Below are 72,089 nucleotides of genomic sequence, written 5' to 3' on the forward strand. Positions count from 1 at the left end.
ACAGGGTGACATAAAAAGAGCCAGATGACACCATCACATACATGGGTTTAAGTTACAGAAGATACTTTCCAAGTTTAGGAATCCCATATCTTTTTAATGGGTGACAAACAAATTTACTAACTTTTACAAACTAACAGGTTCCAAATTGAGAAAGGAATATGTCAAGGCTGTATATTGTCACCCTGCTTATTTAACTAATATGAAGAGTACATCATGAGAAATGCCGGGCTTGATGAAGCACAAACTGGAATCAAGATTGCCAGGAGAAATATCAATAACCTCACATATGCAGATGACACCACCCTTAGGGCAGAAAGTGAAGAAGAACTAAAGAGCCTCTTGATGAAAGTGAGAGAGGAGAGTGAAAAGGTTGGATTTCCACTGGGGGAGATATTTCCTTTATTATATTGTTGTTCAGTGTCAGTCATGTCTGACCATCTGTGATCCCATGGACTGCAGCACGCCAGGCTGCCCTGTCCTTGACCGTCACCCAGAGCTTGCTCAGACTCATGTCCATTGAGTCAGTGATGCCATCCAACCTTCTTTTTTTTTTTTTTTTTTACAGTTAAAAGTATTTTTATTAAAAAAGCACAAATTCAAAGAAATGAACAGAGGAAAATTTATGCATCGAACCTGGACTGGTCACTTATGATAATATACATGCTACAATTCCATTCTCCCCAATCATTCCACCTTCACCCTCTCCCACAGAGTCCCAAAGACTGTTCTAAATGCCTATGTCTCTTTTGCAGTCTCTTATACAGGGTTCAGGTTACCATTTTTCTAAATTCCATATATATGCATTAATATACAGTATTGATGTTCTTCTTTCTGGCTTACTTCACTCTGTATAATTGGCTCCAATTTCATCCACCTCATTAAAACTGATTCAAATGCATTCTTTTTGATGGCTGAGAAATACTCCATTGTGTATATGTACCAAAGCTTTCTTATCCATTCATCTGCAGATGGACATCTAGGTTGCTTCCATGTCCTGGCTATTATAAACAGTGCTGCAATGAACATTGGAGTACATGTGTCTCCATCCAACCTTCTTATCCTCTGTCACCTACTTCTCCTGCCTTCAATCTTTCCCAGCATCAGGGTCTTTTCTAATGAGTCGGCTGTTCTCATCAGTTGGCCAAAGTATTGGAGCTTCAGCTTCAGCATCAGTCCTTCCAATGAACACCCAGGACTGATCTCCTTTAGGATGGACTGGTTGGATCTCCTTGCAGTCCAAGGGACTCTCAAGAGTCTTCTCCAACACCACAGTTCAAGAACATCAATTCTTCAGCGCTCAGCTTTCTTTCTGGTCCAGCTCTCACATCCACACATGACTACTAGAAAAACCATAGCTTTGATTAGACAAACCTTTGTCAGCAATGTAATGTCTCTGCTTTTTAATATGCATCTAAGTTTGTTATAGCTTTTCTTCCAAGGAGCAAGCATCTTTTAATTTCACGGCTGCAGTCACCATATACAGTGATTTTTGAGCCCCCCAAAATAAAGTCTGTCACGGTTTCTATTATTTCCCCATCTATTTGCCTTGAAGTGATGGGACCAGTTGCCACGATCTTAGTTTTCTGAAAGTTGAGCTTTAACCCAACTTTTTCACTCTCCTCTTTTACTTTCATCAAGAGGCTCTTTAGTTCCTCTTCACTTTCTGCCATAAGGGTTCTGGCATCTGCATATCTGACATTTTTTATATTTCTCCCAGCAATTTTGATTCTGGCTTTTGCTTCATCAAGACCAGCATTTCACATGATATACTCTGCATGTAACTTAATTAAGCAGGGTGACAATAAATAGCCTTCCCAATTTGGAATCAGTCCATTGCTCCTGTCTGGCTCTAACTATTTCTTCTTCATCCACATACAGATTTCTCAGGAGGCAGGTCAGGTGGTCTGCTAGTCCAGTCTCTTTAAGAATTTCCCACAGTTTGTTGTGATCCACACAGTCAAGGGCTTTGGTGTAGTCAATAAAGCAGAAGTAGATGTTTTTCTGGAATTTTCCTGCTTTTTTTATGGGCCAGTGGATGTTGGCAATTTGATCTCTGGTTCCTCTGACTTTTCTAAATCCAACTTGAACATCTGGAATTTCTCAGCTTACTTACTGTTAAAGTCTAGCTTGGAGAATTTTGAGCATTACTTTGCTAGTCTGTGAAATGAGTGCAATTGTGTCGTAGTTTGAACATTCTTTGGCTTTGCCCTTCTTTGGGATTGGAATGAAAACTTACCTTTTCTAGTCCTGTGACCACTACTCAGTTTTCCAAGTTTGCTGGCATATTGAGTGCAGCACTCTCACAGCATCATCTTTTTAGGATTTGAAATAGCTCAGCTGGAATTCCATCAGCCCCACTAGCTTGGTTTGCAGTGGTAATTACTAAGGACCAACTGATTTCTCACTTCAGAATGTCTAACTTTAGGTGAGTGATCACACCATTGTAGTTATCTGAGTCATTAGATCTCTTTTGTATAGTTATTCTGTGTATTCTTACCACGTCTTCCTAATATCTTCTGCTTCCATTAGGTCCATACTATTTCTGTCCTTTATTATGCCCATCTTTGCATGAAATGTCCCTTGGTATCTCTAATTTTCTTGAAGAGATCTCTAGTCTTTCCCATTCTATTGTCTTCCTTTATTTCTTTGCATTGATCAATTAGGAAGCTTTCTTACCTCTCCTTGCTATTTTTTGGAATTCTGCATTAAGATGGATATATCGTTCCTTTTCTCCTTTGTTTTTAACTCCTCTTCTTGTCTCAGCTATTTGTAAGGCCTCCTCAGACAACCATTTTGCTTTTTTTCATTTCTTTTTCTTTTGGGATGGTTTTGATCACTGCCTCCTGTACAGTGTTACCATCCTCCATCCATAGTCTTCAGGCACTCTGTCTACCAGATCAATCCCTTGAATCTATTTGTCACTTCCATTGTATAATCATAAGGGATTTGATTTAGGTCATTCCTGAGTGGCCTGGTAGTTTTCCCTGCTTTCTTCAATTTAAGTCTGAATTTGGCAATAAGGAGTTCATGATCTGAGCCATAGTCAGCTCCTCGTCTTGTTTTTGCTAACTGTAGAGGGTTTCTCCTTCTTTGGCTCCAAAGAATACAAGCAATCTGATTTTGGTCTTGACCATCTGGTGACGTCTATGTGTAGAGTCATCTCTGGTGTTGTGCAATTAAGGACAGACTTATTGTTGCTCTCACTGAAATTAACAATACACATTCCTAATGTTCCTCTGAGATAGTGCATCATTTTATCACATGCTAACTGAATTAGGACTGTGAATGTATCTTCCTTACAAAATGTAAGGATAGTTGTGTGCCTTTTTTTTTTCTTCCTGTCAAATTCTGTGACTGAGTATTAACTCTGTAGAGTTGGAAATGTTGATTGGGAGGGTAAGTATTCAGGGGTCCAAACTAATAAAAAACACAAACAAATATACTAATAACAGAAAGACAGCAAAAGAGATTTTCAGCGAACTTGAATTTCAAAGTGAGATAGAATTATTTTTACAGAAGTGATTTAAGGCAAGAGAAGAAACTGAGTTCTCTCTCTCCAGTTTAGTGCTGACTAGTAATGGCCAGTATTGAGAGACCTCTTGACTGTGTCTCTAGGTGAAAAAAAATTTATTCCTACTGATCCACAAGCTCTTTTTATCTAAAACTCCTTGTGGATAATCTGGTGGGAAAAAGTAACACATTTTCTGATGACCCAATTTATAGGTAGACAACCATAGTTATCACTTAGCATGCCGTTTATAAGCTGTTTTGCATTCTATTCATTTTTCACATGCCCAAAGAGAATTATGACCAATTAATTGGATAAGGCATAAAAGGCTAAATGACAAGCTTCTGCACTCTTTGTGGACATAAATTAAAATGACATATTACTTAGACAGCATCCTGTGTGTGATATTATGGCTATCTGCTCAGTTATATCACAGCTTTGTATACTCTTTTATGAAATGCGAATGTGAATGGAATTCATTTAAGGAAATGAGATTTGGAACCCACTCATTCTTGAGTGAATTTGCATGCCACTTTGGTGGCCTGAATGTTGCAGATTACTCACTTTTGGAAGGACACAAAAGACATTAAGGTAAATTCTATGGCACATGAAGACAGAGTTCATTTAAGGACAGACTATATTAAACTGACAGTCTTACAGAACACACATTTCTGGTACAGCACATTTCCCCAATGACATGGTTTCATTAACATTTAATGGCAGTGACATTTATGGTGACTTGGGCTTGATATGAACTAGCTCCAAAATGCCAAATGTTTTTTGAGAGGTTAGAAACCTGTCTTGGAGTTCTGCGCCAAATCAGGCAAAATAATAGCCCTAGAGGCTTGACATCATGGAAAAATAAAAATAAAAAATAGCATAATCTAGGATATAGTTTGACCTTGAAATAGGCACAGAAAGAAAACACAGCTCAAATTGAATTACTAACTGAATGTTGACTATAAAAAAACACCATACTGTGAAAATGTTGGAAGTAGACATACCCTCATCCAAGAATGACTATTGAATAGTGAAATCAGTTTAGAATCTCAGGTCATTAAGGATCAGGGACAGCATGTGGTAAGGAACAAAGCAAAGGAACTAAACTCGTGAAAAAAATTAAGGTAAACAATTAGGATTTCACTAGATATCTACAGTTTTGTTGTTGCTGTTGTTGTTCTCTGATGGCCTAGTTACTATAGTTAAAAGTGAGAATTTATTCTCCTTGGTGTGCAACCAGTTGCGTAAATAAAGGAACATCACTGTGTTATCCATAGTTGGGGTGGGGGTAGATTGGCAGTGTTCAGTAGTGACAACCGGGAGCCTGTGGATGTAAAAACTTGCTAAATGTGTATGAAATATGATTATGTTTACACACCACGAAGAATGTGGAAATGGCTGAGCTATGGCCTTTAGTTGCATTCTTAGTCATTTGGAATTTTCAGTATGTGGGAAATTTTTATTTCTGTTAGGAAAATATTGGAAGTAAAACCATAATTGTAACTGATTTATAATATATCAAATATAAATTGAATCTATTGGACATATGATGCAACAAAGGGTTGCAAGCTTATTAATATAATTACATGAAAATGAATATTATATAAGGATGATTTCCCAGGAATCAATTTTATAAATGTCAACTTCTGCTGCTGCTAAGTCGCTTCAGTCATGTACGACTCTGTGCGACCCCATAGACACAGCCCACCAAGCTCTGCCGTCCCTGGAATTCTCCAGGCAAGAACACAAGTGGGTTGCCATTTCCTTCTCCAATGCATGAAAGTGAAAAGTGAAAGTGAAGTCGCTCAGTCATGTCCGACTCTTCGAGACCCCATGGACTAAAACCTACCAGGCTCCTCTGTCCATGGGATTTTCCAGGCAAGAGTACTCTAGTGGGGCGCCATTGCCTTCTCTGATGAATGTCAACAGACCCAAGTAAAGGATAAAAGGATATACCTACCCAATTCAAGAGACAATAAAACAAAATATACTCATAGACCGAAGGAAAGTGTTTCAGTTTACCCAAATCCCTTACTGGCCTAAATAGCTGACATATAATGATGCTTAAGAGACCATGAGAAGCACACATTTGCAAACGCAGTGCTCCCTTTGCTTGCCACGTAAAAACTTCCTTCCATTCCGTTCTGTCGCTCAGTCGTGTCCAGACTCTATGCGACCCCGTGGACTCTAGCCTACCAGGCTTTTCCGTCCATGGGATTCTCCAGGCAACAATATTGGAGTGGGTTACCGTTTCCTTCTCCAGGGGATCTTCCCGATCCAGGGATCGAACCCCGGTCTCCCTCATTGGAAGCAGACGCTTTAACCTCTGAGCCACCAGGGAAGCCCCCTAAAATCTTCCTAGTATTTACCAACTCTTTCTGGAGTTCTGGTGATCTGGTGATATATACAAAACAACACTAAGAGAATAAGGATTCAATTCCCAACTGACCCCTAATTTTTACTGGAATCATTTGAGGGGGCTGAAGTCCTATTCCTCAGGTATATTCCATAATTGAGTTTGGTCACAGTTTACAAACATAAATATTTATCTTTTCAGTCTTAAAGCAAAGTATTGAAGATATTATGATAGTAATACATTAAGCTATTTTCCCTTTCAATCACTTCTTCTAAACTTAACAGAGAAGAAAGTAAGATATTCTCTGAACTCTTGCTCTGATTTAACATATAGCTTTTCAATTCTGTATCTAGAAAAATTCCAAATATTCTGTGTGATATACATTTAATCGTTTCCTCTGTCACATTTTACCCAACTTTCAACCTCACTTAGGCCCTTTTTTCTGGTCTCCAAGCCATTGGTATTAGAATCACATTATATGAAAATTTGTGTTTTTAACCATTAAATGGTCATTTCTTGAATACATCTGCAAATCCTAGGATTCAGAATGTCTACCACATTGCCTGGCTTTATTTATGAATGCATTAAAAAATGAATGACTGAAATTGAATTAAATATAATACTTCCATCTTTAAAGTACCAGAGGACATTCACTAAATGTCCTCTCAGCTTCCCTATTACATTTTAAATGTATTTTCATAAAATAGATCCTTCCTGATGTTATTTATACTGTCATAGTCTGCCTCAAATAAATAATGCTTCATAATATTTCCATAAAATATAACAAAGCTTAATTTTGATATAAAGAACTCTCTTTGTATGGACACCATCCTATATTTTGGACCTTTCTAATTGTCACCATTTAAATATGCTATGTATTGTCACATTTCTAATTTTTTATATTCATCATTTCCTGGGCAAGAAACATCTACTTCCTAGCTCTTTGCTGTCTTAATCTTTTACCTATAATGCAAAAATTATTTCTTTCTTCTCATGTTGTTGTCTAACTCATTTTTATATTAATATTTTTTAATTCATAAAAATCTGAAGCACTCTTGTAGGGTACTTGTTTTGGTACTCTGCAGCGTTTAGGAGACACAGAAATAAAGGGAGTGGGACAAACACATCTAGATATTGCCAATTTCTAGTTATCGGACCCTATGAAAGAAACTACCTTTTCTGCTTCAGTTTTCACATCTGGAAAATACATACAACAGCACCTGTTAATTCACAAGGCTATCATGATTTAAAATGCGTAAAGTCAAGTTCCAAAGCCAGAAATTTTTGCCTATTTTCTTCCTGACTAGTGCCCAGAATAGAGCATAACCTCTCATAAGCACTAAACAAACATCTGTTAAGTAAATGACTGTGCTGAGAAAAATATTCAGCATATGTCAGTAAACGTCAAGAAATATTATCTCTAAAAGTTACTTTAAAAAAAAGACTCAGTGTATTTGAGATACACATAAGAGTGATGATACAACCAAGTAGTGCAGGCAAGGCATCTAGTTAAACACATACACACAGACAGACAGTGGTAAATGGGTGAGGCTTTACAAGCTGAATGACTGCTCTTTTATGACAAGCTTTAGAGTCAAACAACATGCTTGATTCCAGCCAGATTTCCTGTAATCGCTCTTTATAGAGAATTCTGGGATCATCTTTCTTAGTCATTTCTGTTATTAAATTAGTGTTTCTTGAGTGACAGGTAAATGACAAACTTAGAAAAAATTAAAATAAAAGTATCTTACGCAGACTAGATAGATAAATATATAGTCTTAGGGAGAGAAAACTTTAACCCCAGTCATTTTATTACCATCTGAAACAACTCCTTGGATCTAATTTTAAGAACATTTCCAAGCTTGTTTGATTCAAGTATATGATATAACACCATGAAATATCACTTACATAAAAACACTTAATGACCAAAGGGAAAATTTTTTGAAGGTACTGCATACTAAATATAAAGGTTATGATAATTTTAAAGGATATTAAAAATCTCTATGAGTTATTAAGAGGAGTGTGGTTCCTTCTCTATGTCAGAAAATAATTTCCCAGAGTTACTATTGGATTTGTTTACTCAGTCAAGTATAAAGAATCTGAAAAAACATTATGGCATATACCATCTTGACTTCAATATATATTTTTAAAATTTCTTTACACAAAAATACATATAAAATATATAAAGATTTTATGAGAGAAATTTGAATTCAAGAATGGTTCAGTTCAGTTCAGTTCAGTTACTCAGTCATGTCCGACTCTTTGTGACCCCATGAACAGCAGCACGCCAGGCCTCCCTGTCCATCACCAGCTCCTGGAGTGTACTCAACCTCATGTCCATTGAGTTGGTGATGACATCCATCACCTCATCCTCTGTTGTCCTCTTTTCCTCCCATCTTCAATCTTTCCCAGCATCAAGGCCTTTTCAAATGAGTCAGCTCTTCTCATCAGGTGATCAAAATATTGGAGTTTCAGCTTCAACATCTTTCCTTCCAATTAATATTCAAGACTGATTTCCTTTAGGATAGACTGGTTGGATCTCCTTGTAGTCCAAGGGACTCTCAAGAGTCTTCTCTAACACCACAGTTCAAAAGCATCAATTCTTCAGCACTCAGCTTTATAGTCCAACTCTCACATCCATACATGACTACTGGAAAAACCATAGCCTTGATTAGACAGACCTTTGTTGACAAAGTAATGTGTCTGCTTTTTAATATGTTGTCTAGGTTGGTCATAACTTTTTTAACACGAATGGTAATAAAATCCAAAAAGGTAATAAGATTATTTACTTTAATCAATTTTAATATCTAATCTGTGAATAAATTCCCCTCTTCAAGATACAACTTTGTGCTAGCTAAATAATAAGGATTGATTTGAATATACCCTCCAAATGCTCGACATACATTTTTTGTGTGTCTTTCCAGACCAAATACAATTGCTCTTATGATACATAAAATAAGTAGGATTCCCAATTTAGTCATTAGGTCACATGCATATAGTCAACAATCATTATTTTATGGATTCATAATGTTCTATAAGCCTTTCCAGTGGTGCTAGTGGTAAAGAACCTACCTGCCAATATAAGATATATAACACAAGGGTTTGAACCCTGGGTCAGAAATATTCCCTGGAAGAGGAAATGGCAACCTACTTCAATATTCCTGCCTGGAAAATCCCACAGACAGAGGAATCTGGTAGGCTACAGTCCATGAGGTTAGAAAGAGTCAGACGTGACTTAAGTGACTTAACATGCAATGTGCTATAAAGAATCAGCTACATCATTAATCATTGGATTTCCAGTACTACTTTATATGAAATTATTTATATTTTAAGTGAAAATATTAGTATATATATATTGTGTATAATGTGTCTTAAATGAAATTCAGTTATTATTGAAAAAGTAAAATAAAGATTTTATACATATTTTGCAAAGTTTTAAAAAAGTTTTCAGAGAATATTCTAATACCTTACATTCTCAATTCTAATGTATAATGACAATATTGATTTTCTCCTTTTGAAGGTAATTTAATGCATTTGTCTCCTAAATCTTAATATATTTCAACTAATTTTTATGCCTTTCACCTTTGTGAACTGTAAGTTTTACATTTATTTATCTTTTTGGCTATTAGTACTTTAGCTTTTTATGTGTATAAGTTGATTTTTGTTAATGATATTACTAACATGTCTTTCATGCAAGCATTAAACATTTTCACAAATCATTTTGTTTTTCAAATTGTTCTCCAGTTAAAAATACGTTATTAAAAGCTATAAAGAAATTTCTACACATAATTATAAGCTATATATTAACTTATGTTCATTTCTGCTGTGTAGGGGCACCCAAGATGGACAGGTCATGCTGGAAAGTTCTTACAAAATGTGGTCCACTGGAGAAGGGAATGGCAAACCATTTCAGTATTCTTGCCTTGAGAATCCCATGAACAGTATGAAAAGGCAAAAAGATAGAACACTGAAAGATGAACTTCCCAGAATGGTAGGTGCCTAATATGGTACTGGAAATCAGTGGAGAAACTCCAGAAAGAATGAAGAGATGGAGCCAAAAGCAAAAACAACACCCAGTTGTGGATGTGACTGGTGATGGAAGTAAAGTCCAATACTGTAAACAGAAATATTGCATAGGAAACTAGAATGTTATGTCCATGAATGAAGGCAAATTGAAAGTGGTCAAACAGGAGATGGCAAGAATGAATATTAGCATTTTAAGAATCAGGGAACTAAAATGGACTGAAATGGGTGAATTTAACTCAGATGACCATTATATCTACTACTGTGGGCAGGAATCCCTTAGAAGAAATGGAGTAGCCATCATAGTCAACCAAAGAGTCCAATACAGTATTTGGATGCAATCTCAAAAACAACATAATGATCTCTGTTCATTTCCAAGGCAAACCATTCAATATCATGGTAATCCAAGTCTATGCCCCGACCAGTAGTGCTGAAGAAGCTGAAGTTGAACGGTTCTATGATGACCTACAAGACCTTCTAGAACTAACACCCAAAAAATGTGTCCTTTTCATTACAGGGGACTGGAATGCAAAAGTAGGAAGTTAAGAGATAACTGGAGTAACAAGAAAATCTGGCCTTGGAATATAAAATGAAGGAGGTCAAAGGCTAACAGAGTTTTGCAACAGAACACACTGGTCATAACAAACATCCTCTTCCACCAGCACAAGAGAAGACTCTACACATGGACATCACCAGATGGTCAATACTAAAATGAGATTGATTATATTCTTTGCAGCCAAAGTTGGAAAAGCTCTATATAGTCAGCAAAAACAAGGCCAGGAGCTGACTGGGGCTCAGATCAAGAACTCCTTGTAGCTAAATTCAGACTGAAATTGAAGAAAGTAGGGAAAACAACTAGGTCACTCAGGTATGACCTAAATCAAATCCCGTACAATTATGAAGTGTAAGTGACAAATAGATTCAAGAGATAAGATCTGATAGACAGAGTGCCTAAAGAGCTATGGACAGAGGTTTGTGACATCGTACAGGAGGCAGAGATCAAGATCATCCCCCAAAAAAAGAAGTGCAAAAGATTATTGGTTGTCAGAGGAGACCACAATTAGCTGAGAAAATAAAAGACATCAAAGGCAAATGAGAAAAGGAGATATATACCTATTTGAATGCAGAGTTCCAAACAATAGCAAGGAGAGATAAGAAAGCCTTTCTCAGTGATCAGTAATCAATGCAAATAAATAGAGGAAAACAATAGAATGGAAAGAGTATCAATCTCTTCTAGGAAATTACAAATACCAACGGAACATTTCATGCAAAGATGGGAACAATAAAGGAAAGACATGGTATGAACCTAACAGAAGCAGAAGATATTAAGAAGAGGTGGTGAGAATACACAAAAGAACTGTACAAAAAAGATATTCATGACCAGATAACCACGATGGTGTGATCACTCACCTAGAGCTAGACATCCTGAAATGTGAAGTCAAGTGGGCCTTAGGTAGCATCACTGCTAACAAAGCTAGTGGAGGTGATGGAATTCCAGTTGAGCTTTTTCAAACCCTCAAAGACAATGCTGTGAACGGACTGCACTCAATATGCCAGCAAATATGGAAAACTCAGCAGTGGTCACATGACTGGAAAAGGTAAGTTTTCATTCCAACCCCAAAAAAGGAAATGCCAAAGAATGTTCAAACACAATTGCACTCATCTCACATGCTAGCAAAGTAATGCTCAAAATTCCCCCAAGCCAGGCTTCAACAGTACGTGAATCATGAATTTCCAGATGTTCAAGTTGGATTTAGAAAAGGCAGAGGAACCAGAGATCAAATTGCAAACATCTGCTAGATCATCGAAAAAGAAAGAGAGTTTCAGAAAAACTTCTACTTTTGTTTTATTGACCTTGCCAAAGTCTTTGACTGTGTGGATCACAACAAACTGTGCAAAATTCGTAGAGATGAGAATACCAGACCACCTGACCTGCCTCATGAGAAATCTGTATGCAGGTCAGGAAGCAATGTGGGTCCTTCCAGCACCCGGCGTGGGGTCCCCTCTCTCTCTTTCCCTTCTCCTGCCCTGTAGCACTCCAAGACAGAAGCCAGAGACTGAGGGGAGCCTCGGCCTCGGCAAGAGAGCCCTCTGGGATTAGCCCCTCTGGGGGTCTGGGTCTGAAGGAGCAAGCCCCAAAGAAGAGGTGAGTGGCCGCCCGCCCCACAGCCTCCCTCGCCCAGAGAGAGACACTCAGACGCAGCGGGGGTTCTGTCAAGGCAGCTCCGTTTTATTGGTGTAAGCTTCTCCTATATATAGGCAAGCGTGGGGCACACGCGGGATTTTTGAAAGAGGCTTTCCAATCACATTAAAGTATGCAAGGGGAGGTGTTTAGGAGCCAATCAGAACTTTTTGTGGTTATCTGGGGCCGCACCCTCCTGACATCCGTCAGGCGCCATTTTGTGAGCACATGTAAGGAGCCCTGGCCACACCCTCCTGACATCTGTCAAGCGCCATCTTGTTGTGAGCACATGCAAGGTGCCCTATAAAGCAACAGTTAGACCTGGACATGGAACAACAGACTGGTTCCAAATTGTGAAAGGAGTACATGAAGGCTGCATATTGTCACCTGCTTATTTAATTTATATGCACAGTACATCATGAGAAATGCTGGGCTGGATGAAGCACAAGCTGGAACAAAGACTGCCAGGAGAATTATCAATAACCTCAAATATGCAGATGACACCACCCTTATAGCAGAAAGCGAAGAAGAACTAAAAAGTCTCTTGATGAAAGTGAAAGAGAGTGAAAAAGCTGGTTTAAAGCTCAACATTCAGAAAACTAAGATATGGAGTCTGGTCCCATCACTTCATGGCAAATAGACCGGGAAACAATGGAAACCATGACAGATTTTTTTTTATTGGGTTCCAAAATCACTGCAGATGGTGACTGCAGCCATGAAATTAAAAGATGCTTGCACCTTGGAAGAAAAGTCATGACCAACTTGGAGTATATTAAAAAGCAGAGACATTACTTTGCCAACACAGGTCCATCTACTCAAGGCTATGTTTTTTCCAGTGGTCATGTATGGATGTGAGTGTTGGACTATAAAGAAAGCTGAGTACAAAAGAATTGATGCTTTTGAACTGTGGTGTTGGAGAAGACTCTTGAGAGTCCATTGGACTGCAAGGAGATCCTACCAGTCCATCCTAAAGGAGATCAGTCTTGATTATTCATTGGAAGGACTGATGCTGAAGATGAAAGTCCAATACTTTGGCCACCTGATGTGATTAACTGACATTGAAAAAGACCCTGATGCTGGGAAAGATTGAAGGCAGGAGGAGAAGGGGACAACAAAGGCTGAGATGGTTAGATGGCATCACCAACTCAATGGACATGAGTTTGGGTAAACTCTGGGAGTTGGTGATGGACAGGGAAGCCTGGCGTGTTGCAGTCAATGCAGTCGCCAAGAGTCATACAGGGCTGAGTTACTGAACTGAACTCAATTGATATTCATTTATAATACATGAATTTTTTTAAATTTTATGAATTTTTTTCAGTTTTGAAAAGTATTTATTCATTTTTGATTGAAGGATATTTGCTTTACAGAATTTTGTTGTTTTCTGCCAAATATTAACATGAATCAGCCATAGGTATACATATGTTGACTCTTGAGAGTCCCTTGGCTTGCAAGGAGATCCAACCAGTCCATTCTAAAGGAGATCCATCTTGGGTGTTCATTGGAAGGACTGATGCTAAAGCTGAAACTCCAATACTTTGGCCACCTATTGCGATGAGTTGACTCACTGGAAAAAAGTCTGATACTAGGAGGGATTGGGGGTGGGAGGAGACGGGGATGACAGAGGTTGAGATGGTTGGATGGCATCACTGACTCGATGGACATGAGTTTGAGTGAACTCTGGGAGTTGGTGATGGACAGGGAGGCCTGGCGTGCTGTGATTCATGGGGTCGCAAAGAGTCGGACACGACTGAGCACCTGAACTGAACTGAACTGATACATATGTTCCCTCCCTCTTGAGCCTCTCTCTCTATCCCACCCCTCTGGGTTATTACAGAGCCCCTGTTTGACTTCCCTAAGTCATATAGCACATTCCATTCGTTCTCTATTTTGCATACGGTAATGCAAGTTTTCATGTTACTCTCTATACATCTCAGCCTCTCCTTCCTTTCCCTCCCTAGTGTCTGTAAGTCCGTTCTCTGTGTCTGTTTCTCCACTGCTGCCCTGCAAATTAATTAATCAGTACCATCTTTCTTGATGCCACGTATGTGCATTAGAATAATACATGAATTCTTATCTCTGGCATTTTATCACCTGAAATAAAATGTGGTGCATGTTATATGGGAAAAAGTGCAATTTTATTACCTTTCTCTCAACTATCATTTAGCCAACATCAGAAACTAATTTATATTATTTATTCCCAAATTTGTGCTACAAACTTTTTCAGATAATAAATTGTAATAAAGTGTGTTAAAATAATTAATTTAATAATTTATTTGCACAAACCACAGCAACAGATTTTAAGTGCTTTCATTTCATGGTGTGTTTTAATATATGCTTGTTTAAAATTTTGCCTACTTGTTTAAATATCCTGACTAGTCTTTTCATAATCATTGGATCAATTATGCAAAATTATATATATTAATAAAATGACATTTAAAATTTCTGAAGAATGCATTCGATGCATATTAATATTAAATAATATTATTTATTATATTTTATATTTATAATTTTAGCAAATCCTTATTTGTGTACTATATAACTTACATTTACAACTTTTAAATGTTCATTGGTTTGTTTCAATTCTAGTATGAATAGAACAATGTTTTAAAAATATTGGATTATCTTCATAACTATTATTGATATTTAAGCATTTATATTTTTTATATTTAGCTACTCCATGAAACACTCACTTATTTCACAGTTGTCAATATTTCATAGATCACATTCCTATAAAATCATAGAATACAAACTATTTATTTCCATTAGTTATAAGACATATTTTTATGTTGGATGTCCATAGAGTCCAGTACTTTTTCAGGTAATCCCATATTAAACTTGTGACATATTTTCAATTTCATAACTTTTCTCATCTTGCTTCTGTTTCACTGACTTCCTTTCATTTTCAAGCATTGTTAAGCTTCATCCCTCAAATTTAGTGAATTATGATATCTTTCCTTAGACAGTTTACAGACAGTCTTACTACATACAAACAATCTAGGAATAAGTGCATGCACAGGCTTTTATAAGGAATGCATAGGCTAGAGGGACATTTTTGTTTGGGACAGATCATGTATGATATGAATAGTTATCTAGAAGAGTTTTTAAAAAAAATTTGGATAAAAGAAAGTATGAGACCAGGTATGAAGATTGATATTGGTCCACACACATTTATCTACAGAGGACAATGGCAATGAAGAGACTGTCTCCAAAAACATGCTTAAATATCAACTTTAAAATGTGCTGGACTTCCCTGGTGGGCCAGTGGTTAAGAATCTGCCTGCCAATGCAAGGGACATGGGTTTGATCCCTGGTCCAGGAAGGTTCCACATGCCATGGGGCAACTAGGTCTATGCACCCCAACTACTGAGCCCACAGGCCTAGAGCCCATGGGCCTCAGCAAGAGAAGCCACTGCAATTAGAAACCTGCACACCACTTCAAGTGAGTAGTCCCTGCTCACCACAACGAGAGAAAAGCCCCATGAGGAAAAAAGATCCAGGGCAATCAAAAATTAACAAATAAATACATAAAAATGTATTTACACCATATAAATTTGCAAACAACACCCAAACTGACACTCTTGTCTTCCATTTTCTGTTCTTTCAGCAAATGATTCTTTTACAAGTAATCAAATCATGCATTATGTTTAATGTCTGTGATCTGTCTCCCCATCATCAGAGGATCTTTGCTTGGTTATAGTTTCCCCCCAAATCCAGCAATATTTCCAAATATCTAGATTACCTCACACACGATAAGCTCTCATTATTTTTTTGCTTTGCTGAACACAATTTTGGGGAGTTGTTAATTAATCTGCCTAAGATGCATATGGATTCCAGTCCTCAAGAAGTAAAAACCTGGTAAAGACAAAGCAGAAAACATGGACAGAGGCACTAGAATCCATGATGGTGATTAAAAAAAGTTCCGGTAACCACATGATCTGCTCAGAAGAGCAGGAAGCCTGGTTATCGTGTCCAGGGACTGAGGAAGGCTGCCATTTTATATTCTGCTGAATATGATAGTCGTTTAAAGAGGAACATATTTTCTTAAGAACACTACTGATATCCACTGTGTGGCCTGTTGTTGAAACGACTCCTTCAGTATCTCTAGAGAGGGCTGGTAGCCTGGAGATTGCTGAGCTTTAATGAAGATAAATATGAGGGGTTGTATATCTGAAATGTATAGTATTGTAAATCAACTATGTGTGCTCAATTGCTTAGTCGTGTACAACTCTTTGCAACCCCATGGGCTGTAGCCCGCCAGCTCCTCTCTCATTCAGTTTTACAGGTAAGAATATTGGAGTGAGTTGCATTTCCTACTCCAGGGGACCTTCCTGACCCAGGGATTGTTGAACCTGCATCTCCTGTGTCTCCTGCATTGGTAGACAGATTCTTTATCACTGAGCCACCTGGGAAGCCATTGAAAAAGATATGAAAGATAGGCCTGTAGAAAAGTGCTTACTAGGAGAAATATCCATGTTGAGTCATGTATGAAAAAGATGTGAGAAGGAAAATCAATATTCTAAACATAAATAAAAAATAAGGATTTTACAACAGAATTCTCCCATCAGCTATGATGATTTTGCTATGAATTCAATAGCACTATCTCACAAATATGTGCTGTGTTGGCAATTAAAGTGTTCTACTAAAATAAACGTATATTTAAAAGAGAACTTTTGCCTGGCATCATTTCAATATGATTCCCATATGTTAATGAATGTCTTCTTATTAGATACCAAAGAAGAATAAAATTAATAGCAAGAAGGAAGAAAAATGTGAATTATTTTTTCAGACAATATTCTGTTTTTCAGCATCTATGTCCCTCAAAAATGATGCTTTGACATGGTCATTAAGCTGATAGATTTTTAAAAATAAGTAAATAGATATTTAAACATACATATATGCCACATTGTTTTGTCTTGTTTAGTTGGCTTTGTCATTTAAAATGTATCAGGTATAATTTCTTGTTTCTATTTTTTAAGTTTAAGTTAGATTTCACTATGTGACAGTTTTCCCTAGGATAAAGTGTCTTTTTTTGGTTATCATCTCTACCCAGAAATCCATTTATAAAACAAAAAAACAAACACTTAAGCTCTATACTTAATACTCACACATCTTTCTGATGTACATGATTTAAAGATTCAATAGCATCACATATCATTTTTTTAATCTCTAATCAAAATTGCCTATGCATTGATAGAATTCTAGCTGCTTATTATTACTTTCAGGGAATTTAGTCTTTTTATTTTTATTATGCTCAAAGATCCTTGTCAAATTCTACATTCATTGCCCAATTCAGATCACCTATGGCCACAAATATATAAGATTCAAGGACTCTGGTTATCTCCTGTAGTTTCATACAAAATTGCTTTTGTTACTACAAAATAGAAACGAGAATATAAGCTCTGTCATTGTGGTAAGCTAAACACTGAAAGATAAGATTACAGTGCTTGAGGAGATTTTTGTCTTGTAACTAGTCACTGTCAAAATGAACTCTCACAGTATGTTGCCTCAAGAAAATAAAAATTCTACCTTAGAAAATAGATACTTCAGTATATGCAATGATAGGGAGGTCTACCTTGGGAAAGGTGGCAACCATGCAGACATTCAGTGTATACAAGTTAATGGAATATGCTTTATTCCCACCTTGGGTCCTGGAAATTTTCTAGGGACATCCAATTCTAGGCACTGAAGCTCTGGCCGAAGTTCTGAAGCCAGCTCACGCGTTGGGGGAGTTGGTCTCATCCTCCTCCAGGGATCATGGGGGTAGAACTATGCACAGGCTATGTCTATTTCAGTAAACTAAGCATGTTACATCATCATCAGGCCATCAGTCACGGCAGCTGACCTGACAATATGCCCTAAGGGAAGTTTGGAATGGAAAAAACAAAATAAAACAAGATACTTGCCCTAGGTAGCTGAGATGTATATCAAAGGAATAATTTCAATGAGCCCAAAGACTTATATCTTCCCATTCACAGAAAAGCACTAAAGTTATTAATTTGTCTTTTGTGTGTGTGTGATTAGGAGTAATCTTTTGATGTTCAACCACATCATTTTTCAAAAAGTACTGTACATCCTGGCCCCTCCCTTTCCACTTTGCAACAGTTCCTCTGAGTTGTCTGAGAGACTGTTTCCCAGGCTATAGTCCTCAGTAAGGTCCCCAAATAAAACATGACTCACAAATGTAAAACTGTGCAGGTTTTTTCATTCAACATTGGCATGCATGTTTGAATCCTGCTGATGCAAAACTTCTATCTATATAGAAGAAAAGTTATTTTTTAAAGTTCTAAATAAAGCTATTTAGATGTATTTCAAACATGTTATTGAATACAATGTAGGAGGAGGGGCAAACACTGCAAGTATTTTGGTGAAATGCAGTGAAATCAAGTGTGATATGTGTCATAATTGCACAAATCAGATAAGAAACAACTATCAGTGGCTCAGTGGTAAAGAATCCACCTGCCAAGCATGACACACGGGTTAGATCCCTGGGTCAGGGAGTTCCTCTGGAAAATGGCAACCCGCTCCAGTATTCTTGCCTGGGGAATCCCATGGACAGAGTACCTGATGGGTTACAGTGCATGGGGTCGCAAGAGTCTGACATGACTTAGTGACTAAACAACAACAACAAAACTTAAAGAAAAACATGTAAGTTTATTGAAAGCTTTACAAAGCACAAAGCCTTTCTTCCTCTTTGAAAGGGTTTGTCAATGGATAGTAATATTTATACCAGGAAAAATAAACTGGATTTGATGTTCTTTGTTGTCAATAATTAGTACTTTACTACTAGGAAATAAAGAATAGCTCTATCATTTCCTATACAAGTGTGCTACTGCTGCCAGAACAAATAACTACTAACTTAGTTGTTTAAAACAACAGAACCTTATTATCTCACAATTTTGTAGGTCAAAAGGTCAACTTAGATCTCTGTGAACTAAAATCAGTCTGTAAGAAGGGCTATGTTGCCTTATGGAGATTATTGGGTGGTATCTGTTTCCTAATCTTTTTTTGGCTTCTAGAAGTCATCTATGGGCTTTACTGGTGGCTCAGAGGTTAAAGCCTCTGCCTCCAATGCGGGAGAACCGGTTCAATCCCTGGGTCGGGAAGATCCCCTGGAGAAGGAAATTGTAACCCACTCCAGTATTCTTGCCTGGAGAATCCATGGACGGAGAAGCCTGGTAGGTTACAGTCCACGGGGTCACAAAGAGCCGGACATGACTGAGCGATGGAATGGACGGACGGATGGAAGTCATCTATATTCCTTGGACTGTTACAAGTTCATCCTCCATCCTCAAAACTAGCAATATTGTATGTTTATAACTCTTATACTAAAGTCACATCTTTCTGCCATTGACTCCAGCACGGAATAATTTTTGGCTTTTTTTGACTATTGTTAAAGGGCTTACCTGGTGGCTCAGATGGTAAAGAATCTGCCTGATATGTAGGAGACCTGGGTTTGATCCCTGGGTTTGGAAAATGCCCTGGCAAAGGGAATGGTTATCCACTCCAGTATTCTTGAGTGGAGATGTCTGTGGATAGAGGAGTCTGGAGGGTTAGAGTCCGTGAAGTCACAAAGAGTCAGACGCAGCTGAGTGACTAACACTTGTATAGGGCACATCTAGTTAATCCACAATAATCTCTTCAACTCAAGGTCCATAACCTCAATTACATTTTACAAAGTACCTTTTACTACACAAGGTATTAATAACATATTAACAGGCTCCAGGGATTATTTCATGCAAAGATGGGCTCGATAAAGGACAGAAATGGTATGGACCTAATAGAAGGTGAAAATAATAAGAAGAGGTGGCAAGAACACAAAGAAGAACTGTAAAAAAAGATATTCACAAGCCAGAGAATCATGATGGTGTGATCACTCACCTAGAGCCAGACGTCCTGGAATGTGAAGTCAAGTGGGCCTTGGAAAGCATCACTATGAACAAAGCTAGCGGAGGTGATGAAATTCCAGTTGAGCTATTTCAAATCCTGAAAGGTGATGCTGTGAAAGTGCTGCACTCAATATGTCAGCAAATTTGGAAAACTCAGCAGTGGCCACAGGACTGGAAAACATCAGTTTTCATTTCAATCCCAAAGAAAAGCAATGCCAAATAATGCTCAAATTACCACACAATTGCACTCATCTCTCACGCTAGTAATGCTCAAAATTCTCCAAGTCAGGCTTCAGCAATATGTGAACTGTGAACTTCCAGATGTTCAAGCTGGTTTTAGAAAAGGCAGAGGAACCAGAGATCAATATGCCAACATCCGCTGGATCATGGAAAAAGCAAGAGAGCTCCAGAAAAACATCTATTTCTGCTTTACTATGCCAAAGCCTTTGACTCTGTGGATCACAAGAAACCGTGGAACATTCTGAAAGAGACGGGAATCCCAGACCACCTGACCTGCCTCTTGAGAAACCTGTATGCAGGTCAGGAAGCAACAGTTAGAACTGGACATGGAACATCAGACTCGTTCCAAATAGGAAAATGAATACGTCAAATCTGTATGTTGTCACCCTGCTTATTTAACTTATATGCAGAGTACATCATGAGAAACGCTGGGCTGGAGGAAGCACAGTCTGGAATCAAGACTGCGTGGAGAAATATCAATAACCTGAGATATGCAGATGACACCACCCTTATGGCAGAAAGTGAAGAGGAACTCAAAAGCCTCTTGATGAAAGTGAAAGATAAAAGTGAAAAAGTTGGCTTAAAGCTCAATATTCAGAAAACTAAGATCAAAGCATCTTGTCCCATTACTTCATGGGAAATAGATGGGGAAACAGTGGAAACAGTGTCAGACTTTATTTTTTTGGTCTCCAAGATCACTGCAGATGGTGACTGCAGCCATGAAATTAAAAAATGCCTACTGCTTGGAAGGAAAGTTATGACCAACCTAGATAGCATATTAAAAAGCAGAGACATTACTTTGCCAACAAAGGTCTGTCTAGTCAAGGCTATGGTTTTTCCCGTGGTCATGTATGGATGTGAGAGTTGGACTGTGAAGAAAGCTGATTGTTGAAGTATTGATCTTTTGAACTGTGGTGTTGGAGAAGACTCTTGAAAGTCCCTTGGACTGCAAGGAGATCCAACCAGTCCATCCTAAAGCAGATCCGTCCTGGTTGTTCATTGGAAGGACTGATGCTAAAGCTGAAACTCCAATACTTTTGTCACCTGATGCGAAGAGTTGACTCATTGGAAAATTCTCTGATGCTTGGAGGGATTGGGGGCAGGAGTAGAAGGGGACGACAGAGGATGAGATGGCTGGATGGCATCACCGACTCGATGGACGTGAGTTTGAGTGAACTCTGGGAGTTGGTGATGGACGGGGAGGCCTGGAGTGCTGCGATTCAAGAGGTCGCAAAGAGTCGGACGTGAATGAGCGACTGAACTGAACTGAACTGACAGGAAGTTTAGTTCTTAATATTAACAATTGGTAATGTGTCTTTAGTTGCTTTAGACATATCTAGAATATTAATCTTCTTCTATGTCCACTACTACCATTTTAATTAACAACTTAAAATCTGAAATATATTTAGATATGAAGTATATAAATATATGAATATATTAAGGATCCTCTCATGAATTTCCTTAGAGAAGGCATGCATGGGTGTATGCTGAATTGCTTCAGTCATGTCTGACTCTGTGATCTATGGACTGTAGCCCACCATGCTCCTCTGTTCATGGGATTCTCCAGGCAAGAGTCCTGAAATGGATGGTCATGCCCTTCTCCAGGGCATCTTCCTGACCCAGGGATAGAACCCACATCTCTTATAGCTCCTGCATTGGCAGGTGGGTTGTTTACCAGTAGCACCCCATGGGAATCCCAAAGAAGTATCTAAGGCTAGATACCAAAACAAACATGAGCTTCAAGAATAAAGTTACCTTTCATGAATATTATCCCTTATCCTACAGAAGGTATAGGTCTGAATTTTCCATACAAGAGGGTAAGGAGAAATCAGTTAAATTGCTTTAGTAAGCTAGTTTGATGGATTAGAATTCCAAAAAACTACAGTCACAAAGCAAGTCCACCCTCTCTGTGATATAGGTTATGTGTAAAATCAGAAGTGGCTTGGATGGCCTCCCTGCAAGTTGCCCTCCCACACTGATCCCTACATAAGGTCCCTCAATCAAACAATCCTCCTCTTCCACGCCAGGTATAATTCCTGCTCATCCTTGAGTCTTCAACTCCCTGCAACTCTATTCAGTTCAGTTAAGTCACTCAATAATGTCCGACTCTTTGCAACCCCATGGACTGCAACACACCAGGACTGTACCATGGACTGCCACCCTATAGAAGTATTCAAATAAGTCAATCACATCTTCCCTTGGGAATCAGAGGGCATTGCCCTCTGGACACTACAAAGCCTGCCTCTTACAGCCCATGGTTGTACTCTGTTCTTGAATGCAACCCTGAATGACCTTGAATGATGTAATGTGCATACTTCTCCTGAGTCGCATGCATGGTTAACAAATTGATGTTGATTTCATCCATCCAGTGTTGTGTTACATATGTTGGCCATCTCCACAATGCTAGGGTACCATCAGTAGCCATAGGTCTCCAGCAGTGCCACAACCTTGCTGGTTGAATCTTTGATCCATTTAAAGGACTGCTATATAAATAAATCAGACACACCCCAGATATTCTCCATTTGATTATTTTAAAATTAACTGTTTTGCTACCTTAATTATATCTATAAAAATCCTTCCCTCTTGCCACTTAAGTAAACTAACCACAGGTGTGAATTCCTTTGCTATTCACAGTTCCACTTATATTCAAGGAAGGAGAAAAAACTGAGAATGTGTATCAGATGGGTAAATGATAGTGATCATCTTGGAATTCTTTCTTCTAGATCTCGTGACAGATTCTTGCTCATATGATTGAATATTTTCCTCACCATCAACAGCATTCTCTTTTGGGATAAAACCTATTTACATTGCGGCTCTAATCTTGTTTTATACAAAACGTCTAGAATACAAAAACAAAGCAAAACAACACAAACAAAAGCATTAACAAAAAGAATTGACAAAGGAGACATAATATAGAAGTTGAGATGAACAGATAATGACTTCAAAATAACATTGTTAAATATGTTAAAAGAGCTAGTGAGGAAAAGTGGATGAATTACAAGAACAAATGGGGAATTTCAGAAGAGAAATGGAAAGTATGCCTGCATGCATGCTAAGTCAATTCAGTCGTGTCCGACTCTGTGCGACCCTATGGATAGCAGCCCACCAGGCTTCTCTGTCCACAGGATTCTCTAGGCAAGAATACTGTACTAGAGTGTGGTGCCATTTCCTTCTCCATAGAAAGTATAAAAAGGACAAAATAATCCACCATCAAAATAAGGTGTCTTTTGCCTGGCAATGTGAATCTAATCCTTATCTAAGTGCTCAGACTTGGGTTAAGAAGTTGCTCATTCTTCTCTACCTCTACCATCCCTTACTTTCAAAGAGTTAAAGTAGTTAAAAATAAAATTTGAAGTACAGATTTTCAGTACCAAAGAGTTTCTGTCAAAAATAAACTCTAGATGTTCAAGGAACACATTCTTAAAACTACTTCCATCGTCAAGAAGTCAATATTCTATTTTCCATCTCAAACTATACTCCTCCCACCATTCTATTCATCCAAGCTCCCAATAAAATGTGAAATGAGTTCCATGCAGTAGCAAATATTCCATGGCCAAGAACTTGTCACAACATTAAGAATGGTATCTATTTCCCACATTTGGATAAATTTTCTGAATATTTGCTACCACAGAAAAAGAAATCTCAATAAAATGAGTTGTCTCACTTTAATTTTCTTAATATTTAATTGTTATATGATCTTCCCCTTCATATGTCTCACCCAACCCATACATGTGGGTATTCCTTATCTGATTGACTCTAGCCTATTTTTTTTCAAAGTGGAAGCTCCTAACTCAAAGACTCTTCAATATTGCCATGAGTCACATAATATATTAAACTATTGCATCACAGTATCATGATATCTACAAAATCAACACATCTACAAAATTTATAAAACATGAATAAAAGTCAGAACTAAATGTAGCCCATTTCTTCAGTTTACACCCTGAATATAAATGTCTTATATATTACTATTCCCAAGTGAAATTGACAGTTCAAAAACTCAGAACTCACCACATGGTCTGTCAATACTGCATACTGAGAACTCTGTTGCTGAGTTTTATTAATAATATTCTCTGGGGAAAGAATATAGATAAAACAAAGATAAAAGAGAAATAGAAAACATCCTTTGTTTCAGTTCTATGAGTTAATATTAGTTTTCAGAATCTACCATCTGTTATGCCATTTTGGGGAAAGTTCTTCTATCCAAAGATTAATTTGATTGTCATGTGATTGCCTCCAAATCAACAAATACTTATAATTTTAAGAAAATCCAGAATACTATAGGCTTATCCTGTTGGTTTCCATGATGTGCTTTCTCTGAGAAGCAATGAGGTGTCTGTCAAGATAATAAAAACTTATGAGTTTGATATTTACCTATTTAGTTTCCCCACATTATACTCTGATAACAGAGCTAAAATATGAGATAAGATACCAGACGAGGATAATGTGGCTTGCATTTATTAAGCAACTTTCCTAAGACTATACAGGTAGTAAGTGGAGTTAAATCGCACTATAGCTCTAGAGGCTACATTTCTAACCACTCATTGTATTGCCCCTCACCATAGCCTGTGATTGAGTGACATGAGAGACTCTATTTCACCTTTGAAGAGCTTATGAAAAGAGATGGCAAAGATTTTTCCATCTGGAAGGGAATTTTGTATATATAAAATGGTTCATTCCATTTGAAAAATATTTCTTAATTGTCTGCTATGAGTAACACTGTTCCACTGGGCTTTGGGAATACATCACTGAACAAAACAAACCACCACTGCCAACAAAAACACGTTGTCCTTTTTTAGGCAATCATTTAGAAAAGAGATGGACAAATAAGTAATTAATGTGATAAACTATCTAGTAGGTTAGTGGATGAAGATTCCTATGGGGGGAAAATCAAATAATGAAAAAAGGATACATAATTCTGAAGAAACTGTTTGTGCATGTGTTTGGTGGGGGGCGGGAGGAAGGGGTCAGGCAGGTTTCATTGATATGGTGATATAAGACCAAAATCTAATATGGCTCCATTTACTATTCTTTTTTAGGTGGGGAGGGGGTGGCTGCACTCATGCCATAGGGGATCTTATTTTCCTAACCAGGGATGGAACCTCTGTCCCTTGCACTGGAAGAGCTGAGTCTAAACCACTGACAACCAGGGAAGTCCCTCCATTTGATATTTTGACCCCTTTCTGGCTTAGAGCAGGAAGATATACATTTTATTTTTAACAGCAACCATAACAAAACTTGACACAGTTGGAAAATACCTAAAGGGGAAAAAAAAGAGAACTGAATGTTAGTTCATTATATTCTTCCCACCTATTTAACTACATTCATACTGTGAAAAAAATAATATCTGAAATCAGCCAGAGAACTTCTCTACAGGCCATCTAGGAGTAAAAGGGTTAGTCATCACAGCTTGAGCCTGGTAACAAGTCAAAAGAATGTGAGAGTCCCCGTCTTCTGTGTTAGAGTGCTTCCAGTACAGAGAACTAACAATTTATAGAAATAACATCAAGGAAGCAAGAGGTGAGTGTTTTCCACAACACCTTCCAAAATAAATATATTGTCTCCTAATCACCACTTCAAGTTGAGTCATTCATGGTACCACCCAATGCATAAAACATACATATATTTATATATTTTTAATATATCCTCCAGACTACATATTTGCTTCTTGAACTTCAGCATTATTATCAAAGTAAAAAGAAAATAATACATGATTATTTTTTAACTTTCACATTTGAAAAATTTACTTACCACTGTATCCAGAGGCTAAGTTGTATAAATCTCTATTAATATTAGCTATTGAACATAATATACCATGTACTCTCATCTGCATGTCAGGTACAGACAAGTTTAGGTTATATATTAGAAACTGACTAAGATCCAGTATACTTTATTTGCTATACAGAAACTTAAAGCCTAATAGAGGAAAACAATAGAATGGGAAAGAAAAGAGATTTCTTCAAGAAAATTAGAGATACCAAGGGAATATTTCATGCAAAGATGGGCTCAATAAAGGACAGAAATGGTATGGACCTAACAGAAGCTGAAGATATTAGGAAGAGGTGGCAAGAATACACAGAAGAACTGTGCAAAAAAAGATCTTCATAACCTTGATCACTCACACTCACCTAGAGCCAGGCATCCTGGAATGTGAAGTCAAGTGGGCCTTAGAAAGCATCACTAGGAACAAAGCTAGTGGAGGTGATGGAATTCCTGTTGAGCTATTTCAAATCCTGAAAGCTGATGCTGTGAAAGTGCTGCACTCAATATGCCAGCAAATTTGGAAAACTCAGCAGTGGCCACAGGACTGGAAAAGGTCAGTTTTCATTCCAATCCCAGAGAAAGGCAATCCCAAAGAATGCTCAAATTACCACACAAATGCACTCATCTCACATGCTAGTAAAGTAATGCTCAAAATTCTCCAAGCCAGGTTTCAGCAACACATGAACCGTGAACTTCCAGACATTCAAGCTGCTTTTAGAAAAGGCAGAGGAACCAGAGATCAAATTGCCAACATCTGATGGATCATGGAAAAAGCAAGAGAGTTCCAGAAAAACATCTATTTCTGCTTTACTGACTATGCCAAAGCCTTTGACTCTGTGGATCACAAGAAACTGTGGAAAATTCTGAAAGAGATGGGATAGCGGACCACCTGATCTGCCTTTTGAGAAATCTGTATGCAGGTCAGGAAGCAACAGTTAGAACTGGACATGGAACAACAGTTCAGTTAAGTTCAGTCAGTTCAGTCGCTCAGTCGTGTCCGACTCTCCACGACCCCATGAATCACAGCACGCCAGGCCTCCCTGTCCATCACCAACTCCCGGAGTTCACTCAAACTCATGTCCACAGAGTCGGTGATGCCATCCAGCCATCTCATTCTCCGTCGTCCCCTTCTCCTCCCACCCCCAACCTTTCCCAGCATCAGAGTCTTTTCCAGTGAGTCAACTCGTCGCATGAGGTGGCCAAAGTATTGCAGTTTCAGCTTTAGCATCAGTCCCTCCAATGAACATCCAGGATTGATCTCCTTTAGAATGGACTGGTTGGATCTCCTTGCAGTATAAGGGACTCTCAAGAGTCTTCTCCAACACCACAGTTCAAAAGCATCGATTCTTCGGCGATCAGCCTTCTTCACAGTCCAACTCTCACATCCATACATGACCATGGGAAAAACCATAGCCTTGACTAGACGGACCTTGGTTGGCAAAGTAATGTCTCTGCTTTTTAATATACTATCAAGGTTGGTCATAACTTTCCTTCCAAGGAGTAAGCGTCTTTTAATTTCATGGCTGCAGTCAGCATCTGCAGTGATTTTGGAGCCCAAAAAATGAAGTCTGACACTGTTTCCACTGTTTTTCCATCTATTTCCCATGAAGTGATGGGACCAGATGCCATGATCTTTGTTTTCTGAATGTTGAGCTTCAAGCCAACCTTTTCACTCTCCTCTTTCACTTTCATCAAGAGGCTTTTGAGTTCCTCTTCACTTTCTGCCATAAGGATAGTGTCTGGTTCCAAATAGGAAAAGGAGTACCTCAAGGCTGTATATTGTCACCCTGCTTATTTAACTTATATGCTGAGTACATTATGAGAAATGCGGGGCTGGAGGAAGCACAAGCTGGAATCAAGATTGCCGGGAGAAATATCAATAATCTCAGATATGCAGATGACACCACTCTTATGGCAGAAAGTGAAGAGGAACTAATGAGCCTCTTCATGAAAGTGAAAGAGGAAAGTGAAAAAGTTGGCTTGAAGCTCAACATACAGAAAACTAAGATCATGGCATCTGGTCCCATCACTTCATGGGAAATAGATGGGAAACAGTAGAAACAGTGGCTGACTTTATTTTTCTGGGCTCCAGAATCACTGCAGATGCTGATTTCAGCCATGAAATTAAAAGACACTTACTCCTTGGAAGGAAAGTTATAACCAACCTAGACAACCTATTAAAAAGCAGAGACATTACTTTGCCAACCAAGGTCCATCTAGTCAAGGCTATGGTTTTCCAAGTGGTCATGTATGGATATGAGAGTTGGACTATAAAGAAAGTTGAGCGCAGAACTGATGCTTTTGAACTGTGGTGTTGGAGAAGACTCTTGAGAGTCCCTTGGACTGCAAGGAGATCCAACCAGTCTATCCTAAAGGAGATCAATCCTGGGTGTTCATTGGAAGGACTGATGCTGAAGCTGAAACTCCAATACTTTGGCCACCTGATGCAAAGAACTGACTCATTTGAAAAGACACTGAGGCTGGGAAAGATTGAGGGCAGGAGGAGAAGGGCACGACAGAGGATGAGATGGTTGGATGGCATCACCGACTCGATGGACATGGGTTTGGATAAACCCCGGGAGTTGGTGATGGACAGGGAGGCCCTGTGTGTTGCTTTAGGACCTGCTGGGGTCCCAAAGAGTCGGACACGACTGAGTGACTGAATTAAAAAGCCTAATATAACACTGAATGCAAAATCCACAAGAATATTTCCACCTTGTCAATATTCAAGTGTGATTGCTGTGCCTAATCATAAATAACAGGTACTATATTTGTTCCTAGTCCTGGTGGCTCAGATGGTAAAGCGTCTGCCTGCGATGCGGGATACCCGGTTCGATCTCTGGGTCGAGAAGATCTGCTGGCGAAGGCAATGGCAACCCACTTAAGTACTCTTGCCTTGAAAATCTCATGGACAGTGGAGCCTGGTGGGATGCAGTCCATGGGGTCACAAAGAGTCCGGCACGACTGAGCGACTAACACTTACTTACCAGCTCCCTTCCAGACTTTAATTGAACGCATATATTTGAAAAACAACTGGGTAAAAGTGCTTACTTCCTGGACTACGGTAACTTCAAGAATATGTTACTTTTGTTCTTAAGAATATAAATTCTAATAGAGAAAGCATGAACAGACTCCTCAGGTCAATACAATTATAAAGAGTAAAATTAAGTAATTATTAGTTTTTATCTCATAATTGTGTGCGTATGTGCGCACACATATGCGCACCAACCAGTACCAGTGTGTGTGTGAAGGGAAGGAGAGAAACCAATACAAATCAATTTGTTTACATTTGTTACCAACTTTGTGAACACTAGAATGTTGCAGAGAAATGGCAAGAAACTGTCCATGCTTTTACTTAATGGTTCAGTTCAGTTCAGTCACTCAGTCGTGTCTGACTCTCCGTGACCCCATGAATTACAGCACGCCAGGCCTCCCTGTCCATCACCAACTCCCGGAGTACACTCAAACTCATGTCCACAGAGTCGGTGATGCCATACAGCCATCTCATTCTCCATCGTCCCCTTCTCCTCCCGCCCCCAACCTTTCCCAGCATCAGAGTCTTTTCCAGTGAGTCAACTCGTCGCATGAGGTGGAATGGTATGGAGTGAAAAATCATGTACCGAGGCCCCAATATGCATACTCTATCTAATCCCATCTTCTATGAATTTAGAAGTCTGTATATTATCAGCTTCACAACTTGACACCAAGCAGAATATCCTCCATTTCACTGATCAAAATTCACTGGATTCCCTGACATCAGGTTAGCTTGCACTTCACTGAAAAAGAAAACTATTAGATCTTTCAGGTGTACATAGAATATATAATAAATTTATATTTATATTACATGTAGGTTTTTTATTTTTCAAGGAGCTAATTTGAAGAAATCTGCCACTAAAGTATGGATTTATACATTACTTTTGAATAAATGTAACAGTGGACATTAGTAATATTTTGACTGATAATTTATTCCATCATTATTCCTTACACTTTAATTGTATAATTTTCCAATAACTTGTTATAGTAATTTTATTTACACAGTCAGAACGCAATTTCATGCTTCCAGATTGTTTAACATATATTGTTTCCACAATAAAAGATTATGATAATTTTTCTTTAATTCCTTAAAAATAAATAAAATTATAAGAGAAATTGGTGTCTCTATGTAACAGTTAGTGGGATTAGAAATGAAACAACTTTTTGGTAGATTTGACAAACTGTAATAATATATATGTGTGCAATTCTAAAAGTAATTTAGCTTTTAGGAATTTATCCTGCAAATAAACTTTCACAAAGTATAATGTTTATGATATTTGCTTTGATGAATATGGCAAAAAATTTTGTATCCACATGATATTAGTTAATAGCTATATACAAAAGAACACTAAGCTGACATTAACAATAGTGATTAGATACATATAGACGGAAATACATATTGAACTGGGAATACTTCCAATATTTTTTGAAAGTAATTTTCAGAGCTTACTTTTTCCTTCACAACTCATATTCTTGGAAGCTGTCTTCTAGTCCTACTTCATATAAGAATAGTCAGAAGATAGTAATGTTGAAGAAAGTGTTCATATTATCTTAGGGTTTGAATTAGCTAGAAAATACTTATTTTATTGGAGAAGGAAATGACAGCCCACTCCAGTGTTCTTGCCTGGAGAATCCCCAGAGACGGTGGAGCCTGGTGGGCTACCATCTATGGGGTCGCACAGAGTCGGACACAACTGAAGTGACTTAGCAGCAACAGCACTTATTTTATTATATTTTATTTTATCTGTGTGGTAGAAATGATTTTCTTTTTAACAACATATATTTAGGTATGGCTCTGATTAACAGTTCATTGACAGTTTTGGTGAATAAACCAAACACACTTTTTGTAAAGTTAATGAAAGAAGACTTTGATGGAGTAACCTAGATCGCATTTACCCTCTTCTTAAAGCAATGCAAAAACTGCAAAAAATATTAAAACAATACTTTTTAGACAATCATCTACCCTCGTTTAACATATTTAGATTATTTTTCAACTAATCACATTTTGCAAAATGCTTTTGTTATTTGACAGAAAGTGACTTAATGATAAATGTCAATATTTTTCATATTTTTATTATTGTAAACTCCAGATAATCTGTCATGTTTAAAGTTAACACTCTTTCCTATATACAGCATAATATTGTGCATTCTGAAATATTACTGAAATAATAATTTATTAGCATATTAATTAATAGATTGATCTTTTTTCTTTTTTTTTGATCATGGTAACCGCTATTATATTGCTGGAAGAAATTAAAACTAATCTTGTCCTGTTTTTGTCTCTTAACGCTGGTGACAATCTGCTAACTGCTAAACATTCTACCTTGGGAAATATTTGCTGTATACTGACTGCAGTTTCTAAAAGGTTACAGGGATCTGGTTAATCTAGTAAGCTGCAGCAGCAGCCTTAAAATCCAAGTATCTGTTGTTCAATTCATTATAGGAGTATCCAGAAGCCAACTCTTAAAATCTGATGAATCACAAATCTTTCATCACTCTCAGCCATGGTTAATATGTTGGATGGATAAGTTTTATTTCTAACTTAATAGTAACACTTAAGTTTTAAAAATTGTTCTGAACTTTGCCTATTGCTTAAGAATTTTTTTCAACTCAAACAGTATAGATTCATGTGCCATATTACATGTCATTTTTTTCTTATTCCCAAACACAACACCAGCAATGAGCCTATGTAACACTGCATTTGCCATATACCATATAAAATAGCTATGCAAGACTAGCACTTTCCTGGGGTCTCAGACAGTAAAGAATCTACCTGCAATACGGGAGTTCCAGGTTTGATTCTCGGGTCAGGAAGATCTTCTGGAGAATGGAATGGCTACCCACTCCAGTATTCTTGCCTTGAGAATTCCACGGACAGTGGAGATTACCGAGCTACAGTCCATGGGGTCACAAAGAGTTGGACATGGCTGAACAACTAACACTTTCACTTTCATGCAAGCCTATTTTGAATTTTTGAATTCTAAATTGTGGAATATAACTATTTTAATCTCCCCTGAGATGAGATAAATTACAAGTATATGTCTCATGTATAAAAATCTAATCATATTCATTTTCTATATTGACATTATTTTATATAGCAAAATTCAATGTCAGCCCTACCCTTGCTAGCTATGGAGAAGTACAAAATACAAGTCTATAATTAACAATGAGTTTATTTTCTAGCATGCTAGGCAGAAATGTAGCCCCCCACAGGAAGATAAAAATAGAAGAGCAAATTAAAATGGATTTGAGCCAATACACTGCTAGATCAATATCTGGCACTCATAGGCTGCTTAGCAAAGGTTCTATAGCTATTCAGCAATCTTATTACTTCTACCAAACGACTAAATGTTACCCATGCATATTTACTAAGAAGGCAAAGAATACAGTCAGAAAGCACAAAGATTTAACTCTTGAAAATGTTAATACTCGCGTAACAAGACACAACCTTGGTATCAATCCAAATTATAATTAAACATTCCCCAAATTACATTTTTTAATTAGTAGGACTTTCCAGGATTTTTTGGTATATCTTCAATGGCTATTTTTGCTATCTGAAAATTCATTGCTCTACTGCCTGATTATGCTGCAAACACAGATGGGAATGACAGCATCCTCAGCGTTAAGGGTAGACTCTGATTAACCTATAAAAATGATGTCATATTATCCCATTTGCACAGTGATTGGTTCACCTCTCAACTACACTTCCCACCAATATCTTTAGTGCACAGAATTCTCTTGTCCACAGTAAAGGTTCTGGATTATGTGTGCAAAGAGTAACCTATCTCTCTAATGAATGTGTAGTGAGAGAAAACCTCTCTCCCTACTTATGGAAATAGGCGACATTGCTGAATGTCTGAATAAAGGCTTGACTGTCGTCTCCCCTGCTTTTAAACTTTTCTGTTATTTTTGAGTAAATAACTTCCCTTTCTTCTTTTAGCCAGTTGGTTGAAGTGGTAATTTTAGAAGTGCAATTGAGAAATATATGTTCCATGTACTTGTTGAGTAATACTCATTTCAGAGTATCATTTTGGATATCTAATGAACATTTCGGAACTTCACAGTCTTTTTAAGGACTCAAATATTGACTATGATTACAGAAAAATGTGAAGAATTGAAATATTTCAGACTGGATTGTCTCACTCGTAGCAAACATTTGTTGTTGTTCTTTTAAAACGCTGAAGCATTTGGATGTTGCTCTTGGACCTCAGAGCTACATCCTTCTGAGGTGTGTCTCCATGTGACACAGGTGGAAATTTTCTTTTTTAATCACTTGACTTGGGCAGATGTAACTTTGCAACACTCTCCTCAATTAGACATAACTAGATGCTCTACTCTGATTGAAGTCTGCATTCATTTTCATATTCATCTGTTGTCCATGTTTGTCACAGCTTTAAAACACTGTAAGGTATTTAAACTATTGTAAGATCTTAAATTATTTAACATTTTAGCCAGTCTTACTCTCTAATGCTCCATGTTTATGCTAATTACGTAAGTGGGATTGGACATTGAACTTTAATAAAGCAATGCATGGCACAGTTTTCTCAAAAGAGGTGAGACTGTGACATATGATATGAGAAGTATTCACAGTGGTGTAGATTTTTTAGAGCTTTACATAAATTTAATGATTTCCCTCATTTGAACTTCAAGTCATGAGTTCTGACATTATCTATAGGGGTGTGTCATAGTGGCAGCCAAGAAAAATGATTGGCAAGTATTAGATTTTAATTTTTATATCATTAAGCTAGTTATAAAAAGGAACATTGTGAGAAGAATTACGATTAAGTTTCTGTTTGGATTTCAGAGACTAGATTAATGTTTCCAAGCTTAAGGAAAGTAAGCTAGAGAAAGGGAATTACAGAGTAGACATGCTATTTAGGCATCTGAATAGGAGGCCAACCATCCAGGACAACTTGGGTGTGTGTGTGTGTGTGTGTGTGTGTGTGTGTGTGTATGTGCACGCACATGTGTGTGTGTGAGGGAGAGAGAGAAAGAAGAGAGAGAGACTGAAAGTGAGCCAGAGACAGAGACAGATAGAAAGTGACACAGGCAGAGAAATAGATAGATAACCTAGAATAACATTATTTAGCCTAAGCTAAAAGTAAGAATAACAACCTATGTTATATAGGGATAACAAGGCAGAGGAAGCCCATATGTTTTCTTTGATACCAAAAGCAAGGAGCATCTGATGGAGGTATAAGATCTAGCTGATGACCTCCAAATACAGAAGTGAAGAGTATGAGTACATGGCAATCATCATATACAACAACTGATTTTGGCAATTTTCTTAGTCTCTGGGTCTTGTCACCTTTCCATGACAATATTCTTGGTTGGTTCCCGATAGTTTATACATACCCAAAAGAGAAAGCTACAGGATACCCAGCCCTCAACTTGAACCAGGCTATGCAAAGGATGAAAATTTAAAGAAGAGAGAAAAATGATAAAAAATTAGTATTCAAAAATCTGCCCCAAATTCCAGTAACTGTAATATGGTCACTAAGGAACACAGCAATATCTTCCCATTAAACCATCTTGAAATGAAGTAAGGAAGATATCTTTCTACAGTGCCCGTAATGTTTGAATCCAATGTCATGATAAAATGGATCACACTTCGTTGGTATCAAGTGCCTCAGACTTCATGCTGTCCCCTAAAAAGCACACAGATGTGGGGGAGATGAAATTCGATAGAATAAGCTTATTGTTTAATACAGATTTTGTTACAGGGTAAAGGAGATGCAGAAAAATTTTCAGCTGGTGAAATGTGCCAACTTAAAATGCCTTACTTTAAAAATGTTTTAAAAATAGGATTAGCCTAAAGAAAAGAGGCCATTGGCTTCACCAAACATGGATCCTGATAGAGTTTCCAGGAAATTGCAAGGTTGACAGAAGGTTTTGGAAGATGTTAGAAAAATAGGGACTTGAGCAACTGCCATGCACAAGGACCTGGAAAGGCAATAAATACTGGTAGGCTGAGACTAAAGAGCATAGTAATTAAGAGTAAGGACTCAGGGTTAGGCTTCCTGAGCCCAAGTCCCTACCGGCCATGTGACACTGAACCAGTTATTTTCAACCTCCTTTCTCATCTTTCACTGACATAACAATAATGACTACCTCTTACATTGTTTGCTAATGAATGGTGAGATACACTTAGGGAGTGACAGGACTGTGCTTGGCACATGTAAGTGGGTAAAGAGATTTATTATTAATATTTAAGATAATAGCAAACAAGATCAGACATTTTTTTTTTCACTTTGTGACATACTGACAGTACATATCTGGGCAATTGATGTAAAATTTCTAATGTTTATTTTCCCAGTTTGTAACCTCTGGATAGTAGCATAACAGATTTCGTCAATGGCTGATACTCAAATTGCAATTTTAATATGTGATTTGAAAGTTGTATATAATCAGCACACCCTGAATGAAGTTTTCCTCTGGAGTTCTCTATCTCTGTGTCAACACATTCAAAATGCAAATTTTTCCCCTCAGTATTAAGCAAAACATGTTTAAAAATGTTTCTTAATAGTCATCATTGACTAAGTAGTTAGTTGCATACAGGAATCCCATAAAACCACAAATACACATTTTAAAACACTATGGTCACATATTGTCCTGAGAAACTATAGTGAAAGTTCTGATAATTTAAGTGTGAGAATTAAAGGTTTCTATTTCCTAATACTCTGAAAATAATTTTGGCGAAGGTTGAACAGAAAAAAAATCTAAAAAATATTAAGCTCCTTGAGTCTCCAAGACAGCGTCTTGCAGTAACACCTAAATGGTGTATTAGGGGAAAATAATGGAAGGAAAAAATACACAGATATAGTAAGAAATCTTTAGTCTGCATGTATTGAAAATATTCCAAAAATAGAAGAGCCATAGGCAAATTAACTTTTGAACAATAAAGACCACATTAAAAAGAAATTCATTAGCCTTAGAAGGAGACAAGTTCATTTCCTATCTGGTTTAACTAAATTTAAAATTAAATTTTAATTCAAAAATTAACTAATTTTAATTTCTGAATTAAACATATTTTCAACAAAGTAAGAAACTAGATGCATAAATCAAGTGGCTTATTATAGTATGTTCTGAAGAAGGAAATAGCAACCCACTCCAGCATTCTTGCCTGGAGAATCCCATGGACAAAGGAGCCTGGAGGGCTACAGTTCATGGGGATGCAAGAATCAGACACGACTTAGTGACTAAACCACCACCACCACCATTATATCAGTTCAGTTCAGTTCAGTCGCTCAGTCGTGTCCGACTCTCCGCGACACCATGAATCACAGCACGCCAGGCCTCCCTGTCCATCACCAACTCCTGGAGTACACTCAAACTCATGTCCACAGAGTCGGTGATGCCATCCAGCCATCTCATTCTCCGTCGTCCCCTTCTCCTCCCGCCCCCAACCTTTCCCAGCATCAGAGTCTTTTCCAGTGAGTCAACTCGTCACATGAGGTGGCCAAAGTATTGCAGTTTCAGCTTTAGCATCAGTCCTTCCAATGAACACCCAGGATTGATCTCCTTTAGAATGGACTGGTTGGATCTCCTTGCAGTATAAGGGACTCTCAAGAGTCTTCTCCAACACCACAGTTCAAAAGCATCGATTCTTCGGCGATCAGCCTTCTTCACAGTCCAACTCTCACATCCATACATGACCACGGGAAAAACCATTGCCTTGACTAGACGGACCTTGGTTGGCAAAGTAATGTCTCTGCTTTTTAATATACTATCAAGGTTGGTCATAACTTTCCTTCCAAGGAGCAAGCGTCTTTTAATTTCATGGCTGCAATCAGCATCTGCAGTGATTTTGGAGCCCAAAAAAACAAAGTCTGACACTGTTTCCACTGTTTTTCCATCTATTTCCCATGAAGTGATGGGACCAGATGCCATGATCTTTGTTTTCTGAATGTTGAGCACCATTATATAGTATGCTCAAAATAGAATGTCAGTGATGAATTTTTTTCTAGCATACTAGTATTTAACTCTACCAGAGGTATGTTACAACAGATCAAAAATATTGGCTATATTTACAAAAACTAATAATATTTAGAAAATTATTGAAGACTGGTTTTCATATTTTTATGATGAATATTCTCTATTAAATTATTAGAATGTAAAATTACAAAATATAATTTAATAAAGATATTATTGAGAAACTTTCTCTTGTATACAGTGTATGTTAAGATATCTGATAATAACTTATAATTCAATTTTATGTATATTAAGTGTATGAGTGTTTAGTTACAAGTGTGCACATGTAAAACACAATAAAAATTACCAATTATTGATGATAGCTCCCTTTTTTGTCATCTCATTTTTATCATCTAGCAAAATGTAGCTTGCTCTAGCTCATTTATTAACAGATTTGACACTTAGCCAACAGTCTTCCTTTCCATTGCACATCCTGTCAGATCCTTGTGTACATTTTAACGTATAGAGTGTGATTCTTTCAATTTTCTATAATTTCAATTTTCTTTGGGTCCATTTCTAGTAAATTGTTCTTCTGTTTATACAAGTCACCCATTCCCATGATTTCTTATCACCAACTGTTTGCTCCAAGCCCTAAATAATTAATTCACACATCTTTTGCTTCCAGATTGTAGGACATTAAAATCCTATGTTGCCTTGGCAAACACATGACTGGGTCTCTAACCCAATCTGAGATCTTTAACCTTAGTGCAATCAACGGTTCATTTCTCTCTCATGTAATCATCTTCACTCTGTCAACTAGATTTTAAGTATGCTTACAGTATAGTGCCATCTCTGCCTTCATTATAAAGAAAAAAGTTTGTAAAATCATATTATATACTTGCCCACACCCCACTTACAAACTGTATATCCTAATATAATCTTGATTTCCATAATTCCACCAAAAAACTCTCAAGATCACCAATGCACTTCTTTTTGCTCTGTTCAATGAACATTAATAAAGAAGTCAGATATGTCAACAAAATTGAATACCCTCTTCGACTTTCAAAACACACCAACATCTAGGTTTACCTTTAGCACTGGCAGAGTTTTCTGACCCTCTCTTGTAGAATGAAATGATCATTAAAAAAAAAATTATTGAAGTTGCTCAGTGTTCAAACTATATGATATACTTTGAAGTTTAATCACATGATGTTCACCTGGACCAATCTGCATCAATTGCATGGGGTTTAGAGGAAAAAGAGAATGGATGCACAAAGGAAATTCATACCTGGTGTGGGGCCGCAAGTAACCCAGTCCCCTATATCTGACCAAGGAGTCTCCCGTCACCCGCAAGCACCTATGAAAATGTTACTGAATGTGTTATTGTAATTTACAGTACAAGTTATATATTTGGGTATGGTGTTAGAGAATATTCTTTTTAAAAACATTTTAAATTTTATATTGGAGTACAGTTGATTAGCAATGTTGTGTTGGTTTCAGGTATACAGCAGTGATTCAGTTATACATGCATCTATTCTTTTGCAAATTCTTTCCCCATTTAGGTCTTTACATAATATTGAGTAGAGATACCAGTGCTATAAAGTAGGTCGCTATTCTTTTACATGCAGCTGTTCAGTATCCCCATAACTATAAAATCCAATAATCACACCCTTGGGCATACATCCAGAGAAAATCATAATTCAAAAGATACATGTATCCCAATGTTCATTGCTGCACTGTTTACAATAGACAAGATATGGAAGCAACCTAGGTGTCCATTGACAGGAATAGATAAAGAAGATGTGGTACACATATACAATGGAATATTACTAAGTCATAAAAAGAATGAAATAATGCCATTGCATCAACATGGGTAGACCTGGAGATTATCAAAGTGAAGTAAGTCAGACAGAGATAGACAACTATCATATGTTGTCACTATTTAAATGTTTGCATCCCCTTTATCATTCACGACTGAAGATGAAATGAGTCAGTACATAGGTGTGCTTACTAGGGGGCCTCCACATAGGGACTGACCAGGTTGCCCTAGTGGTAAAGAACCTAGCTGCCAATGCAGGAGACATAAGATACACTTGTTTGATTGCTGGGTCGGGAAGATCCTCTGGAGAAGGAAATGACAACCCACTCCAGTATTCTTGCCTGGAAAATTCCATGGACAGAAGAGCCTGGCAGTTTACAGTTCATGGGGTCACAAAGAGTCGGACACAACTGAAGTGACTTAGCACACATAGGGGTCCTGAGGTGGGAAAAAAAGTTATTTGGAAATTTAAAAGAAATGTGCTGTGAAAAACATAAAAGTATAGCTAATTATTCTGAGAAAGGTCCCGTATCAATTACTGAATTAGTCAGATAAAGTTCAAGTAGAGGCATAAGACAATTATTTCTTTTGGGTGGAAATGCCTGTCAACTTCTACATCCCACAAATGTCTCTGCTTCAACAAATCCCCAAATGAAACAATCTTCTCATACTAGTCTTAAAAATATATGTTCTACCTGAAACTCATTTTATAACATTTTAGGTTTGTATATACTCACACTGGAATCCTGGGGTTTACTTGATCTGAAGAAAATAAGAACATGTCTAATCTTCAAACAGATGACAGTGAAATTTAAAATCACACAATAGAAACAGAAACATATTATAGCACTTACATGTGGAATCTGAAAAAGAAAGTATGATACAAATTAACTTATTCACAAAATATAAATAGACTCACAAACTTCAAAAACAAAGTTATGGCTACCAAAAGGGTAAGGTGTGGGAGAGAGGTAAACTAGGAGTTCGGGGTTATTATAACTTATACATGCTACTATATATAAAATAGACAACAAAGAGCTACTGTGTAGCACAGAGAAACTATTCAATATTCTATAGTAACCTATACGGGAAAAGAATCTGAAAAGTGGTTCATGTGCACATAACAGAATTGCTCTGCTGTGCACCTGAAACTAGTACAACATTGTATACAATTATAAATAAGATAAAATTTTTATAAGATAAAAATTAAATTAAAAAATACAGTGGAAATATGTGTTTATATGGTTTTTATCCCCTTTCATGTCATGTATCACCTAAAACACTTGGGATTTCATAAGTGCTAAGAGCAATAAATGTCTTTTGTTATTTACAAGGAGTCCACCTTTCAACCACACCTGAGTTTGTTAATGAGGTGATTTTTAGAATGCCCTGAAGGATGCTTATTAATTTATATGCATATTGTGCTTATTTAACTTACATGCAGAGTACATCATGAAAAACGCTGGGCTGGAGGAAGAACAAGCTGGAATCAAGATTATTGGGAGAAATAGCAATAGCCTCTGATATGCAGATGACACCACCCTAATGGCAGAAAGGGAAGAAGAACTAAAGAGCCTCCTGATGAAAGTGAAAGACGAGAGTGAAAAAGTTGGCTTAAAGCTCAACGTTCAGAAAACTAAGGTCATGGCATTCAGTCCCTTCACTTCATGGCAAATAGATGGGGAAACAGTGGAAATAGTGACAGATTTTATTTTTTTGTGCTCCAAAATCACTGCAAATAGTGATTTCAGCCATGAAATTTAAAGACGCTTACTCCTTGGAAGAAAAGTTATGACCAACCTAGACAGCATATTAAAAAGCAGAGACATTATTTGGTCAACAAAGGTCCGTCTAGTCAAGGCTATGGTTTTTCCAGTAGTCATGTATGGATGTGAGAGTTGGACTATAAAGAAAGCTGAGTGCCAAAGAATTGATGCTTTTGAACTGTGGTGTTGGAGAAGACTCTTGAGAGTCCCTTGGACTGCAAGGAGATCCAACCAGTCCATCCTAAAGGAGATCAGTCCTGAGTATTCATTGGAAGGACTGATGCTGAAGCTGAAACTCCCAATACTTTGGCCACCTGATGCGAAGAGCTGACTCATTTGAAAAGACCTTGATACTGGGAATGATTGAGGGCAGGAGGAGAAGGGGACGACAGAAGATGAGATGGTTGGATGGCGTCACCGACTCAATGGACATGAGTTTGGGTAAACTCCGGGATTTGGTAATGGACAGGGAAGCCTAGTGTGCTGTGGTTCATGGGGTTTCAAAAAGTTGGACACGACTGAGTGACTGAACTGAAGGATGCAGACTGGTTTCCATAGGAACCAATTGTGTGATTAGAAGATTGGAACTTTCAGTCCTAACCCTTCACCTTCAGGGAGGGAGGGGAGAGTGGCAAAAGATTCTTTTACCAATGGTTTATTATTTATTCACTCATGCCCACATAATGAATTCTCTCAGTTTAGTTCAGTTCAGTTGCTCAGTCATGTCTGACTCTTTGTGATTCCAAGGACTGCAGCACACCAGGCTTCCCTGTCCATCACCAACTCCCAGAACTTGCTCAAACTCATGTGCATCGTGTCAGTGATGCCATCCAAGCATCTCATCCTCTGTCGTACCCTTCTCCTCCTGCCCTCAATCTTTCCCATCACCAGGGTCTTTTCAAATGAGAAGGTTCTTCTCATCAGGTGGCCAAATTATTGGAGTTTCAGCTTCAACATCAGCCTTCCAATGAACACGCAGAACTGATCTCCTTTAGGATGGACTGGTTGGATTTCCTTTCAGTCCAAGAGACTCTCAAGACTATTCTCCAACACCATAGTTCAAAAGCATCAGTTCTTCAGCACTCAGTTTTCTTTATAGTCCAACTCTCACATCCACACATGAACACTGGAAAAACCATAGCCTCGACTAGATGGACCTTTGTTGGCAAAGTAATGTCTCTGCTTTTTAATATGCTGTCTAGGTTGGTTATAGCTTTTCTTCCAAGGAGCAAGTGTCTTTGAATTTCATGGCTGCAGTCACCTTCTTCTTCTCAAGTCATGAGGACTCTACAAAATCCAAAAGGAGAGATTTGGAGAGCTTCTAAGTTGGTGCACGTGTGCAACTGTGGGGAGAGTGGTGCCCCAGAGAGAGCACAGAAGCACCCCTTCTCACATATATCTTGTGCTATGTATCTCTCCTCCATTCCTGACTTATACTTAGAGCAACCAGTGATCTAGTCAGGAGCCATTTTCCTGAAATTTGTGATTCTTTCTAGCAAATCAACTGACCCAGAGGTGGGGCTCATGGAACTTCTGATTTATAGCTGACCGATTGCTAACTGATCAGAAGCACAGGAGATCTATGGACTAGCCTGGGGACAGTGGGCCTGAGTCCTTAACCTGTAGCATGTGATGGTCAGTCCAGGTAGAATTGTCAGAATTGAGTTGAACTGTCAGACACTCAGCTGCTGTCCCAGAAATTGCTTGGGTGATAAGATGTTCATAACTGAAGTCGTGTTGCAGTTAAGTTTTGAGAGTTGAGAAGACACACAGGGAATGTTTTTTCACTTTATCCATTCTTACACTGTATAGTTTGCAAGTAGGGTAAAATTTCAGACACCTTAGACTCATTGACAAGAATACAATTAATAGCAGTATGGCCTCTTCAAATATAGGCCTGGAGAGTTTGAGCTATCTATAACTGTTTTAACTAGTCTTCATACCTTTATAAATAAATAATACACATATACACACACACATTAGAATAACAAATATTACTGGATTTTGAAGGTAGATGGAAGTGGCTATAGTAGGAACATGATTTTTTGTCATTAGAAATATTTCCAGGACCTTAACATCTTAATTAATAATAGGAAAATAATTTTGAATACATATATATTCATATATATTTAACTTTCAAAGAATGTTCGCTTTAAATATTGTCTTGGAACTAAGAATCATTGATTAAAAATCAGCGTGTGTATGTGCTTAGTCACTCAGTCCTGTCCAACTCTTTGCAACCCTGGGGACTTTAGTCTTCTAGGCTCCTCTGTCCATGAGGATTCTCCAGGCAAGAATACCGGTGTTGGTTGCCATGCCCTCTTCCAGGGACTCTTCCCAATCAAAGGATAGAACTCAGGTCTCCCACATAGGAGGCATGGTCTTTACCATCTGAGCCTCCAGGAGAGTAGATAATGTTACTTCCAAAAAAAAATGTACATAATTTTATTTAATAGTTGGAGGAAACATTTACCTTTTGTAACTTATCAATGCTCATTGAGCTGAGGATATATATCATAAACAATAAAGAAATGTATAACTTTGTACAATGAATAGTTATGCTACATTTATAGAACAAGAAATATTTTAAAGTAATATTTCCTAACAAGAATATTGGTTTAGATGAATCTGTGTTAGTCAGGTAAGTTTGGATCACTGATTCAGGTAGATCTGTGTTTATGTGTGTGCCTCTTCATCTACACATATAGGCTGGGTGTTACTATATTTTTTGTCTTCTTTACCCTTGTCCTACTGTTATGCATGTTATATTGATAAAAAAAAGCATGTTTGTTTAAACTTCCATTGATTTTTAAATCAACACTGATTTTGAACAGAGCTACCCACTCAAGCTTTAACTTAATTTACATTGATTTTTTTTGACTCTGTGATGTACAGCAACCTGTATCTTTCTTATTATAGACCAAAAACACAAAATGTATTCAATGTAATACTACAATCTGCAATTTAATTATAAACAATTTTTGATTTCCCAAATTAATTCTTACCATTTATGCAAAATTATATTTTAAACAATTTAAAAATATTTATAAGTATTTTTATTCAATTACAGGCACTGATCTTCATGAAGGGAGCCTGGCAGTCTGGCATTTAAAAGGGATATTGGCCCAAATAGAAAACCTATGAAGTCATGGGTTTAAATTAAATCATTTTCAGGGATTGTGTTCTTGGAAAGTTATTTCTTCTTAAAGGTATAATTTGTAAATTCTAATTACAAAAATACTACTGAGATCAGTCCTGGGTGTTCAATGGAAGGACTGGTGCTAAAGCTGAAACTCCAATACTTTGGCTGCCTCATGCGAAGAGTTGACTCATTGGAAAAGACTCTGATGCTGGGAGGGATTGCGGGGCAGGAGGAGAAGGGGACGACAGAGAATGAGATGGCTGGATGGCATCACTGACTCGATGGACATGACGAGTGAACTCCGGGAGTTGGTGATGGACAGGGAGGCCTGGTGTGCTGCGATTCATGGGGTCGCAAAGAGTCGGACACGACTGAGAGACTGAACTGAACTGAAGTGATGAGAACACTAAGCTAAGTGAAATTAGCGAATAACAGAAAGACAAATACTGCGTTATTCCATTTATATGAGTTATCTAAAAATAGTCGCAGAAGCAGAGAATATAATGGTGGTTGTCAGGAGGTGAGGGAAAGAGGAGATGGGGAATTGCTAATCAACAGGTATAAAAATTTTAGTTACGCAAGATCGATAAGTTCTAGACGTCTTCTGTATAACATTGTGTCTATGATTAACTACACTGTGTGTGCAGTATACTTCCACATCTATTAAAAGAGTAAATCTAATGTTACTTGTTCTCATCACGGTAAAATAAAAGAAGAGCCAACACTGTTTAATCCTGCAGAGAAGTTAAGGAGTTGAGAGTTTTAGAATGTCCTTTTGGAATATATGCCGAAGAAACTGCTGTAAATTTTGCAACAGACAGTTCAGGGAAGGGTTGAGAAGTAATCCAGATTACAGGTTTGAATGGCAAGATAATGACCTAGTATTTTAATGTAAATTATATTCACAAAAAACTCTCAATGATTTCTTAGTTGTTGTTGTTCAGTCACCCAGTTGTGTCTGACTCTTTGCGACCCTCTGGACTGCAGCACACCAGGCCACCCTGTCCCTCACCATCTCCCAGAGTTTGCCCAAATTCACATTCATTGCATTGGGAATGCCATCCAGCCATCTCATTCTCTGATGCCCTCTTCTCCTCTGTCCCAATTATTTCTTGCAGCAATATAAATGCTACTTTGGAAATTATTTACACCATGGTGAACATAACTAAATCCATAGGAAGCAAGGTAGAGTGAAATAACAAAATTTTATCATGTTATAAGATTTAATTGTAGAAATAACAGAGTTAAAATGACTTTTTATTATCCTTAGCAACATGATGGCAGCAAATAATTTAACTGAGAATGTATATTAACTGAGACATTTTTAACTATAATATTTTATTGAATATATACTACAAACTTTTAAGGTAAAGCTGGAGAAGGAAACAACAACCCACTCCAGTGTTCTTGCCTGGAGAATCCCAGGGACTAGGGAACCTGGTGGGCTGCCGTCTATGGGGTCGCATAGAGTCGGACATGACTGAAGTGACTTAGCAGTAGCAGCAGCAACCCTACATTAAGGATAAGGAAACTAAATTTCAAAACCAATCATTAGTTTTTCCACAGATGTAGGGCATGCACTTTTGAATTAAGATCTGCTTAAATCTAAAATGGACATTCTCTCACTAAATACTCTGCCTTCCTTTTATATCTCAAATATTTGCTGATATATATTAAGTAATTCCAAGTTATTATGCTGCCATTTTGCAATGCATGTCCTTTCTGTAATTTCCAACTAATAGCATGATTTACATAATGCTCTAGGGATTTATACTAATGCTGACATGCAGGAGATATTGATACATCCAGGGTAATTTAGGAAATGGGAAGGATATAATGGCTAATGTTAATATATCTGTTTTCAGTATCTGTCTTTAAAGGAAATAACCCAGTGACTTTTTAATAACAGTTATTACATATACCATTTCTGTAAAGAATGAAAGGCCAAGACACTAAAGAACTACATGTTTAAAAAATTACTGTTTGAGTACCAATAAAGATAGCTTTTATTTCTTAGTAGAGGAAGGCAATTGAGAAAAGTAAAGGCAATACCACTTTGCTCTGTTTTATATATGTTTACAATTGTAAAGTTTAAAATTTAGAGTCAAGTTATATCTGTTGAAAATGTTTTTATGATGAAAGGTATAGTTTATATCCTTTGCTGTCATTAAACATTTAAAATTCCGTGCTTACTTAACAAAGACTTTTTGGTATCTTCCTGAAAGTCGTTACTGGTCCACAGTTTTTCTACACTTAACAAGCCAAGGTGCTGTCTTCAGTCTTCTTTTAAAAGGTTTGTTTGAGGTAACTGGAATTCTGCTCCGTGAAGGCAGGTGTTCTGAATTATTAGGATATCATCGGGTTTCCACTCTATTTTAATCTGCGTAACAGTTGATCTCACCATTACAATTACGTGTACATTCATATGGGAGTGGCCAGAGTGTCTCAAAATAATGTTCTAGAAAATGAGGATTTTATTGCTGTAACACACCTATCTAAAATTTTAGGTAAAGCAAAGATAACTATGCAGTTCAGAAGCTTTATCAGGATTAGAAGTGCAAAGTGATAGCTCATAAAGAATTAGTTTATCATCCCTGAAACAGAGTGCATGGGACATAATAGGGAATGGTGATGCCTGAAATTACATAGCAAAAGAAAATGAATTAGAATATTAGCATGTTTGATTATAAAGCATTACTGAAACACTTCTTGGTAGGAGCTATTGTGTTTCTGTTTTATGTGAGTCCTCAATACCAATCCAAAACAATACTTATTTTAAAATGCTTTCTTTTTATATATGTAAGGATTCTTGGATTTCAGAAGTTGGAAAATTAGTTTTTGCAATAACTTTTTAAAAAGTTGAGCATTTAAAATGTATATACTGACATTGCAGTACTTTCAGTGGAATTTGGGGACTACCCTTATCAGTAATTTATGAAAATATTAATTAGAATTTATTACCTGGTTTTCATAAAAATGTTCAGTCTTTTCAAAGTGACAAACCAAGATAGCATATTAAAAAGTAGAAATATAATTTTTCCACAAGAGTCAGAATAGTCAAAGCTATGATTTCTCCAATAGTCCTGTATGGATGTGAGAGTTGGACCATAAAGAAGGCTGAGTGCCAAAGAGCTAATGCTTTCAAACTGTGATGCTGGAGAAGACTCGAGAGTCCCTCGGACAACAAGGAGATCAAATCAGTTAATCCTGAAGAAAATCAACCCTGAATATTCACCAGAAGGACCAATGCTGAACTGAAGCTCCAATTCTTTGGCCACCTGATGCAAAGAGCCAACTCATTGGAAAAGACCCTGATGCTGGGAAAGACTGAGGGCAGGAGGAAAAGGGGAGACAGAGGATGAGATGGTTGGATGGCATCACTGATTCAGTGGACATGAGTCTGAGCAAACTCTGGGAGATAGTGAAGGACAGGGAAGCCTGGCGTGCTGCAGGCCATGGGGTCACAAGGAGCGGGACACAAATAAGTGACTAAACAACAACCATGATGTATACCACCATTATTAACACAAGTATGTAAATGTTACTTGCAAATTTACGAGTGTGAAAATTTGTGATAAGTTTGCAAAGAGGAAAAAGACCTTCCGCCAGTGTCAGCATTCTTGGCAGGTAAAGTTGTACCAAGGGCCCTCACGGTACACTCCACTGTGTGAAGAAACTATGTGTGCCCTAAGTGTATTCTAGCCCCTTTTATTCTAATGGACATACATGGAATGTGATATGGGGGTGGGGTTCACTGTCTCTCTTGGAATGTTCCTGATAGCAAGTGAAGTTCACCAAGTAAGGTGGCTTCCCTTTTCTGAAAATTGAACATGGTGCAAATGGGTGGTCCAGGCACACCTTGTTCTGTGGAATAATGAAGAATTTGATTACTCACTGGTTTCTTCAACGTCATTGTTCAGAATTATCTCTCCGTTCTGTACAAATAAGATAATTGTTCCATACCTCCTTCTTCATCTATTTCCATTCCATTAACCTCTCTGGGGCTTCTCTGGATAGCCCACTATATAATGCAAACTCAGCAGCTGTAAAAATATGGGGTTCTCTTATTCTCAGTGTGGTTTGATGATTTTCCTAATGATTATGTAGATTACAAGTGCAAATACACACTTACCACACTTACCTTCCAATGTATCTATATATCCACAGTCTTATAGGAAACATGATTTAATGCCAGATGAATGATTTACAATCTAGGTCAAGGCACTTACTTTGGTAGACTTAGTGTGACTAGTTCATATTTTCCTCATTTTCACAATTTGACTTCTGGCATTCCTTTTATAGATCAGTAATATAAGCAAGTATGTGCTGAAAATTAGTCTTTATAGTTAATCTTGGAATTTGCAGGCTAGCAAGCACTAGAAGGCACTATTTTTTGTATGTGTGTGTGTGTATGTGTTTAGAGAAAGTAGTAATAATGTCTGGGGCTTCCCTGATGGCTCTAATGATAAAGAATCTGCCTGCAAAGCAGGAGACTTGGGTTTGATCCCTGGGTCAGGAAGATGCACTGGAGAAGGAAATAGCATCCCATGGACAGAGGAACCTGGTAGACTACAATACATAGCATGACGCAGAGTCTGACACGAGTGAACAAATTTAGTACACATGTATGCACACGTGTATCTAGAATAAGCCCAGTGTAAAATTAGCACTCAAATGGATAAAATCATATCTCTAAGTATTACTTTTGAAGGTATTCTTTGGCGACTTGAATTGAACTATAGGCTAACAGAACTAAGCTAATTCAAAGTATCATATTAATTATTTTACACAGTGCATTTTGTAAACATGAAAACATGTCTAAATGATATTAAAAAGTGTCATTTCATGAGCTACATTTATGAAGAACAGAGGAGAAAAATTTTAATTGATGTTCAGTTCAGTTCAGTTCAATTCAGTTTGGTCGCTCAGTCATGTCCGACTTTTTGCGACCCCGTGAATCACAGCACGCCAGGCCTCCCTGTACATCACAAACTCCCAGAGTTCACTCAAACTCATGTCCATAGAGTTGGAGATGCCAGCCAGCCATCTCATTCTCTGTCGTCCCCTTTTCCTCCTGCCCCCAATCCTTCCCAGCATCAGAGTCTTTTCCAATGCATCAACTCTTCACATGAGGTGGCCAAAGTATTGGAGTTTCAGCTTTAGCATCAGTCCTTCCAATGAACACCCAGGACTGATCTCCTTTAGGATGGACTGGTTGGATCTGCTTGCAGTCCAAGGGACTCTCAAGGGTCTTCTCCAACACCACAGTTCAAAAGCATCAATTCTTTGGTGTTTTGAAAGTAGAAAATATATAGAAAATCATTTCAATCAAGAAAAATAAGAAAAATTGAAAACATAATTTATATTGGACAGAGTTTACCAAAGCTTCCAAAAAGATGCATTCAGTTAAATACATGGAATTAAGCCTACACAATCCAAAGCTATTCTGGAAAATACAAATAGTACAGTTTGTTTTTTTAAATATGTAAGGATGTTTATAAATTTTAAGTTATGGTACATCATGGGAAGAGTTAATTACTCAAGAATATATTTTGTGAAAGAGAAAGTGTGATCAAGTTCTAAAATTTCCAGCAAAATAGACTTACTTTTTCAATTTGAAACATTTGCTGGGATTCTTAAAAACAATGACATGAAATTATAATCTTAAAAGCTATGAGTTATAAACTCCAGCTGTAATAGAAGAAAACTTGGCAAAAATGATGGTCTAGAAGAAGTTGGAATCATGATTATCTCATATCAATAAAATGTATTAATATACTCAAAATTCTCCAAGCCAGGCTTCAACAGTACAGGAACCATGAGCTTGCAGATATTCAAGCTGGATTTAGAAAAGGCAGAGGAACCAGAGTCAAATTGCCAACATAGGCTGAATTATCAAAAAAGCAAGAGAGTTTCAGAAAAAATCTAGTTTTGCTTTATTGACTGTGCCAAAAACAAACTGTGGAAAATTCTTAGAGATGAGAATAGCAGACCATCTGACCTGTTTCCTGAGAAATATGTATGCAGGTCAGGAAGCAACAGTTAGAACTGGACATGGAACAATAAACTGGTTCCAAATAGAAAAAGGAATACATCAAAGCTGTATATTTTCACCATGCTTATTCATCTTATATGCAGAGCACATCATGAGAAATGCTGGGCTGGATGAAGCACAAGCTGGATTCAAGATTGCCGGGAGAAATATCAATAGCCTCAGATATGCAGGTGACTCCACCCTTATGGCAGAAAGTGAAGAAGAACTAAAGAGCCTCTTGATGAAAGTGAAAGAGGAGAGTGAAAAAGTTGGCTTAAAACCCAACATTCAGAAAACTAAGATCATGGCATCTGGTCCCATCACTTCATGGGAAATAGATGGGGATACAATGGCAACAGTGAGAGATTTTATTTTCTTGGGCTCCAAAATCACTGCAGATGGTGACTGCATCCATGAAATTAAAAGACACTTGCTCCTTGGAAGAAAAGCTATAACCAACCTAGACAGTATATTAAAAAGCAGAGACATTACTTTACCAACAAAGATCCATCTAGTCAAAGCTATTGTTTTTCCCGTGGTCCTGTATGGGTGTGAGAGTTGGACTACAAAGAAAGCTGAGCAGTGAAGAATTGATGCTTTTGAATTGTGGTGTTGGAGAAAACTCTTGAAAGAGAGTTCCTTGGACTGCAAGGAGATCCAAACAGTCAACCCTAAAGGAAATCAATCCTGAATATTCATTGGAAGCACTTATGCTGATGCTAAAACTCCAATACTTTGGCCACCTGATGTAAAGAATGAACTCAATTGAAAAGATCCTGATGCTGGGAAAGATTGAAGATGGGAGGAGAAGGGGACGACAGAAGATGAGATTTTTGGATTGTGTCACTGATGCGATAGACATGAGTTTGAGTAGCCTCCGGGACTTGGTGATGGACAGGGAAGCTTGGTGTGCTGCAGTCCATGGGGTAGCAAAGAGTCAGACACGATTGGGTGACTGAACTGACCGAATAAGTTTTCTGATGCAACATTCCACAGCAGTGGAATGAAAAGGAAAAATAGTTTATTGAATGTATTTACAGAGGTCGACTAACTGACCATTGACCAAGATGGACTAAATCTTCCACTTGGCTTTGCTAAACCTTCCTGACTATATGCTCGTGACCTCCCCTTCCTTAGAGCATTTGCTGTAGAAAATCTGCAATTGAAATTGACCAATCCCCGCAAGGTCCTAGGGAAAAGCCTTCACTAGCTCACCCCAGTACTTAAATTCAATCTTACTTCTATCAGAACAGTAATGTTTATCCATAATTTTATCAAGGTATGATTGACAAATATAAATTTCATGCACTTAAGTTGCACAGTGTGATTCCTTTGTTTATTCCTGTTTAACTCCATCAGGTGAACTTTTCTTTGACATCAAGTGTGCTGCAAAAATTAAAGGACACAGTAACTCAGAAAGAGTAGTAAAATTGTTCACACTTCTGGTTCTTTTTTTTGAGTGTGAATTGCTCTTTGGACTTGACTTACTCTCAGCTGGTGACATCATTGTCCATGTATCATTTGCTGTCTATTCTGTTCTATTGGTCTGTGATGCCACCAAACTAATTTCATGGATGTATTTGGATTTACTGGTAAATGGTTTAATTACTGATGTTTTATCATAAATTGCTATATCTGGGTGAACATGTCCCTTCTACTTTTTGTGGGTAGTTTTTCTGGATTTGCACATTAGTTTAATTGATCATATAAAATTTTTAGATTCAAATTTTTAATTCTGGGAAAACGAACATAATTATCTATTGACCAAGGTCACACTAAATTTAGAAGTAAACAAGATAATTTGAGAGTTTAATGCTTTTGAGTTTTCTTAACCACCTGTCTTTGCAATTGTTTCGGCTTTGTTTGCATGTACTACTTCTTTAAGAATGTTTGAAAATTTTTTTCATATATATTGTTACTGTACACTACTATATACTTTAGTCATAAGCATTTGATCTTTTTCATTGCTCAAACAAATGAATCCTTTCATTTTATTCTGTAAAAAAGTGTTTTGTGCCGATGTAAGATAGTGATTGTTGTAACAGTTTTTGTACTGTTTTGTTACTGAATTCCAAAATCAGTATGGATTTCTTCTTTCCTTTTCAGTTTACTTTCTTGGATTTTCTATGTATCAGTAATTAAATTTTTTCTTTAATGAATATTTATTGAGCAGTTAATATGTGCTGCATGCTTATAGTATACATCAGTAAACAAATTCATCAAAGATTCCTCTCTTCCTGGATTGTACTTTCTAGTAATGCAATTTAGTATGTAAAAAATGTTATATAGTTTTGTATAAACACAAATATGTATTAACTGTGAAAATACATGCCTGGGGATGACAAATCAAGAATAGTGATTATTCTTGGGAAAGGAAAGAGGAAATGTGATAATGGAGAACTATATACGCAAGTGTTTAACTATATAATATTTTATTTCTTGAAATAAGGGTAATTGGATATTACTTTTCTGTATACTCAAAGTGCCACCTCTCCGCCATACTGTCCAAGTGTGTGGAAAACAGGCACCAGAATGAAGAACTAAATGATTTTATACCAAAATACTTTAGAATAAGTGTTACTTGAGCAGGCCATTTACACCAACAGACGAGAGTTTTCATAAGTAGTTCTCAATATTCTAGGTGAGCTTACATTTTCCCATAAAAAATTAAAAACATTTATATGTATCATGAACTTCACTCTTCACTCTAATTTTAAATGCATGAAAAGCCTACAGATAGATTTGATCTTCAAATGGAAATTTAATTCATATAGACTAAAAAGTTTTAATTCATATGTACTTAATTAAGTTTTATTCTCATCCTTATTCGTTGGGGGAAGAAAATTGACTATTCTGGTTCACTGATGAATTGTCCAAATGCCACCTCATTATCTTTAAGCTCTAAGGTAGTTTCCATAAAGGATTGAGTTTTGGAAGAGTGTGCAGTAAGTGACATACATATAAAATCTGATCAGTTATTTTCTCTTTGTTCAACAAATCCCACTTTAAGACTTAATACTGAAAAAAATTATAAATTTCAGTGGTAATTGAGAAGATATGTGCATATGAATATAAAACTTTTCTAACATATATTAATTTTTTGCTTTCATTTCATTTCAAAGAGGTAAGAAAGATGATTTAATTGTCTCCTAAGCAATGAATATAAAAATCATCGAATCAAAAGTTACTTCTTTTAATGCATAAAATAAATATATTGAAAGTGCAATTACTATATATTTGTTCAATTTTTAACTCAATGCAATTAATCACAATAAAGATTTATCAGTTAGGTGGAGTATATTTTGTTTTGCTAATACATTTCTATATTGCTTTATTAATTTTTGTATAATTTAATTTAGATAAAAAAATTAAAATGTGTTCAGTTTATTTTTCAATTGAACATGCTAAATACAGTAAGAACAACTTGGTAGCCAGGCAAATATTTTCACTCCCTATTTCTGAAAAATTTCTACAAAGAAGCAAAACTTAATGTTGGTGTTTCATCCTTTATACGGTGGTATCTTTTTTGAAATATAGCACTACTGCCTCACCACAAATAGAAGAAAGAATATTATCATAATGAACACTCCCCCATGCGAAGTACAATTCCTATACAGAATTTAAGACAGAATGAGACATAAAGCAGCTATTTGATTAACAAGTCTGGATCCCAGAGTCCCATTTATTTACAACAGCCACATGCTGCAGTTAAGGTTGTTGATGCTTATATGCAAAGAGTATACTCCAGGCCATAAGGCCTGAACTTGGCTGGACCACATGATAGCCATAAAGCCCTTTTTATGAGTATAAAACTGGCACAGTATTTGTGTGTAAAGGAGAAGAATTGGCCTATTTAGTGGTTCTCCTCTGTGCCCATATCATAATTTATGCTTCACAAATGTTAATTCTTTCATCAAAAGGAAAAGCAAGATGAAATAATACAAGAGAAAGACTATTGACAGAACATTTCCTCTGCTGTGTGTATGTTCCTTCCATTGTACACCTTCTCAAAACCTCTCCTATGCATGTCATTGCAAACCCATTTTCCCCTACTACTTAGAAGATAGAGCCAGTGATGGTGGAGCTTCCTCCTTCTGCAGGACAAAATTCCTCTGCAACTTGTTCCTTCTAGTTTTTACACTTATTTTCCATCATGGTGGATTGATTAGAAATATGATGTGGCTTACCGACCTTGTATTCTTTTAACTCTTCGGAGATGACACCCATCTTAACCTCCCCATCCCTCACCCCTGCCCTCAGGAGATTTTATTTTTGACTTTGTATCTTGGCTGGTGGGAATATGATTTCAGAAGCTTCTACTTGACTTTCCCCACTGCTATTGCTCTTACCCCACAGACCAAGACTGAATGTGAGGGTTACATCAACTGTCAAGTATTATGATCCGTTATGATTGGCACTTGTAAGACCTGAGCAAGGACTTTATTACCAGGTTTCCATATGTTCACACTCTAAGATGGTGGTATCAGGTTTCTCACTGTTATAGTGGGAGCTTACATATATACCAGGGAGAATGTTTAATGATCCATGCAGTAATGGATTACAACTGGAGACACTCAGTTCAGTTCAGTCACTCAGTCATGTCCGACTCTTTGCGACCCCATGAACCACAGCATGCCAGGCCTCCCTGTCCATCACAAACTCCCGGAGTTCACTCAAACTCACCTCCATCGAGTCGGTGATGCCATCCAGCCATCTCATTCTCTGTCATCCCCTTCTCCTCCTGCCCAATCCCTCCCAGCATCAGAGTCTTTTCCAGTTAGTCAACTCTTTGCATGAGGTGGCCAAAGTATTGGAGTTTCAGCTTTAGCATCAGTCCTTCCAATGAACAACCAGGATTGATCTCCTTTAGAATGGACTGGTTGGATTAGCAGGATGGTAATATGGATGGGATTGTAGAAGACTAAAAGGACATTAGGTGAAAACAAAGGAAATCTGAAGAAAGTGTGGACTTATCTAATAATATATCAATATTAGTTGACAAGTTGTGACACATTGGCCAGGAAAATTTTAGGTATTAATAATATGGGAAATTGATTGTGGTTATATGGGAAATGGGGACTTCCCTGGTGGCTCAGCAGTAAAGAATCTGCCTGTAATGAAGGAGTTGCAAAAGACACAGGTATGATCCCTGGGTCAGGAAGATTCCCTAGAGGAAAGCATGGCAACCCACTCCAGTATTCATGGCTGGAGAATCCCATGGACAGAGGAGCCTGGCGGGCTACAGTCCATAGGGTTGCAAAGAGTCGAACATGACTGAGTGACTTCAGTTTATATGGGAAATATCTGTACTACATTTGTAGTATTTCTATAAAGTGAAAGGGAAAGTCTCTCAGTCATATCCAACTCTGCAATCTTAGAATTCTCCAGGCCAGCATACTGGAGTGGATAGCCTTTCTCTTCTCCAGGGAAATCATCCCAACCCATGGATCAAACCCATGTCTCCTGCATTGTAGGTGGATTCATTACCAACTGAGCCACCAGGGAAGCCCATTATTTATATCAGCTTATCATTATTCTAAAATTTTCAAAGTTAAAGAAAAAAACCATAGATAGCATCTTTTGAATGCCAACTCTGTATCATACACTTTAAAATTCAATTCCATAAAATGTTAATAATAAAATCAACCTAATGAAGTTGTTGTGAGGCATTAATGACCAATGTACATAAAGACCCTGAGATATATGGGAGGATCCCAGTTAAAAAAATGGATGGGTTTTCACTAATTATATTACTGAAATGTCACAAGAAGGTTCTTCAATAGTTGTCATACCATTTATTGACCATTACCAAAAGATTGACTAAAATGTGATAGTCTCAAAGGTAACACAGTGACCCTGTACCATATTCATTTATTTCAAACAGTAACAATATTTGGCAAGTTCAATATATTTAATTACTTTGCTTATTATCTCTTCTGTGACATAAAGGCAAATAATGTCTCTTTGCCTTTTGAGGCTTCCCATGAGGACACTTAGGATGTATAGCTCAAAATAATGAATAAGAATCTAGAAATTTCCCACTGCTCAATATGGTTCTAGTGGACAATATAATACATACTTCTGATAATACCTCTGAAGAAGTAGATAACTTCTTTCCTTTGCTTCACTGATTAGAAAATATAGACTTTTCCTATAACTTTAACAGCGTCCCAAATTTCTGCATTTCTTCTATATGTGTAACAAAAGTCCATATTTTAATGGACTAGTCAAAGCAAACAGTGGGATTTTATGTAAATTCATTACATTTTTATGAAGCCCAGTTAAAATTATTTCACTTTCATATTTTGGTAGAGATGGTTTTAAAAATGACATCACAAATGATGTTGCAAGCCTTCTCCACTCTGTATCTTTGCTTTCTTACATAAAAGGCCCTTCTTGATGACAGCCGACCTCAATTCCATCACAGATCTCTGACACTCTTCACTCTTGATTACTGATAAATCACTACTTCCTCATTCTGATCATCTGCCCCTTCAGAATAGAGTTGCAGCATCAAGAGTTGCAAACCCTAATATTATGTGTATCTTTCTCTCGTGGAACAGCCTTCCTCTTTAAAGAATAGGCTTCAACAGCATGTGAACCGTGAACTTACAGAAGTTCAAGTTGGTTTTAAAAAGGCAGAGGAACCAGAAATCAAATTGCCAACATCCGTTGGATCATCAAAAAAGCAAAAGAGTTCCAGAAAAACTTCTATTTCTGCTTTATTAACTATGCCAAAACTTTTGACTGTGTGGATCACAACAAATTGTGGAAAATTCTGAAAGAGACGGGAATAACAGACAACCTGACATGTCTCTTGAGAAATCTGTATGTAGGTCAGGAAGCAACAGTTAGACTGGACATGGAACAATAGGCTGGTTCCAAATAGGAAAAGGAGTATGTCAAGGCTGTATATTGTCACCCTGCTTAGTTAACTTATATGCAGAGTACATCATTTGAAATGCTGGACTGGAGGGAGCACAAGCTGGAATCAAGATTGCCTGGAGAAATATCAATAACTTCAGATATGCAGATGACACCACCTTTATGGCAGAAAGTGAAGAAGAACTAAAGAGCCTCTTGATGAAAGTGAAAGAGCAGAAAAAGTTGGCTTAAAGCTCAACATTCAGAAAACTAAAATCATGGCATCCGGTCCCATCACTTCATGGCAAATAGATGGGGAAACAGTGGAAACAGTGGCTGACTTTACTTTTCTGGGCTTCAAAATTACTTCAGATGGTGACTGCAGCCATGAAATTAAAAGATGCTTACTCCTTGGAAGAAAAGTTATGACCAACCTAGACAGCATATTAAAAAGCAGAGACTTTACATTGCCAACAAAGGTCAGTATAGTCAAGGCTATGGTTTTTCCAGTAGTCATGTATGAATGTGAGATTTGGACTATAAAGAAAGCTGAGCTCAGAAGAATTGATGCTTTTGAACGTGGTGTCAGAGAAACCTCTTGAGAGTCCCTTGGACTGCAAGGAGATCCAACCAGTCCATCCTAAAGGAAATCAGTCCTGAATATTCATTGGAAGGACCAATGCTGAAGCTGAAACTCCAATACTTTGACTACCTGATGCGAAGAACTGACTCATTTGAAAAGACCCGGATGCTGGGAAAAATTGAGGGCAGGAAGAGAAGGAGACGACAGAGGATGAGATGGTTGGATGGCATCACAGACTCAATGGACAGAAAGTTGAGTAAACTCTGGGAATTGGTGATGGACAGGGAGGCCTGGGGTGCTGCAGTCAATGGGGCCGCAAAGTCTCAAGACAGGACTGAGTAACTGAACTGAACCGAACTGAGTGTCTTTACAGGTAAGAAAATTTGAAATTTCCAATGCCAGTTTCAGACAATGCAGAAATCACTCCTGACTCAAAATTTTCCCAGAGCTGTTTTTATGAACCACTGACTTGTCAGCACGTCTTCACTCCAGTAGATAGATTTCCATTTCCTCTTACATAGGTTTCTCAGATCTCATAAACATCACCTGAAATGAAGAGGCTGTATTTCCATTTGCTATGTTCCTTCACATTGCTTGTTGTCGCTAAGTCGTGTACAACTCTTTGCGACTCCACAGACTGCAGCATGCCAGGTTTCCCCGTCCTTCCCTGGTGGCTCAGATTGTAAAGGGTCTGCCTGCAATGTGGGAGACCCCAGTTCGATCCCTGGGTTGGGAGGATCTCCTGGAGAAGAAAACGGCAACCCACTGCCTTACTCTTGCCTGGAGAATCCCACGGACGGAGGAGCCTGGTAGGCTACAGTCCATGGGGTCGCAAAGAGTCGGACACGACTGAGCACTTTCACTATCTCCAGAGTTTGCTCAAACTCGTGTCCATTTTGTTGCTGATGCCATCCAACCCTTTATCCTGTCACCTCCTTCTCCTCTTGCCCTCCATCTTTCCCAGCATGAAGGTGCCTTCCAAAGAATTGGCTTTTTGCATCAGGTGGCCAGAGTATTGCTTGTTAATTGCCATTTGAGAAATTGCCTTTCCTGATGTTCGGGAACCTTGTCTACTGGGAATATTCTGACGACCTCTAGGGGGCAGTGTTGCCTAACACCACAGAGCTTGAACCATACCTCAGTTGTGACCCAGTTAGCTTCCTTGCAGAGTAACTGTCTTATGAATAGGCCACATTTAGTCAGTTCAAAAATGCTTAATGCCAAGGACTTCAAGCATTGAATTAGGATTCTCTGATTATAGCATATGTTACTTTTGTATCTGAATCTACATGATCATTAACTCAGAAATAATACAAATTCCTATCAATCCTTATAATTTCTTAATATCTAACATAGTGCTACACTAAACTTATAACTGATTTGGCTTAGTGTATGATCTTAAATAACAATACATTACTATAATGTCTTGTTTTTTTAATTGTTTACTTTTCTTTTTTTATATAATTATTTTATATTTTATAAAACATTTTCAAAACATAAACACTACGATTTCAAAACATTTTACAATACTTAACAAAGTCTCTGGTACAAAAGTCTATAGTCTGGAAAAAAAACAAGTATTTTAACGTCCTTAATCAAAAAATATTTCCTTTAGGTAAAGGGACAAAAATTAATAGCCATCTAAAATAATAAAAAGTTCAATTTTATGCAAAATGCAAAAATGAATTCATATAATTATGCTATTAATTCATTTATATGTGCATTCATTTTAGTTTTCAGCCTAATTTTTTTAAAGAAAATTGCATGCTAGTATTTCCTGGGGAGCCAGGTTTTAAATATAATAAAAATAAATTAAAATATATAATTATATGCATGCAAAAAAAGCAAAGGAGAAATAAAATTAACTCTAAACTCATGTCAGATAACATTATACTTTTTTACCTGTACAATGCCTGACTGAATTTATTTATTTTACTATTATCTATTTTAGAGAGAGAGCTTCCCAGGTAGCTCAGTATTAAAGAATCTGCCTGCCAAGCAGGAGGCACAGATTCTATGCCTGGGTTGGAAAGATCCCCTGGAGAAGGAAATGACAACCCACTCCCGTATTCTTGACTGTGAAATCCCATTGACAGAGAAGCCTGGCAGGCTACAGTCCCTGGGGTCACAAAGAGTCGGAAACAACTTAGTGACTAAACCACAACAACATTTTAGAAAGAGACAAAATAAAGCAAATCACTAATTCCATCATTCATTTCTAGAGCTGTTCCTGAAGATACTCTTCAATAAAATTCCTTCAAGCAATCGTCTGTCTCAGAGTTTGCTTTTGAGGACACCTGACCTAAGACAGTAGGTACAACTTGGAACATGTAAGTATGAACTAAAGAAAGGAATGAAATAAGCAGTAATGCGAGGTAGTTCCTGACCATTAAAAAGCAGTAAACAGGGCTTCCCTGGTGGTCCAGTTGTTAAGGATTTGCCTTGCCTTGGAGAAGACAAGGGTTTGATCCTTGGTCCAGAAAGATCCCACATGCCCTGAGGCACCTAAGCCTGTACCCACAGCTACTGAGCCTGAGCCCTGGAGCCCATGAGTCACAACTACTGAAGCCTGTGAGCCAGAGACTGTGCTCTGGAACCAGAGAAGCGATTGTAATGAGAAACCTGTGCACCGCAACTGGAGAGTCGCTCCCACTCTCCACATTTAGAGAAAGCCCTCATGCAGCAACAAAGACCCAGTACAGCCAATAATAAATTAAATAAGTTTTTAAAAGTTGTGCACCATTCTAGAAACAAACAGGCACACTTAATTTCTATGTAGCTTCATTGATAAGTGGACTCTTTCAAATTTTACCATATTTTAGATTGACAGCAACTAAAAAAGAGTAGATGCACTGTTTTTAGAAACTAAAGTAGCATACTACAGTGCATTTTGCATTTAGTTATATTTAAAATAAGATTAGTGTACATAATGTAACACAAAATTATTAGAAATATACTCAAGGAAAGTAAATATGCATTCATTTGAACATTCCATACATTTCCAACAATTCTCTAATACAGAAAAATTATCAGTGTTTTGAATAGTACCATTTCATAGTTATCAATCTGTCAGTTTAACAGAGCTAGGTCCTTTTACTCCTTTTACCTGTTCAATCCTATGATAATGTTTCAGTTCAGTTCAGTTCAGTCACTCAGTCATGTCCGACTCTTTGCAACCCCATGAATCACAGCACACCAGGCCTCCCTGTCCATCACCAACTCCCGGAGTTTACCAAAACTCATGTCCATCGAGTCGGAGATGCCATCCAGCCAGCTTATCCTCTGTCGTCCCCTTCTCCTCCTGCTCCCAATCCCTCCCAGCATCAGGGTCTTTTCCAATGATTCAACTCTTTGCATGAGGTGGCCAAAGTATTGGACTTTCAGCTTCAACATCAGTCCCTTCAATGAACACCCAGGACTGATCTCCTTTAGAATGGACTGGTTGGATCTCCTTGCAGTCCAAGGGACTCTCAAGAGTCTCCTCCAATACCGCATTTCAAAAGCATCAATTCTTCAGTGATCAGCTTTCTTCACAGTCCAACTCTCACATCCATACTTGACCACTGGAAAAACCATAGCCTTGACTAGACGGACCTTTGTTGGCTAAGTAATGTCTCTGCCTTTTAATATACTATCTAGGTTGGTCATAACTTTCCTTCCAAGGAGTAAGCGTCTTTTAATTTCATGGCTGCAATCAGCATCTGTAGTGATTTTGGAGCCCCCCAAAATAGAATCTGACACTGTTTCCACAGTTTTTCCATCTATTTCCCATGAAGTGATGGGATCAGATGCCATGATCTTAGTTTTCTGAATGTTGAGCTTAAAGCCAATCTTTTCACTCTCCTCTTTCACTTTCATCAAGAGGCTTTTTAGTTCCTCTTCACTTTCTGCCATAAGGGAGGTGTCATCTGCATATCTGAGGTTATTGATATTTCTCCTGGAAATCTTGATTCCAGCTTGTGCTTCTTCCAGTTGTGTATGTGACTGGTGATAGAAGCAAGGTCCGATGCTGTAAAGAGCTATAGTGCATAGAAACCTGGAACGTTAGGTCCATGAATCAAGGCAAATTGGAAGTGGTCAAACAGGAGATGACAAAGGTGAACGTTGATATTTTAGGAATCAGTGAACTAAAATGGACTGGAATGGGTGAATTTAACTCAGATGACCATTATATCTACTACTGTGGGCAGGAATCACTTAGAAGAAATGGAGTAGCCATCATGGTCAACAAAAGAGTCTGAAGTGCAGTACTTGGATGCAATCTCAAAAACGACAGAATGATCTCTGTTCTTTTCCAAGGCAAACCATTCACTATCACGGTAACCCAAGCCTATGCCCCAACCAGTAACACTGAAGAAGCTGAAGTTGAAGAGTTTCATGAAGACCTACATTTAGAACTAAAACCCAAAAAAGATATCCTTTTTCTTATAGGGGACTGGAATGCAAATGTAGGAAGTCAAGAAACACCTGGAATAACAGGCAAATTTGTCCTTGGAGTACGGAATGAAGCAGGGCAAAGGTTAATAGAGTTTTGCCAAGAGAACGCACTGATCATAGCAAACACCTTCTTCCAACAACAAAGGAGAAGACTCTACACATGGACATCACCAGATGATAATGTTTAGGGAGTGCCATACATTAGGCTATAGAGACATTTCCATAGAAAAAGTTTAATAAGAAGTTCTACAATATGTTAAAATTATTTCCTAACTAATAACAAAGGGAAAATCTATGCAAACACTATTTTTGATTTAAATGTTATGAGATCCTTGATTACACAGGAGTTTAATACTGCTCTATGAATTTTAGTAGATTATGTAACAAGAGAGTTTGATTCAATGATGTCATCTAATGTCATCCAAAGCTTGGAAGCTAATCAGAAATATCTAAATAACTTTTCTAAAACCCCTCCTAGGTCTAATCAGAGAGATTCTTCTTTGCTTTCTGGAATTCAATTGATATTGATATATAATATATTTTCTTCAAAAATCTCCACATTGATTCAAATGTTTAAACAGGTTTGGCTACAGTTAATTATAAACCCTGTGAAAGCCTTGCTCCTGTGATACTGATAAGAGACATAAGCAATCAAAATTTCCCACATTTTTAATAAAACTTACATTTTGGTTCTTTGAGAATTTTTGGCTCCTAACTGCAGAAAATCCTGTAACAGAGTCAAATCTTATTGTCTGGTTTAGATTAAATTACTTGACAGATGAAAATAAGTATATAATGACATAATTTTAAGAGTCAAATAATTTCTTAGGCATAAAGTTATTTTTATGCTGGAAAGTAAAAGTATATGCATGATTATCTCAAAATTCATTTAATTACTCTCATATTTCACAGTGTTGAAAACAGCCATCTGTTTATTTGATGAAGAAAGGAAGAGAATGTTTATTCTAGCAACTTACACACTATCATAATAAAAAGAGCAGGAAAGACTAAGTAAATATCTACAATGAAATGATGCTGTGAGCAAGATAAATTGAAAATAAAGAAAATGCCCTGGAGAAGGCAATGGCAACCCATTCCAGTATTCTTGCCTGGAAAATACCATGGGACCGAGGAACCTGGCAGGGTACAGTTCAGGAGTGGTTGCAAAGAGTCAGACAAAACTGAGTGACTAACACTTTCACTAAAGGGGGATAAAATTAAGAGGTTATAATTAAAAGGAAATATTAGCTGATACATATCTGTGTCAAACCTTATCAAAGAACTGATAGGATAAGGGATGCTGGCAATGGTTTGTAGAGTGACATACTCTCACTGAGCAGTCCATGCTGTGATGCATTCAGCTCTTTCTGAAAGAATTCTCAGGCACCATTTCTTTAGGTACCAGAACTGTTGGTTGTCAATGACTCAGCCAAGTCTCTTTCTGGGTATTTCTTCAATCTCAAGCCAGTGACCAGCTTGTTCAAAAGTCAGTCCCTTATATCTACATTCATAGAACTCTGGATTGTAAGACAATTTTCCATAGTTCTCTTTCTCTCTCTCGTTTCTGCACATCTTACAAACAGAGGCACAGACTGTAAGTGTGTGTATGCAGTATATCCGCTTGGAAGCTAGAGGTAGGGCATATCTCTGGGAAAAGGGGAAGGTTTGCTTCACCTCTTGGAAGATAGAGATAATGTCTCCTTCAATAGCAATTACAGGCCTGTATATTGCCATTATAAAATATGTGAGTTCCTTAAGTTCAGAGTCTCTCTTCTGTACCACAACTCACTGTGTGTGCAGCCATTTATCTTCTCCCATCATATTGACCTTGAAGGATTTGGCTGCAAGAGGAACTGACACAAATACACTGGTGATCATGGTGCTCATTGTGTTTAAGAAAGTCCTTTTTCTCTGGCCCAGGAATCAGGTGCCTTCTTATTCAGTTCAGTTCAGTCACTCAGTCGTGTCCGACTCTTTGCGACACCATGAATCACAGCACGCCAAGCCTCCCTCTTCATCACCAGCTCCTGGAGTTCACCCAAACTCATGTCCATCAAGTCGGTGATGCCATCCAGCCATCTCATTCTCTGTCGTCCCCTTCTCCTCCTGCCCCAAATCCCTCCCAGCATCAGAGTCTTTTCCAGTGGGTCAACTCGTCGCATGAGGTGGCCAAAGTATTGCAGTTTCAGCTTTAGCATCAGTCCTTCCAATGAACACCCAGGATTGATCTCCTTTAGAATGGACTGATTGGATCTCCTTGCAGTCCAAGGGACTCTCAAGAGTCTTCTCCAGCACCACAGTTCAAAAGCATCAATTATTAGCATCCCTAAAACTGTGGGAGGTAACTTGTTAGCTTGTAAGTAGAGCAAAATCTTAGACTTTTCACCCTTCCTAACATTCTTAGGGCCATCTAAGCTCCAGATCTCCTTGGGATGAGCTGAGGTCCCTGTTCTAAATCCAGATAAACTTTTTCTTCTGCTCAATCTTGAACCCTTGCAGTGATGTTCTTGTATACGCTCTTGATTAAATTCCTATCAAGCAACTTTCTGGCTCAGAGTCCGTTTCTGAGGAAACCTGACTTGAGACAATGGGTGCCATGAGTTGCATAATGAAGCAGATTTGACAGCAGGATTTGGGGACTCAATCCCTGCTACTGGTAGAATGCAAAGCAGGACCTCATCACTAAGAGCCTCTGGTGATCTCTAGGAATGACACTGTTGAGTAATGACACTGTTGAAAGTTTTATTGTTGTAAACTAAAATGGAATAATGCACTAAAGCACTTTACCAGTGCTCCAGGAAGAAAACTAGAAGTTGCATATTAAAATAAAAAGTGCTATAGGGGTTTTATCTTACACAGTTACCTCTGAAAACTGTTTTGTTTATATCTGACATGAAGCTTGATGTCCACAGGGCAGGCACTTAGTAAGAAGACAGATGAGATCAGAAACTCAGAAGGATACAGGAACATAACACATGCCAGTTACCTCTCCCTCAACTCTTGGTGATGTGAATTTTCCATGGAAGGAGCTGGCATCCTTTGTCACAGAGCACAACACACACCTGGCCAAGGAATCAGAGAACTCAAAAAAGATCAGGTTAAGTTGGAGCACCTAAAGGCATGAGTGCTGTCCCATGCCAATAAGGTAAGCCATAGATAAGTGACATGTGTGTTACTAAAACATCTTCATTGAACTTCTGAAAGTAAACAAACCAATAGCAACAAAGAAGACTACATTTCATTTCTGCCCTTCAAATCTCACACACACAAAAAATGTCTCTTGTGACTGATTTTAACTAGAAACATATAAGAAGGAGAGGTCAGGAAAACAGTTGAGTCCTAAGTTGACACAATTTAAAAGCCACAACAGATGACAAATTGAGACATACGAGTAGTTTAGTGTTCAGTTCAGTTCAGTTCAGTCGCTCAGTCGTGTCCGACTCTCCGCGAACCCATGAATCACAGCACGCCAGGCCTCCCTGTCCATCACCAACTCCCGGAGCTCACTCAAACTCATGTCCACAGAGTCGGTGATGCCATCCAGCCATCTCATTCTCGATTGTCCCACTAAAAACAATGATATCAGATAGTTATTGCTGAGTGTTGTTGAGCATTATTGTTCCAATGGGAAAGACAATATATGGCTGAATATAATTAATTACCAGATTAAAGCCAAATAGGAGAGACAAGGGTTTCCTTGGACATTTTTTAAATAAACTTTTCATCTCAATTAATTGGAGGGCAATGCAAATAAACTCAGTCTTAGACATAGGAATTAAATACATGGGTAGAAAAATGTAAGTAAAGGCTGAATTTTTAGTAGATCATGATGCTTGTTGAGAAACAGTGGGACTCTGAGACTTGGTATGGAACCCAACATTTTCCGGTATTCTCTGGGCATGCAGAAATGCTCTGTGTCCCTAATTTGATGAAATTCTTCCTTGAATGCCAACATGCCCTCCTCAGGATCATTCCTAACCTCCTTATCCCCTGGTTGCCAAATCAACAACTGAAGTCAAGTCAAAATATGATATGGACAGGGATATGCTGGTCCTACTGAGGCAGGAAAAAGGCTATATCTTGATGACTCTTTAGTATTTAGCCAACAGAAGTCAGGAGAGTGTTGAGATCCCAAGGATCCAAGTGAATTGAATGAAATGGGGTATTATATTGGAAAAGTAGAACTTTTTGAAATGAAGCTGTTGTCCCAAATATATGAAGTAAAACCTGGAAAGGACTAATGTGCTGTTTTTATTTGGCTCTTGGACGCATGGAAAAGAATGGCTCTAAGTAAAATAGAAATTCTTGACCATGCATCTGTGACTGGCATGGCAGATGGTAAAGGGAGAAACTACAGGTGTAAAGAAGTAGGCATGCTACATTGAAAACACTATAAATATATCACCCTGAATATACCTGAACACAATATATTCAGGAAGAAGAATCCTCACTCCATTAAATGAAAAGGAACACACTGGTAAAGAACACACATAAACATTGTTGAGACCCTCAAAGATGGCTGCTATCTGTAGGCTGGAGTGGAGAGAAGAAGGTACTATTAGGTAATCGGGGTATAGTAGAACAGTGGTGGTGACAGAACCCCAGGGAATAAGGTTTAACTATTTGAAATAAAGTAAGTTCAAAACAAACAAGTAGAAAAGTCAGAGTGTCAACCAGTGAGAAGGCAGGAAGGCTGTTTCAAAAGCTTTTGAAGGTGGCTATTAAATAAGTACATCTAAAGGGGAAAAAAATAGTTAGCTACCAGAGGTATTTTTCAAGTTAAGCAGCCACACTTATGGCAGAAAGTGAAGAGGAACTAAAAAGCCTCTTGATGAAAGTGAAGGAGGAGAGTGAAAAAGTTGGCTTAAAACTCAACATTCAGAAAACTAAGGTCATGGCATCTGGTCCCAAAACTTCATGGGAAATAGACGGGGAAACAGTGGAAACAGTGTCAGACTTTATTAATTTTTGGTCTCCAAAATCACTGCAGATGGGGATTGCAGCCATGAAATTAAAAGACACTTACTCCTTGGAAGGAAAGTTATGACCAACCTAGATAACATATTTAAAAGCAGAGACATTACTTTGCCAACAAAGGTCCATCTAGTCAAGGTTATGGTTTTTCTAGTAGTCATGTATGGATGTGAGATTTGGACTGTGAAGGAAGCTGATCGCCGAAGAATTGATGCTTTTGAACTGTGGTGTTGGAGAAAACTCTTGAGAGTCCCTTGGACTTCAAGGAGATCCAACCAGTCCATCTTAAGGAAGATCAGTCCTGGGTGTTCATTGGAAGGACTGATGTTGAAGCTGAAAGTCCAATACTTTAGCCACCTCATGCAAAGAGTTGACTCATTGGAAAAGACCCTGATGCTGGGAGGGATTGAGGGCAGGAGGAGAAGGGGACAACAGAGAATGAAATGGCTGGATGGCATCACTGACTCAATGAACATGGGTTTGGGTAGACTCCTGGAGTTGGTGATGGATAGGGAGGCCCAGCGTGCTGCAATTCATGGGGTCACAAAGAGTCGGACACAACTGAGTGACTGAAATGAACTTAACTGAACAGATAGTAAGGAAAGATAGACAGGAGGCCAAAATAGATGCCCTAATGAAAATCCAAGGCCCTCAATCCTAATTTCTAGACCTTACCCAGTTTTCACACCTATACCTCACTGACTAAAGGAGAAATCAGATTCCCTTAAGGAAAGCCTCTGCAATAACCACGGTAATAATTTCCCAAGCCTTTCCCCTAAGGGAACTACAGCCATTTATTCAGATAATGAAATACTGTGGTAAAGAGAATATTTACACACCTATAGAACTGCTGAAAACGGTGTCCACCTCTTATATTATACCCAAGAATCTGCAGTATCATTACATCATGCCCCCCACTCCATTTGATTGGGGAGAAATGGGGCATACATAACAAGTGGAATACTGAACCAGGTGCTTCTCATGGTGAACCCGTTCTATAATGGATCCACCCTGTGGTCATTTCTCCATCTTCAATTGTGTAATTAGAATGAACTTGATCATTAACAGAAGCTCAATACTTTACAAACCTCTGAAACAGTCATCCCCCAAACTCAGGTAAGATGCTTAATTGGAGACATTCATTTACCTTCTGAATGGTAAGGCCCCAGGGAGATTCATGCTATCTATGAGAATTAGTTTATAGCAGAAAAAAAAGGCTTCTCTCAGGAGATGTGAATAGGAGGCACAGGGATCCTTCTCCTATTTATCCACCCAGATTGATATTTTCTGTATTCCTTGCCTGCTGTACCATAATCTGGCTCTCACAGAATCACCCCAGAAGGTGAAAATTGAACCTGAGGAATCAACGTATTTTTTGGCCAGAATTAAATAGTAATCATCTATATTCTAGATAGCAAATATTTGCTTTCAGAATAATATAAATGTATATAAATGCTAAATACAAAGACATATAAAGTATAGAAAGTAGATACATTATATGACATATATACACTATACTATACCATATAAAATATGATAAAATCTAAAAATACATATGAAGTACAGATACATTATTGATAAAATAAATATGTTAAATAAAATACAGAGAATATGAATATAAACACTAAATATGACCTCTCAATTAAGTTCAGTTCAGTCGCTCAGTCGTGTCCGACTCTTTGCCACCCCATGAATCACAGCATGCCAGGCCTCCCTGTCCATCACCAACTCTCGGAGTTCACTCAAACTCATGTCCATCGAGTCAGTGATGCCATCCAGCCATCTCATTCTCTGTCGTCCCCTTCTCCTCCTGCCCCCAATCCCTCCCAGCATCAGAACCTTTTCCAGTGAGTCAACTCTTCATATGAGGTGGCCAAAGTATTGGAGTTTCAGCTTTAGCATAAAACTAATACATATATTAAAAACAAAATTAACTTAATGTTAACAAATATAAATACTAGAAACAATTCTACCTATAAATTTTTCTCCATCTTATTTTTTGGGTGGTTACTTCAGTGTTGTAATTGATTTCTTTCATCATTTCTAGATATATTTTTAGTATTAATTTTCTAATACAGACTGTGGCCATTTTTTACTTTCTTTCTCTAGGGAATTCCAATTAGACTTACATTACATATATTACAAATTACCTCTCCATGAATTTAGCCTCTGTTTTGTGTTTCCTATCTTTTTGAATATTTGTGTTATATTGTATACAAATTTCTTCAAATGTATGTCCCAACTGGTTCTCTTATCAGCAATAGTTATCATGTCACAAAGTCTTAGTATTGATTTCTCATTTCAATTCTTCAATATTTTACTTCCAAAAGTTCTAACAGTTCATTTCCCATACATGAGTAGTCATTCAATGTAGCTTTTATTTCTCCTTGTTTATTTTAAAACATGTGATCTTTTTGTTTGAAAACAATCATCATAGTTATTTTTAATTTTATATCTTTAAATCTCATTACTAAGATTTTGCAAAACTCATTCTGCTGGCTTTATTTACAGGAGCTTCTTTCCTTGTGTGCTTAATAACTTTTTACTTAGTTGTTAATTTTCATTGTAAATCTATTTGTCATACTCATTTGAATCTGCAACAATGTAAGTGTCTCCATAAAAAAACTGATAATTATATACAGTGATACACTAAGGCTTCTCTCAATAACAAATACAACCTCATTTTTTTTTTTTTTATAATTTTGGACTACTGAGAGTTAAGTGAAGACTACTTAATACTTAAATTTTTAAGGAGTGAAAAAAACATTTCCCCCTACTTTAAATAAAATTGGCATAAGGTATTTCCCCACTGGAGAATGGAATGACAAACACCTTCAGTATTCTTGCCTTGAGAATCCCATGAATAATAAGAAAAGGCAAAAAGATAGGACACTGAAAGATGAACCCCCCAGGTTGGTAGATGCCCAATATGTTACCAGATAAGAGTGGAGAAATAACTCCAGAAAGAACGAAGAGATAGAACCAAAATGAAAACAATGCCCAGTTATGGATGTGACCTCAGGGAGTTGGTGATGCACAGGGACGCCTGGTGTGCTGAAGTCCAGGGGATCGCAAAGAGTTGGACATGACTGAGTGACTGAACTCAACTGAACTGAAGGTATTTCCCACAATTCCCCAAGGGCACTGAGGAGTTATTTTATGTTTACCCTTAATATATCAATAGTTTTATAGGGTGAATTCTCTTATTAAACTCATACAAGGCTAGACCCAAAATCTTATTTTCTGAATTATGAAACTTAAGAACAGGTGAAAACTGAAGGTCTGAATTTTTTTTAATGATTTAGCAATGCTCTTACAATCAAAAGCTTCTTAAAGGCTGTTTAGTTTTCTCAGTTCCCAATTTCCATTAAAATTAGTTTAGATCAAACCTCCAGAGTCACTGTTTATGAGTGTTCACTGAGTTCCTCCTAGCATTCATCTTTACCACAGTATAAAGCATCTATAAAATTAGGAAAATTATTTTTGCTATCTATCAGCTCCAGACAGAAATTCCACCTCTATTTCAATCTGCTCTGATTCTTCATCGATTTTCTGATTGTTTTTTTTTTTTTACTTAAGGAGCACTAGTCATTTAAAAACTCTTTTTGGATTAAAAGCAGGTTTGAGACTTAAAAAGTATTCCCTCATTACCTTCTCAACAAAATAACATTTAAAATTACACGACCAATATTTGAATAGCCCACATTTACTAGATATATTATAGAAGATACATTCAGTTCATTTCAGTTCATTTCAGTCGCTCAGTCTTGTCCCACTCTCTGCGACCCCATGAATCACAGCATGCCAGGCCTCCCTGTCCATCACCAACTCCCAGAGTGCACTCAAACTCACATCCATCGAGTCGATGATGCCATCCAGCTATCTCATTCTCTGTCGTCCCCTTCTCCTCCTGCCCCCAATTCCTCCCAGCATCAGAGTCTTTTCCAGTGAGTCAACTCTTCGCATGAGGTGGCCAAAGTATTGGAGTTGAAGATACATTCCATCCGTCTGTTCCATCACTCAGTCGTGTCCGACTCTATGCGACCCCGTGGACTGTAGCCTACCAGGCTTCTCCGTTCATGGGATTCTCCAGGCAAGAATACTGGAGTGGGTTACCATTTCCTTTTCCAGGGGATCTTCCCGACCCAGGGATCGAACGCGGGTCTCCCGCATTGGAGGCAGAAGCTTTAACCTCTGAGCCACCAGGGAAGCCCTCACACCCATTATTTGAATAGAGAACATTTTAACATAAATTAAGATGTAATGAGAGATAAACCAACTGTATGGGTGAAGAGAAAGCTAAAGAATACAATGGGCTGTAGACTTCCAGGCTCCTCTGTTCATAGAATTCTCCAGACAAGAATATTGGAGTGGGTTGCCAATCCCTTCTCCAAAGGTTCTCCCCAACCCAGGGATCAAACTCAGGTCTCCTGCATTGCTGGTAGATTCTTCACTTTCTGAGCCACCAGGCGAGCCCCCTCAAAAATGAAAAGAATGCTTATGTTATTCTGCTTAATAGTATGACTTATGTTAATTGGCAGCCACTAAGAGGAGATTCCCATCCTCTCAACCACTAAAACTAGCCTAGATTTCATTCAAGAGAGTGGATCTGTGGCCCACTGAATGGCATAGCAGTTTGCTGAGGTAGAGTAAGCCAGGGCTAGCAGAAGGAAATCTCCCTTTTGGATAACAGTGAATTCAGTAGGAAACTGTTCATTGTGGTGCCAGCAAAGCTTCTAAGAAGCCACACATGGGGATATAACAAATTCACTCATAAGCCCTCCTCCTGGGTGCTGAAGAAACTTGCTGGAAGTATTCACTGCTGGGTTGCCTGCAGACATTGACAAGAACGCCCTCATGAGTAAGGGTATGCTGCTGGACATATCCTAGGAGCAAGAGTGAAAAATCTTCAAAGTCAGGAAAGAGGCTCCTCCTTTCAGGGATCCCTCCTTATATTGACAACACCTAACACAATAACCTCAGATATGCAGATGACATATCCCTTATGACAGAAAGTGAAGAGGAACTAAAAATCTTCTTGATGAAAGTAAAAGAGGAGAGTGAAAAAGTTGGCTTAAAGCTCAACATTCAGAAAACTAAGATCATGGCATCTGGTCCCATCACTTCATGGGAAATAGATGGGGAAACAGTGGAAACTGTCAGACATTTTTGGAGCGGGGCTGCAAAATCACTGTGGATGTTGACTGCAGCCATGAAATTAAAAGACGCTTACTCTTTGGAAGGTAAGTTATGACCAACCTAGATAGCATATTAAAGAGCAGAGAGATTACTTTGTCAACAAAAGTCTGTCTAGTCAAGGCTATGGTTTTTCCAGTGGTCATGTGTGGATGTGAGAGTTGGACTGTGAAGAAAGCTGAGTGCCGAAGAATTGATGCTTTTGAACTGTGGTGCTGGAGAAGACTCTTGAGCGTCCCTTGGACTACAAAGAGACCCAACCAGTCCATCCTAAAGGAGACCAGTCCTGGGTGTTCATTGGAAGGACTGATGCTGAGGCTGAAACTCCAATACTTTGGCCACCTCATGCGAAGAGTTGATTCATTGGAAAAG

This window comes from Moschus berezovskii, chromosome 13, assembly GCF_049115385.1.
Source record: "Moschus berezovskii isolate FMDL1 chromosome 13, NW_MosBer_1.0, whole genome shotgun sequence".
NCBI lineage: Eukaryota > Metazoa > Chordata > Mammalia > Artiodactyla > Moschidae > Moschus > Moschus berezovskii.